The 71863-nt window shown below is 36.4% G+C and overlaps 6 protein-coding genes and 1 pseudogene across 8 annotated transcripts; 3 read left to right on the top strand and 4 right to left on the bottom strand.

Annotated features, from left to right (window-relative positions):
• Positions 1–60: 60 nt before the first annotated feature.
• On the bottom strand, positions 61–12437 carry LOC104243982 (QWRF motif-containing protein 2). The gene is made up of 6 exons (XM_009799269.2): positions 10876–12437; positions 9435–9554; positions 5516–5632; positions 5321–5410; positions 525–632; positions 61–436 (listed from the first exon to the last, which is right to left on the bottom strand). Exons 1-6 carry the CDS (start codon positions 12316–12318, stop codon positions 377–379), a joined length of 1938 nt encoding a protein of 645 aa, XP_009797571.1. The 5' UTR covers positions 12319–12437; the 3' UTR covers positions 61–376.
• A 17788-nt stretch (positions 12438–30225) lies between these two features.
• LOC104243984 (uncharacterized) lies at positions 30226–31296 on the bottom strand. The gene is made up of 2 exons (XM_009799272.1): positions 31174–31296; positions 30226–31128 (listed from the first exon to the last, which is right to left on the bottom strand). The coding sequence occupies exons 1-2, from the start codon at positions 31294–31296 to the stop codon at positions 30226–30228; spliced, it is 1026 nt and encodes a 341-aa protein (XP_009797574.1).
• A 15950-nt stretch (positions 31297–47246) lies between these two features.
• Positions 47247–47648, top strand: LOC138877108 (NADH dehydrogenase [ubiquinone] iron-sulfur protein 4, mitochondrial-like). Its single transcript, XM_070156648.1, has one exon. The coding sequence runs from the start codon at positions 47247–47249 to the stop codon at positions 47646–47648; it is 402 nt and encodes a 133-aa protein (XP_070012749.1).
• A 2940-nt stretch (positions 47649–50588) lies between these two features.
• LOC104235330 (probable polyamine transporter At3g19553) lies at positions 50589–51538 on the top strand (annotated as a pseudogene).
• Positions 51539–52700: 1162 nt separating this feature from the next.
• LOC104235329 (uncharacterized) lies at positions 52701–56640 on the top strand. 3 transcript variants are annotated; one of them, XR_011406313.1, is made up of 3 exons: positions 52707–52818; positions 55699–55825; positions 55958–56640. XR_011406313.1 is itself a non-coding variant. In XM_009789062.2 (2 exons), the coding sequence occupies exon 2, from the start codon at positions 53435–53437 to the stop codon at positions 54497–54499; it is 1065 nt and encodes a 354-aa protein (XP_009787364.1). In that variant the 5' UTR covers positions 52701–52818; positions 53420–53434; the 3' UTR covers positions 54500–54807. The 3 variants fall into 3 exon arrangements, 1 of the variants encoding a protein (XP_009787364.1); XR_011406312.1 differs by having other exon boundaries at positions 55558–55825; XM_009789062.2 differs by lacking the exons at positions 55699–55825; positions 55958–56640 and adding an exon at positions 53420–54807 and having other exon boundaries at positions 52701–52818.
• Positions 56641–57416: 776 nt separating this feature from the next.
• On the bottom strand, positions 57417–58711 carry LOC104235328 (extensin-1-like). Its single transcript, XM_009789061.2, has one exon. The coding sequence runs from the start codon at positions 58670–58672 to the stop codon at positions 57650–57652; it is 1023 nt and encodes a 340-aa protein (XP_009787363.1). The 5' UTR covers positions 58673–58711; the 3' UTR covers positions 57417–57649.
• Positions 58712–59292: 581 nt separating this feature from the next.
• Positions 59293–63424, bottom strand: LOC104210732 (uncharacterized). The gene is made up of 4 exons (XM_070161069.1): positions 62844–63424; positions 60798–61026; positions 60000–60124; positions 59293–59760 (listed from the first exon to the last, which is right to left on the bottom strand). The coding sequence occupies exons 1-4, from the start codon at positions 63177–63179 to the stop codon at positions 59677–59679; spliced, it is 774 nt and encodes a 257-aa protein (XP_070017170.1). The 5' UTR covers positions 63180–63424; the 3' UTR covers positions 59293–59676.
• Positions 63425–71863: the final 8439 nt, after the last annotated feature.

Raw genomic sequence — 71863 nt, 5'->3', positions numbered from 1 at the left:
CAGGAAACAACACGCGCGCGCACACAGAGAGAGATACAGAGAGATGAAAACACTAGGAAGTTCCAGGAACTGCTGAATGATTGTCTAATTAGAATTTTACATATATATACACGAGTTCTTTTTACTCTTCTTCCTTGACAAACAGTGGAAAAAGAAAAGAACGAAAGATTAGAGCATGTATACAGCTGATTAGTGGGAAAGAAATCATTTCCGAAATCTTCTGACAGAGAAGAATACATGAGCAGGGAGCAGATGCGTTGCAAAAATGCCTAACAAGAACCAGGACTAGTCATCGTTCTCTTGCTCTGGCCACCGTTACTATAGGGTGTTAGCATTAAAAATTTTGTCAAATAACATCAGTTCTACACCTGTCTTGTCAGGCTGTTGATCCGCGGTTATGTTGTATTACGTGTGTTCTCAAACTACAGTCTTTTACCTAGTCCACAATTCATAATGTTAATCATAATCTGAGTAATGAAAAGACCTACACAGAAGAAGAACACATGAAATGGCTGCTGCATTACCTGCATTGTTGCTATCATCGACAAGAAATCTTTGCACTGTTCAAGAGAAGCCTGCTCTTTGGCAGCTACTTTGGCAAGTTCACTTACCAAAGAATTTAATTCCTCCACCTGAAAAATCACAAACTTTTTAGGCATCCACCAAATTATCACACAAGTCTATCATATTTCTTAAAAGTAAATCTTCTTTCGCAATCAAAACAGTTAAATTTTTAAAAAGTTATAATAAAAGTACAGCACATCTGTTGTAGCCGATTACTAGTTTACTACTAATATGGACCAGCAGTTCAGTTGGAAGGAGGAATTTTGCTACTGCTGGTAACCTCAAGATACATATCACGAGAACAACTAATACCCCACTTTCAAAAATCAAAGTACGGACTTTTAACACAGGAAGCTCCAACCAGATACTTCCACAACCCACATATTCATCACTGTCTACATTCTTGAACAAGTAATGATCCTTAGCTCAGCTACTTCCACCATACAATAACAAGAGCTGTATTGCAGCTACACCAGAATTCATTCCATTACGATCTCCAACAATAATGGATAGCATCATTCCATATGTTTTTATTTATTCCATAGGCAAAGCAAATCTCGGTAATCCTTAAATGAGCACCAGAACCACTTATTCATATTTCAAAGATGCCTATGTTACATTACTGTTGAGACTGAATTCAACAGAAAATATCTAATAGTCAATTTGACAGTGCTACAGACACAAGTAACGTTCGTAACTTTGTATACATTCACCAATTCAAAAGGACCCTGAAGAGTGGGTACACAACAGAAGAATTACACTCAACATTATAGTTAGTCGAGATAGCAAAGCGATCAACTTCCAATAGACAGGCCAATTGCAGACAATAGAGAGGCATTGCCGGCGGAATTACTAATAAAGGGGACACATGGAATTTCCTGGGATGGATCTTTTAAAAGAATTATTCAGGACGGAGAATGAAGAAAAGACCATTTTCTTCAAGCAATATATAGCCTAGTGACAGTGGAGGGACATCCAGGATGGTGTGGAGGGGCCTGGGTTAGACTTGTTCCTTGGTGAGATTGCTTTGTCTAGACGATAAGGGAGGAGAGGAATGTGGAGACCTTGTAATTCTCTCCTTTGTACTATGTACAGTACCCTCTTGGTACTGAAGTTTAATAAAATTACCTTATTTCATCTCAAAAAGAGAGAGAGAGGAATCATGTTATGAAATATTAGGAAGATGGGGGCACCAAAAGGATAACCTTCTTTACGTGGCGGTCACATGGAATCTTATACAGTGCAAAACTTGAGGGATTGCACATTGGTAAGATGGTGTCGCGTGTGCAAGAAAAGTGGTGAGACTACTTGCTCTTCCCCGGACCCTACATAAATGCGGGATACTTTGTGCACTGGGCTGCCCCTTTACTACTTGCTTCATTGCAAGTATGCAGATGGGTTATGGAATTTGGTGTACTTGATGTTTAACATTTCATGGCTGCTTCCTGAACAGTTGCAAAAGCCATTTTGAAAAGGAGATTGAGCAAAACTAGAAAAAAAGGTCAGTATGAGAATAGCACTTTCATGCATCTTGCAGAGGATTGGGGAGAAACCAAAATTAACAAAAGAGTCAGATGAGTTGAGAAGCCGATGTGAAAATCAAGAGCTGCACACTTTTTTACTTATACTTCTGGTGCAAAGAACATATTTCTTTTTGCAAAAATGGTTAGATTTTCTGAAGCTTAATATAGATACTTGTATCTATTCAACTTTTGCCACCTTCATGTCTATTAATGAGATGGTTATTTTGACTTATAAAAGGATAGCGCTGTGCACTAAGCTCCAAGCTCCAGTTACGCTCGGGTCAGGAGAAGGATTGGACCACATTGGGTCTTATGCACGCAGCCTTACCTTACATTACTTTAAGAGGTTGTTTCCGCGGCTTGAAACTGCGACCTACTAGTCATACGGCGGCAACTTATACCGTTGGGCCAAGGCTCTCCTAGTCATTAGATTATAGGATTGGCTGAAAGCAACTAGCTTAGAGTAGAGGCGTAGTTTTAGTTGTTTGTTGTATATCTGGATAACAGGATTGGACAGTCACTAGGCTACAGTAATTATCCCATTTCTGCAAAAATGAAGCTGGAGTTACAGATCACTTGCCACACAAACTAGCTGTTTGTTGAATTTCTTGTATGTGGAACTGGTTTTGGGAACCAATTAGATCCTAAGGTGTCAAATGCACTGCTTGAATACAATGTGTTAAAGACAGTATTTTAAAAACCAGAGTATCCTGCCGTTTACAGCTTAAATTTCTGAATGAGGTGGTTCGCGAAAGTATACTTTTTTTTGGTGTTGCTTGTATACAATCAAGAAGACTTGATGCATGCGATCCTTATAAAAAAGATTTGATGCATGTGAAACCTAGAACTGAATAGAGTTTATTCTGGAAGACTAATATTAGCTATGATGCGCGGACTCTTCATTTTTACTGCTGCACACGTGTCAACATGATACTAGTACTGGTAAAGGTGTGGGATTCATACCGGGTGTGGTCAATTGAGATTGGGTACTTTGACCACAATTCATGGACAAATTTGAGGATTAATGAAAAATGAAATATTGAATTTTACTTGCTGCTTGCTAGTGCCTACAACCTGAGAAATTCCCAAAATGAAAGATTGAATTATTGGTTGCACTCCACAACCTATAAATTCTCCACAGAATATTTTTCATAATTTAGGATATTTTTATAGATCTATTTTCAAAATTTTGAATTACTTTTAGCCGAATCCCCGCACCCATATCTATACCTGGATCCATATCCCCCGAATCTTAAATTTAGATTATGAAGGATCCGACCTCTAGATCCGCACCTGGATCGGATACTGCACCCGAGCCCGAGCAACATAGAATATTAGACCTACGCTGGAACTCGGCAAACATGTTTCATCGCTAATTCCAGCTATTACTTTCTTATTTTTTGTTGATAAAATCTAATTCCAGCTATTATTATACTATACTATAACTAATGACTTTATGCATATTTCTGTCAGACACTAGCTGAGCTAATCTCATCCTTTTCCAATTGCAAAGGGAATAAGTGAACTTATGCAGTCCGCTTTCGACCTTTCATAGGTTGAAATGAACTATAATTTCTAACTTATGTTATTAAGTAAATCTTTTGGTCTAGCCTTCAGTCGAGAACTGGAGTTCCAAGTCTAACCATTGTGTAATCAAGTGCACAAGCCTCCAGGTAGTAATTTAATCAGCCAAATACTCGAGCAACATGGCAAGTGGAATCTAAACTTCACAAGGTGAGGTCAGATTTTTTCCTTACCCTCCACCAAATCTTATGTTCATGTATTTGTCCTTCATTTTTTATTCTGCTTTATATTCCAGCTTACTTAACCCTAATGTTCATTCCTTGTATTCATGTATTTGTCCTTGATCTTTGCGGACGATACTCATGTCCAGAAGTTTCTCTAGTTTATGTTGGTCGGTTACAGATTCTTACTCAACTTCATTATTTTCTAGTTCTACCAGTAAAACTGCAAATTGCTTTCATGACAGGGTAAAATTTCTGCTAATTGCCAGTAAGGCAATTTGTCTCTTCCAAATTGCTTGTTCAATTCATTCCAACTTTATGTACAAATATACGACTATCTCATGCAACAGACCTTCCTCGGACTACTTGGCAAAATCATTTCATTCAAAACAATGAAATTGGATCAAAGAATGGGCAAGCTTTTAATTTCTTACTTTTTTCTCCTAAACAAAATTGCAGACGATTGACATCACTTTCTTCTATCAAGAAACCATGATTCTAACAGATAAAATCCAATAAAGCTGCCTAATGATTTTCACCACTATATTGCATTCTACAGCTCTGGAAACAAAGGTTTTCACTTTTCAGCATGAAGACTTCTCTTTGTTATACTTTTCTTGTCTTTCTTAATTCCTTTTTCTGATCACTTCACTCCTTTCATGAGTGTTGAGAAGTTGGCTTGTTAGATGGAAACTGATCTTCTTTCCTTTCTTTTATTTTCCTTATATTTTTCCTATATGATGTTGTAACTCTGGAGATTTAAAGGGTTGCCCCTTTTTTCCCTATTTTCCATTGGGGTTTATATGAACTGTTATAGATTCCAAGTAATAAACTACCTATAAGTTCCTTGTTATTATTTAGAATCTCTTATGGAATCCTCTGAGTAAAATATCGTTTTTACTGCAGCACCAGCAAAACCTGAGAAATCTTCTTGTTAAAGGAATTATTTTGAAATAACTGAGATGAAAAAGAAAATGCAGCTTCCTTTGACTAGGTTTTTTTTTATTACTTGAGACGAGAAAAAAAGGGCACAAATGGAAGAAAAAAATCCGTACAGGCGATACCAATTTTTCGGATTAAGTCTTAGTCATGTTAGTATGTGTACCTTAGGTCCAATGATTTCTAGTCCTTTAGTCCTTTGTTCTTATTTTTATTTTACTTTATATAATAGTGTACGGAGATGAGCTTAAATGGAGCGACACGGAAAGTGATGATTCATATAGCCGAACGGGAACTTGCTTGGGATTGAGGAGCAGTTGTTAGATGAGAGAGAGATTACAGAATTTGAAGAGGATCGCTATTTAATATAAACTTCAACAACAGTTGTGAGCTACTTGATAGAAAATATTCTATGATGCTTAAACGTCCTAACAGCTTTATCAAAAGCAAAGAAAAATGAAGAGGAACTAGTACATTCACTATGCATTAACTGAATTCACGGCAACAGTCACCATTAACAGAAAGATAGCAAGATGAAAATGAGGTTACCTTGCCCAAAATGGAACCGACTGAGGATGCCATTGCCTGCATCACACCATGCGCTGAACTAACAGCATCCTTCAAGTTTTGGATGTCAACCTGTTGTTATTAACACACAGATTACATTAAACTACATGTGATCTCTTTATGAAAATCAGAAACGAAGCCTAAAACCAAAATATAAAGTGTCGCCGAGTTACATACATGAGCTCCTCCAATGACCGGTAGACGGAGAGTGCTAGCTTTCAAGGCTTCAATTGCTCCAAGCAGTGAGATGGAGTGTTCTTTATCAAATGGAGCCCAATCTTCTAAGGACATCATCTACAGAAGAAAAGAATTAACTTAGCTCAGCAATATCATATTATGCCTCTAGTTATTCTCTCTGATAACTACTACAAGACCACATCAACTAGATCAACTGGAAGACACTTGCTCTCAAAGTCTCAAACACTTATTCAGAATAACGAATCGCAGTTGATATAAACAGTCAGACTTTCCGATCAGGAGTGGATTTCCAGAAGAATTGGCTCTACTTTGGCTGAAAACTGACGAGGATGGCACTATATATGAAACATAAAAGATAGTATTTGAGCTGAGAAAATATAAACCAACTGAGATGGAACTGGATGCATTTTTAGTTGCAAATTATATTCACGTATTTCAGGGATTTTTTCATATATTGTGGCTGAAAACTAGAATTTAATTGCTACCCGACTGCAGAAAATCAGACAACAAGGCAAACACAGAGGAGTCTGGTACTCGCTGCCGGAGTAGGAAAAAACATCAAAGAATTCATTGACTACTTTTATAGTAATCTTACTTCTGCAAGAAACTGAAGTAAAACAACACTCTTTTAAATATGAACTTCTAAAACAGAAGGAATTGCATTGCTACATGCAGAAGCGAAGATTAGAAAGTGGGCTTTCTGTATGGGGCAAAAACTTAAGAACATATAGCAAGTTACTCTCATTCTGAATATGTAGTAACCCATATTTAAGTTAGAGGCTTATTGGTCATTTAAAAAAAAGAAGGGAATAGAGCATTATATTATAAAAGAGGAGTAAAGGGAATTGCGAAGGGGAAAGTGCCGCACTTAAGCTTCTGTAGAAAGCAGAAGACAAATAAAAGCCCTAAGTTAAAGAAAGAGTAGAATTGAAGAAGTTATGAAGCTTTAAGCTTCACCACCGTGGGGAAAATTTTCAGCAAGGAGGAAAAAGCTTTAAGCACTAAATCTTTGGTCAGAAAAGCTTCGATCAACAACGTTTCGTGAAGTTTTATAATTGCTCTCTGTGAAACTACTACACGGCTTAGAGAAAAGGTAATCTCTTTGGAATTTTCTTGAAATATTGTCTATATTATACAAGTTATTGAGCACAAAAGATAAGTACCAATTAAGAAGGAATATTATGGATGGTAAAGTTATTTCAGTTTCAATTTATGCACACGATTAAGGAAGTTGAACAGTAAAGGGAACAAACCATATAAATACCTTTTTATTTAAAAGATTTTGGACTAATTTAAATTACTCATAGCATGGGTAAATATAATTCAGCGAATTGATGATAAAATATAAAACTCGGAGGATTGGGTATTCTAAATTAGTGATGGATGTAGCCTAAATGAGGCAATTAACATGAGATCGATATTATGTAATTATAGATTGATTGGAGGAATTTGTACGAGTTGCTTGAGGTGAAGAAGTTGGTATTTCGGTACGAGTTCGGTGAGTAGTAATCTTACCGCAATTTGTGTTTTCATAACTTGCATGATTTACACATGATTTTTAACATGAATATGTTACTGATTATTTCGTGTGGGACAAGTCTTTTACTCGATATGAGACCGAATAGTTATTTGACATGATTACCGTTGTTTTAAATATTCTTGATGTCACTAGATATGTTTTACCGTAACTTGAATTTACTGGTATCGAAAGGAAATTATATGATTTGATAAGAACTGAAATGCCCTATATTGTTTAAAATAGTTTCAACGAGTATATACGAATTACAGAGACAAGTATAAATGGGAGTAGACATTGAAGGATCCCGTAGCTAATGGCGGGTTCGTTAGACCTGGTGCACCTTGTAATTACCGATTACCGTTATAGCCCTCGCTAGTGGGAAGGTAGAACTAGCATACTGTTACCGACTTCCCTCGAGTAGGGACTACCGTTATATTTGACTTCTTGCGAAGAAGTCCACAGTTATACCGATTACATGATCCGTTCATTGAAACCTCCCAAAATGTGAATACTGATAGTATACAGTGGTTACCGAGCTTATTACTGAATTGTTAATTATATTTTACTACAAGAAAAGTGTGATGAGACTGAAAATTATTTATTGTTTCTGAAAGGGCATTTTTATATATTTTCTCTTAGAGATACTAGCATGTTTCTGACTTGTCCCCAAATAAAAACGTTTGTGGTTAAGTGTTATTACTCACTGAGCTAGCGACTCATTCCTCGCTAATTTTTTTTTACAGAGACAGCAGTTGACGCAGGCGAGGATTTCGTTAATTAGAACGCACAGGTTGATATTTCTCGGTGAGCCTCGCACTTGTTCGCGTGGACAAAGATTTTATTTATTGTTATGGTCTTTTCATTGAACTCTTAAAGTCGCTCCATAGTCATTATTTTAGTGTCATGAGTATTCTTTTGTTATTATAGTCTAATGTTGAGTATCGTTCTCATTTATCAAAGTTGGAGATAAATTAGTATTTCTAGTGGTTAGTTGGTGGTTTAGTTATGGTGGAGACTTGTATTGGTTAATTGACAAGTTGTCAATTGTTTTGTATGATATTAGGATGTTTGGTTGTTGATTTGAGACAGGAAAATTTTTGGGATGGTCCAAAAACAGGGGAAACTCTGTCCGATTTTCTGTAAAATTACCGATGAGGCTTACTTGGGAGCACTTGCTCCTAAGCGCCGGTCACAATCCTAAATTGGGTCGTGACAGAATAGCAAAGCAAAGAGACTAAAACAATCAATTTTGAAATCCGCGCTTAGCGGTGAGAGAAAGCTTGAACAGTGGATAATTGGGTTAGGTAGGGTAATCCATTTACCTCTCTTTCCTCATCTACTCATGCAATAAACATCCCATGTATCAGTAAGAAACGGATCAACTCCCTTAAGTCAGAAATTGTCCTAAATTATATTTTGGGTTGTTCCTAACAAAATGCACTCCCAAAAAGAAACTTTTCCTGTGTCTCTCTCTATACTTTCTCAACGTTCTGTGAAAAGTTCATCAGACCAACTAAGATGGGTTAAAATTCCTCGGAATGTTAAGAGTTGTATTTGGTGTCAGCTAGAAAGGAGCATAGAACATTTCCATCCCGGATAGGCCTGACACGAGTGGAGTAGTCAATAAAATTCATGGGCAAAGTTAAGAGGCAAATGTCAAAAGGTCAACAGCATCACTCGTATTGAGATGCCCACAGTTAGTATTTGCTGAGAAATATAAGATTCATGTTATACATGCCTTAGAGAAAAGCGCAAAGGAAGATGGAAAGCGAAGACAATGCAAAGGTATTAGATGAAACTAGCTTGGGTTTCAATGAGTCCAGGGATCAAGCATGATGAAATAGCAGAATATCCACTGTCATTTGAATACAATTATACATTTTAAGGAAATTTGAAAATATTAAGGGCCTGAACTGGTACCATTGGCACATTCCAATTATAGTCATCATTCATGGATGATGCATTAGAGGGTTTCTTTTCATATGCCAAAAGAAGTAGATCAAGCTACACCATATTCAATAATTATCGGCAGAGGAGGGAGGATTTTTTATTAAGGATAATAAGATAAAGTTTTGGGATATTAAAGGGGTATTGACAGTGAAAGGTAAATTAGGATTAAACTAAGTAGCATCTATGCTTAATAATCAAACAAACTATGCTAATAGAGGGCAAAGTTTTTCTTAGCCTTCTCAATAAAAAGAGGGCCAAAGTTAGGCTGCATCAGGCTGGTTGATTAATTGATTTAACCTTCTAGGGAATATCTTTTCAACGGAATATAGCGAAATAAGCATGAAATCAAAAGATGATATCACCCAAAAATCCAGCAAGAATTAATAATATGGAAAATGTACCAAGAGAAACAAAGGACTGGTACCATACCTGTCCCTTTAAAATGGAAGCTAGCTTCAATTTCTGCCTCAGCAGCTGTAGCCTGTGTCTTTTCTTAGTGATTGTATCACGTAAATCTGATATTGTTATCCATGCGTTCCACAAAGTTTTCTGCAAAAAGTACAACATTTTAACTTATAAAATGGGTAGGGATCTTGTTTATCAATCAGCATAAACTTATTAAAGGAACTAAGATAAGACCTTCAATATTTATTGTTCCTAGTGAAATGAAGCTATTTACAAGACGACTTGAACAAAAGGAAGGATCTGATCGAAGCTTTCTAAAAAAAGAACTGCATAACCAGTGGATTGATCAACATTAACAGATAGAATTTCAGTAAAAGTTACCTATCTCAATTAGCAAGTGAGAAGAATAATGACCAAATAGATGACAATATATGAAGTGTTATAACTTCAGTTAAAAACTTCTCTTGCAACATCTCTTATCCACAAACTAATAATTGGAGGTTTAATTCATATAAGATCAGGAAGCAAGAGAGTTCCTTGCAAGGCAATTTGGCCTAACCATGCTCCTAGCTAGGTAAACTTCTTTGTTCGGACAGCAGCTTGAGACACAATTTTAACAGTTGATAATTAGACAAGGAACAAAAGAATACATATCAGCTGGGTACATTTTTTGTGCAAAGAAGCTAATGAAGATATTAATCATTTTCTCATTCTCCGTAAGATAGCCAACCAAGCAGTGGAATTTATTTTTGCAACTTTTTGGTGCTAGCAAGACAATGCCTAGGACTGTTATCAGACTATTCAGTGATGGAGGGGACAGAAAAGAAGAACCAGCGGATTAGAGAATGTAGTCCCACAAGCAATTATATGGATTATATGGAGAGAACAAAACCGAATGAAAATCCATGGAATAGGTAAAACGTTTAATCAAATTTTAAAACTGAACTTTAATTTATTTTTGGAGTTAGCATGAGTTGCCCACATGTATAGTTAACTGCCTGCATTCTGTATATAGAAATGTCAATCACTAAAGATCTATTACTATTAGGGATGTGCTTTTCTTATCCCTAGAAGTCATTTATACCCTACCAAAGGAAAATTCATGCAAGAGGAATGATTTGAAGTGACTTGTTCACATAGTTCTTCTGCAAGGTATGGAAGAACCTGAGCTCCCTTTTTCTTATTTCTCACATCCCACAAAAATTTAGAAGGAAAAAGAATATAATCAGGGGAAAAAAAGTTTGAAGTTGAAGGGGTATACACAACAAACCAATCAATCAACTACACCTCAATTCCAAGACAAGTTGTAGTCTGCGATACAAGTTCTCTACATATTCCGCTATATTCGGGCCCAGTTGATTTTAATACTAGTAAGTAATACTTAGGGGTACACACAACACATTATAGTGAGATATTGAAATCAAATTAAGAGATTCAAACTTTACAGTGAAAAGTATAGCTTTACCTCTGCATTGTGTTTTTGCACCAGCAAAGTTGCTTCAGTCGTAGCATTTACAAAACGCCACTGTAAGTGTCGATTGTACAGAAGCCGCAATAAGTGTGCATCAACAATTCGATTTTCGCCTACCTTCCCCCTCCGAACATCAACAGCAAAACTAAGAACTGAAGGGGTCTCAACGAAGTTACTATTAATAGTACTAACCACATTTCTGACACGTGATGGACTAGGCATTCCCCTGGAAGGAGATGATCCAATAAGCTTACTAGGAGATGCAGACCGAATGTTTCCACGAATAGGTGATGACATTGTTCGTGGGGACGATATTGGGACATCACTAGAGTACTTTCTCAACTTCTGTGGCACAACCAATTTGGACCCTGGACTTGTCGATAAAGGCGACCCAGGATCCTGCAACCTCCTCAACCTACTATTTGTTTCTTGCCAAAACCTAGCAGAAACAACAATGCCACGAGGCACACCGCGTATACGTGAACTCCCACCACACTCCTGCACTCCTGAAGTACTACCAGAAGAAACACTATCCGTGTCAGACGCGGTAAGATCAGACGGTAGAGACGACTCATTATTTACGTCCTGAGGTTGTTCAACAGCCTTCAAAGCCGGTTCAGCATTTCCCAAATCAAGACTCAACCTGCCATCGAACGAAGCCCTCCTTTCATCAATCATAGATTGCTGCAGTGTCCTAATTACATTCCCAGATCCAATAACCTTGTTTCTATCCCCATTATTATTACTACAATCTAAGCTCCTCGCCAACAGATTCCCCTGCCTAGCCCTCCCTGGCCAACGATGCTGATCAATAGGCTTAGAATTCTCCAACTGATCTGCCCCACCATAATCAGCTCTCCCTCTAAGGGGAGTAGCAGTACTACTACTACTAGTACTCCTCCTCCTCTCAGGGGTTCCTTTCCTTAAACTACTCAAATTAGGAGAAGGTGGAGCCACCTTAGTCTTACTTACAGGAAGTGAAAAGGTTTCACCTTGAAATGAAACTGATAAACTCCTAGTAGAAGTCACCAGCAGCTTTGTTGCTGCAGAAACTTCACCTACATTACTGCTTACTTTAGAATCAAGATCAGGTGTAAGAGGTCTAGAAACAGCAGACGACCGCCTCCGGTCAGTCACTGAAACAGATCTTTTGGGAGCTGAAACAGGAGTAGTAGTATTTGACAAATTTCTAGAAACTAAAGGAGAAGGGAATCTTCTAGTACTAGCAGAAGTTGAATTTGAAGATAGTGAAGAAGAATTTGAAGAGGAAGTTGAAGGAGAAGGAGACATATAACGAGATTGGACAGTTCTTGATTTGGGTCTTTTAAGGTTAGCAGAAACTCCAACTCCATTGTTGTCTGGCAACAATGGGGGTCTTCTTGAAGGTTCATCTTTGGGGTTTTGTCGGCCACTTGTTGAAACAGCAGCCACCATCATCTCTCTCTCACACACACACACAGTAACTCTCACTCTTTCTCTCCAAAATAGGAAATTCAGCTCTCACATTGTATTTTCAAAACAAAATACACTTACCCATTAGCTGTTTCAGTGTCGCCATGGCCTAAATCCTGCAAAAGAAAGATCAAGATTCAAGAAATCCCACCATAACTCAAAACCCCATTATGAGTTTCTGATAAAGTCCACATTTTATCAAGATTTTACAGCTCAAACAACACTAATTTTAAAGCAGAATAACTTTAAAATAGAGCAGTGGTTTTCCGGTGAGAGTAAAGGAGGAGGAGGAAAGAGGTGAGTGAAAAGGCTCAGATTTGGGGGTACAGAAAATTGGTACATCCTCTTTAGGCTATTGGGTGGTTTTGGGGTTTTGTGAATCTTTGGAAAGACGTTACGCTAAGCAAATCATAATTTTGTGTTTCACTTATTTCTTAATGATTTTTAATGTGCATTGTTTATTTACACTATAATAATAATAATGTGTATGTATTTTGGTAATTAGAAAATGATTATTTTGCTTTATAATTAAACCAAATCAATCATTTTTTTTAAGTTGAGAGGTTGTTTGTATTATAAGAGGCGTGACTATCTTTAATTTTGTCTATTTGCGAGTGGAGTTCGTAGGTATTGATGGAGGTGTCCCAACTCCACATAAAAGCTCTCCCATACTTGAAATGCAAGTAATTACTTTAATATTTTTTTGCTTTACTATATTTTGTCCCTTTCCTCAATTACGAATATGACATATCAAAACAAAAATAACACTACTATAATTATAACAACTACAACTCCGTTACACTTGACGAATAATTTTACGTATAGTCATTTAATTTTTAGTGTATTACACTTTTTAAACATTACCCCTACCCTAGGGTAGAGAGACTGTTTCCAAATAGAAGCCCGGCATTCTTCCCTCCAAGAACTTCTCACCTTGCTGGGAGACTCGAACTCACAACCTCTCGGTTGGAAGTGGGGGTTGCTTACCATCAGAGCAACCCCTCTTGTCTCAATTATTACTATAGCAAAAAAATAACTCACAATATATATATATATATATATATATATATATATATATATATATTACCAAAATTACTATAATGCGACACCTTAATTGTTTTTAACATGGATTTATGTGGGATGAGTTGTTAAAGTAGTAGCCTTTTAGGCATTTCAAATCGAATTTTGGCATTTATTGATGTTTTTCATTTACTGTATTATATTATGCATAATTTAATTTTTTTTCGTTAAAAATTTTAGTTTTATGATTTTAACACACTGACTGAAAATACTGAAAGTTGGATAATTATCATTAGATTAGTACAGTAGTTACTAGATGAAACCGTTCAACTCTTTCTAACACCACTTGTTGATCTTTTTATGCAATTGCTGAGGATTTGTATTATGTATGTTACTTTGCGCCATTAATATTTTTTGTTAGGCAACCGCGGAAGCTATATTTATATTTGCTATAGGACAATGTAAATTACTCCTATTTCAACTTCTTTTTTAATAAATAAAAGGAAAGTCATAGTATTAAAGTTTGTTAAGACTTGAATGTCAAATCAATCCAGAAAAGTAAATATATATATATATCCCTTATACCAAAGTGCCCCAATTATATACTCATATAATACTATAAAGTTAAATTACAGGACTATAGCTCGTCCAAAATTAGAAATTTGGACAACTCAAATTAACTAAAATCCCAGTAGATTCCATTTTGCTCCTAGAGGTCAAGCTAATATTTTGGTAGACTTTTTCTTTTTAATTAACTACCTACAATCTAGTTGGCGCAAAGTCATAGGTTAACTAAGATAAAACAAAATTTCCTAGTTTGACCACTAAAGTAGCCCCTTGAACTTACTAACAACAATTGTCAAAAGATCTACCAGTAACAGTAATACGAGGCAAGAGGCCAAGGAATCTTTGTCCCACAATTGATTGTTCTTGGATTTTTTAGGGTTCATTATTTGAGCAAAGAAATCGCAAAAACCAAATGTGGGTTTGGAGGGGTCGTTTGGTTCGAAGTCAAGTTATGCTGAGATTAGTTATTCTGGTATTATTTTTTGTTGACTGTTTGTTATGTTGTATTAATTCTAAAATTGTCAATTTTACTGCTTTATTATGGGATTACTATTTCACACTCTAGCGGGTATATATTATCCCGTTATTATTTTTAATCAATAACTTATACTAGGATTAATAATCAAACAAGGGATAAGACAGTACTAAATTTTATCCCAATATTTTTTTTATCCATCATATCAAACGACCCCTTAGAGTTTAATTTTTGTACAATGTCTAGCAGACTGCTTATATCACACACCCTTAGGGGTCGTTTGGTTGGAATACAATTTATACCGGTATAAGTTATGCCGGTATAAGTTATATTGGGATAAGTTATGCTGAGATTATTATTTATCATTGTTTGGTATGTTGTATTAAGATTGACAATTGCATAATTTCTAAGAAGAAGGTAGAAGTTATACCGGTGCTAATTACACCACCTTCTATAAGGTATAAGTTATTCCGGTGTTAAAATTAACACCGGGATAACTTATACCTGGTTTGCTAACCAAACAGAGTATTAAGGTGATATTAAATTTTTATACCACTCTTATACCTTCTTATACATCATACCAAACGACCCCTTAAAGTGCAGCCTTTCTTCGGTCCCTACATAAATACGGGATACTCCGTGCACCGAGCTGTTTTTGTTTTATGTAACACGAAAAATTGAGTGATATTTGTCATAACCAATTAAATTGATATTGTAATGTAAAAATATTATTTAATACATTGACATTGTATATAACTTAAATTCGACTTTGTAATACTTTGAGAAATAAGACAAAAACAAACACCAAGATAGAGGTACCACAAATTAAAGAATGAAATCGATGGATATCTCACTAGAATTATGAGGCTTTAAATCTCTATGTCGTATTTGCATGTGAGCATTGCTAATTTTAGTGAAGTTCCAACTCTGTAATCTCAAGTACATATAGTTATATAGTTTATGTGTATCAGTAATAAGTGTATGCCAACATTTTAAGTTGAGTGTCAATTGTCTCTGTTTAAAGTTGTTCATGTGGATAACATGTCTTATTCACTGAAACATTCCTTTTTCCTCTATATGTGATTGGATATCTACTGCAATTCTTTCATTCATGTATTCTTGCATCTTCGAATACATAAGTTTTTTACATATACAATCCACGCATTTCAAGTTTTATAACGTAGTAAACATGTTAGATTTTTTCATCTATACATAGAGTACCAACACTAACAAATATTTGTTGACGCATCAAGTGATTATTTCACGCTAGCCAATCATATGGTAGAATTGATCAGTTTCTTAATAATAATTTTCAGCACATCCTGCAGTGGATAACATGAAAGAAACTATGTATGACATGTACTTATGCGGTTAACGTAGATACTCCCTCCGGTCCACTTTAAGTAATTTTTTTATTCTTTTCACACATATTAAGGAAATCTTTTTTTAGTATTAATTAATAATGAAATTGATCATATTAACCTTAATTTATTCATTGAAAATCTAACAAGTTGTTCCTAGGCTATTTACTCCAAGGGCAACTTTGGAAAGAAGAAGTTAATTCCATCTTGATATCTGAAAATCAAATATTATGGACCACAAAAAAAGGCCAAAAAATCACTTAAAATGGATTTTGGAAGGAGTACCATTTAGTAAGATAATGATCCTATATCACATAAAAAATCTCATGTATATTGATATGTAAATAATAATATCCTAAAAAACTATACCACTTGCAAATAACACAAAAGCATATGGAGTACTATTAATTTGGTAGAGGAAGTAATTAAAATTTTACAGCCACCATAATTTCAAAACGTACAAAAATCTACATTATTCACTTTCATACTAAATTATGACAATAAATTGACATCGCTTAACATAAATTTGGGTTTAGCCACATAGTAATTCCAAACTTTGGAATAAGAGGGTGTAAAAGATTACCTGAGGAGAAATAAAGTGAATACAAATTGGAGCATAAAAGAAGTTTGCCAAGGAATATTAGGAACTTGAAAAGACATCCTTGCCTTGTAATCTTTGCAAACAAAAAGTTATGCTTCAAAATATTTTGTTATTTGTGGAGTTTATAACTATTAATTGGAAAGCTCTTAGGTTTGCTAGCTACAGCCTAGGATAGGATGCTCCGCCCCACTCATTGTTTTCCCTATTGCCTATTAGTTCTCCCTTGCTTTTGCCGCATTTTTCTTCTTTCCAGCTTGTTCCTTCGCCATCTTCTCCACTTTGTTACTTTCGCCTTATATTACATACTGTATGGAGGTGACAAAATTAGTCATATCTTAGAATGGGTTGAATTATGACTCGTTTATTGATTCGAATTTGTTACACCCCATATTTTCGCACGTGAGAGTACGTCGTAAGTCAATTGATGTAAACACAGAAATAAGATCATCTTGGAAAGTACATAAGTAAGTTAATCATGTTAACTTGGAGGTTACAAATATTTAAGATCATAAACTGCAAGTACCAAGAGGGTTAGAAGGCTTAGAAGCTAAACAAATTGAAGAAAATAAGTTTCGTCGAGAGTCGACAAGTTGAGAATGTTATAAAATGTACTTTTAGGGAGAGACTAGGGTGCTCAAAATGATAAGGAGGTTATGTTATGAGTTATTTTAGTCTTATGATAGTCGTGTGTTATGTTTTAAGTCAAGCGAGTTGTGGAACAAAAATTGGCAAAGATCATCACATATTATATTCATAAATATGTTGAAACTAAGGTCAAATGTAGCTGATCATTTCTCCTAATGTACTTGGAATTACGGGATGATCCACCTGCTAAATTGAAGATCTATGAGTCTAGTTTCTCACAGATTAAACCGTTCATTGATACAATATTGGAGTAGAGAGATATCTGCATTTTTGCGAGACTGCACAGACTGGTAGGTGACAAGTAGGTGCATCACCGACATGCCAAAAGAAGAGGCCTCAATTAAAAGCTCCTAAAGTCGGCCAATAGGGGACTTTTAAGGACTTATTAACTCATTTTTTTACTAATTTCTCATACTAACAAAAAATCAGATTGAACCCCTGCAACTCTTCCCCAAAAATCCTACACAAACACTAGGTAATTTCGGGTGATACGATGTGATTCTAGTGGCGAAAACCTCGTACATCTTGCTAGTTTCTCTTTCTCCTTCTTGTAGCTGCGTTGGAGGATTGATTTTGGTCGAATAACGACTAGGTTTTGTGGGTTCTTCTCAGTGCAAGGTAAATTTATGCTTCTCCTTCCATTATTTATGTTTGTACGAGTTGTAACTCTATCGTAAAGACTAGACCTAGCAAATTTCGAAAGAGTGGTATGCTGGTTGATGTTGCGTCATTGTTGGCTGGTTGTGAACTTAATTTTAAGGTGAATTCATGGATGTTTTATAGTATAATAGGCGTAATTATGTACTATTGGTTGTGTTTCTCAATTTGAAAAAAAAAAAAAAGACAAGTCGAAACGTGTTTTAGTAAACTGAAAAATTATTTTTGAGTTGCTAAACTTGTGGGACTGTTTTGCGGGTTATTTTGTGTTGCTTTTGGGTTATCTCTTTTGCTACTATTTTTATGGAGTTTTGGCGGAGAAAGGGTATGGAGAAACACCACATAGTGGCAGGGTGGTTGGCTAGTCGTTCGTTGTTACATTCTCGGGTCGTTTGACACTACTAGGGTTGTTGTTTTGTGTATGAACTGATTAGGGTGTGTGTGCTATTTTGTGGTATTTTATGATGGATATAAGGTTGGAAAATGATGTATACATGTTGTTATTGTTGTGTTCTTGTTGTTGTTGGTGTTATGTCGAATTGGGAGGGAGTAAAGATTATAAGGGAGATGTTGCCCGTTTTATTATAAAATAAGTTTGTCGTTCGTAGTGTGATAGTTGTACCTTCCATAACTTGATGGTAGTATTGTTATCGTTGTTGTAGATTAAGGTGCAACGAGACGAGTTTGACGTAGTTATTGGACAAATTGTGATAAGGTATATTAAGGCTAAACCTTTCTTTCATTTTGGCATGATCTCGTAATTACATGTGTTTGATAACGAGACATAAAGAGAAGTTCATGAATTTATTCACATTATACTAGTCTCATAAGCTACATTATTCTCCCTTATAGTGTTGTCTTCTTTTAGTCAAGAGAGTAGAGGGTCTATATATATACAGTATTACAGTATTTTCACCACTACCGAGCTATAATCGGTAGGCAGGCCCCTATTGGGCAACCTCTGATCAGATGATAAGTTATATACCGAGCCTACTATGACCGAGTACCTATAAGCGAGCCTAGAATGAACAAAATACAGAGTCTAGTATGGTTGAGCGCTTATGAGCGAGCCTACTGCGGTAGAGTAATTATACGTACCGAGCCTTATAGAGCCGGACATTTATTTTAGTTACTGTATTAAGAGAGTTGAGTCAGTATCAGCAAGTAAGCATATCTTCAGATCATCTTTAACTCCCAGTTACTTTCAGTTATTATATTATCAGTTTAGTCTCAGTTTTCAGTTATTCTATTGTCTTACATACTCGGTGCATTATTTCATACTGACGTCCCTTTTGTCATGGACACTGTATTTCATGCATGTAGGTCCTGATAGACGGCTGAATAGACCTTCCCATCAAACAGAGTCAAACATCAGCTTGGTTGGTAAGCTCCAATCCCTCGGAGTTACCAGGTCCAAACATTGGAGTCCATTTTTTATACACGTTTGATGGGTAGGTCGAGGCCCTATCCCAACCATGATACAGTTCAGTCATCTCTAGAGGCTTATAGATGAGTCCTGTATATTTTGTATATTAGTAGATGTTCATGGCGGCTTTATCGGTCTGCACGATTATATATGTCAGCTTTTGGGTATGTTTACCCCTTAGATGAGAGAGACATTATTTTCAGTTGATTTAGAATATGGCCTCATCGGCCTAAGTTTAGGATTACCCCTTCAGAGTTCATAGTTACAGAGTGGTACGCTCGGGCCGAAAATGGCACCAGGTGCCGGCCATAATTTTTCAGTTTTGGGGCGTGACAAACTTGGTATCATAGCAGTTATATCTTAGGGAGTCTACAAGTTGTATCTAGTAGAGCCTTATTTATAGATGTGTTATGCACCACATTAGACAAACAAGAAGCTACAATGCATATCAGAGTCTGTTACCCTTCTTTCAAATCAAATTCGTGCAATAGAGTTGAGTCATAAGAGTTCGAACCAGGACTTATGTTTGCTAATGATATAAAGATGCTTGCAATTAAAAAAATTACAGCAAGCTAGAGGGATAATACAATAGCGGGTAACGACATTAGTAGAGAGAGAATTCTTGACGTCGTGGCCCTGTTTGAGGCCCTATTAGATCGTGCATACTAGATGGTACACTCTAGAATAGTACAGTTAGATATGAATACTAGAACATTCAGAAATATCAAAAAACATGTAGTGGAATCATAAAAGGGATAAATATTTACCTTAGTATGGCTCCCGCCCCTAGTAAAGAGAAAGTTAGGTGACCCAAAGAGACAGTGAGATAGAGCAAGGGGAGCTAAAAGTGAAATAATGTTTTGTTGAAGTTTTTAGAATAAGGTAACAGACAGAGATATTAGCAGGAGAATAGGAAGAGAGTAAATAAAGCATTATGAGTAAGATGTGATAAATGGGTGTTAACAGTAAATTAAAATATGATAGGATGATAGAGACTATAGTCAAGTAAAGAAAAAGATAAGAGGTGACAGCTTTGAGACTGTAAAAGATTATATGCCATAAAGTCATATCCTTATTTCGAGAAATGAGTTGGTAAATCCAACATGATTACTAGAAGGCTAAATTGGACCCCCGGAGTAGTAGAAATTAGTATGGGCTAGTAAACAAAAAAAATCGAACATGATTTAGGGACCGAAGGATTTGATAATAATCGGTATTGTGAGAATTTCAGAGATCGCGTTTTGGCAAAGCTAGATTAGACAATTGAAGAATAACCTTTAAAGATCATTCAGGAAGACGCTTCTCTAAAGCAAGCACTATGAGCAGAGTTAAACTTAAGGAACTAAGTGTGCCAGTTACACTAGGTGTCACTCTCGTGCGTAAGAAATTCAGTTATCCTTGGTACAGAAGGGTTACGACAAGGCGAGTTAAAGTCTGTGAAAATGTGAAGAGACACCAAAGATAAAGAGTTAAAACATTTATAGGTAAATCTTCATATCATTAAATGCTAGCACTCCCCTAAAGGGGGAAAGACAATGTGATATGGTATTAAGTCGCAGTTATGTAGTTCAAGTAATTATGGAATAGTAAAGAAATAAATGTGGTAAAAAGGCGAAAGGAATGAGCATTTATTCAGATCCTATAGATATGTTACGACTCTAGAACATTATGCAAGCACAATACCGGGGAGAGGCAGTAAGGGTTCCCGGCCAGGATATTATTGATAAATAAGTGTGAATGGATACTTGATATATTAGGAGTCAGTGTGAAAGGTAAGTTAAGAAAAAAGACATAACCCAAGAGAGGTTACACAGAATATAGATATGAGCATTAACTGACGAGTAGTTAGTAGTTTGTTCAAGAAGAGCATAGTTATGGCTAGACAAGAGGCCTCAGGTAAATCAGCAGATCATGCAAGATAAATATAGTGAAACCCACCACAAAAAATTCAGTCTCACAGATATGACATCATAATCCTTGAGAAATATTCATATATGAGTTGGGGCAGTTAAAGGTACTGCATAAGTATTACAAAAATAAAAGAGAGTGCCACTGGGGAGATAGTCAAAGTTTCAGTTCAGAAGTAACCATACGAGCATAAGGATACGGAGGTATATAACTAAGGATAATTATAGGCTAGTAAGAACATCAAAGTGACACCTATCCTGACCAAAGAACGAGAAAAAGAATTAAAAGTAACATTCAAGATTATATGAGTTTCACGAAGCTCCAATATATGTGGGCACTAAGTTAAGCCAAGTATTCATGCAATAAGTGGCAGAACGACCAAGAAAAGTAATTGATTACTTTTAAAGAAAGTTGATAAGGAACGAAAGAAATTATTCGATCAATGACCCCGAATTAGTTACGTTATGAACGCACTTAAGATTTCAGAGCGTTATCCATAAAGGATATATGATGACATTCATACAGCTACAAGAGATACCGGTATAAGTTAAAATAAAGAATTGAGTTCACCTCATAGACAAAGGCTTGAATTGTTAGAATATTATATTATGGATGTTCCATAGCGTCCATGAAAAGCGGAAGTAACAACTAATAAGCCACAGATCGCAAGATAGCTTAAGACTACTTAAAGGCTGAGAGAGAAGAGGAAACTAAAGAGTTACATCAGCTAAATGAATCATAAGTCTTATTAGTAGACCTAGATAATTATAGAAATTGTGATTCAAAATATTGTAGAATCACTCTTAATATTAGAGGTACAAGTGAGATAGTACAACAACCATATTCTATAACGGCTTTACGATAAAGCTAGTTAGAAAAGTACTGGCATCATAAGAAGTCAGTATGAAGCTCCCACCGGATTGTATATGCACTAGAAGTGCAAGTATTATAGTAGAGCTTCAAGTTATGGATGTGAATTCCACCTATATGGAAGGGTGGTTATGAAAGAGACAAAAAATACGATGTGATATTTAAAGATAAGTAAGGTAAAGGTGAAGAAGGTACGAGATACTCAAGTGCAGAAGGCTGTGAATAATCCAGACTTCACATAGAGGGCTAGAAGTGCTATGATTCAGTATCCACAAATGATAGTTATGTTGTCAGTGGCATATCTTCTAGCTTAAGGTTTTTAGGTACCGAGAGGTCTAGTTAAGAAAGTAAAGAAGAGTTAGAGACGACGTGATGTCTCGCTTGAGGTTCCAAAATAACATAAGGAAATCTGTGGTGCTAACAATTTAAAAAAAGTTTTTGAGTAGTATAAATAGATATGTGAAGGTCGAAAGCTAAAGTATTGTAGAGCGACAAGGTTTTAGGTAGACAGAAATAAGGATACGAAAGGTGAGTGAGAAGGTGACGAGAATAAGTAAGTCCTCGGTATTAAACCCATCAAAACAAGAGAAATGATGGTTTCCGTAAGTTATACAAAGCTCTGTATAGCCTGAATGAACTCGAAGGAAATTAAGACTAGGAGCATTTAGAAGAGATGGAATGTTGTTCTAGTAGTAGAATAAGGGTGTAACTGTAATTACTGATAAGAGGATAACATTTAGGCCTTCGATTGAGTATTGATTCAAAGAGAAGAGATTTCATGAATTGCATGGGGTTAGAATATCCCATAAGATGAATCACGTTGGGATGCCATGAAATATAGTTATTGAAGTATTGTATCATCTCTAGGTGGATCAAGCAAATTACTTCATATGTTTTCTCGATGAGACGTGAGTCCTAGCAACAATGTATTGCTCAAGAGGTTTCAAGTTATTAGCGATAGATTATAGATCAACATTAAGGTGAATCAACAATAGATGGATCAAAGTTCCAAAGTATGAGAGGAGATTAGGATGTCATTCTTTAGATGAACAGTAATAATGAAGCATTAAAGGACTCAAATTTATACATATAGGATAAACAACGAGAAAGTAACCTGGAGTTGGTAGCAGACCTCGGTAATAATAAAAATTGAAGTAAGTATTATGGTATAGTATGAACTATCTAGATATAGTAAATACATAAGCATAGATAACCGAGGCTATAAAACAGGATATTGCAATAGTCATAAGTTTGACAAAGTACCAAGCGAAGGACTTCAGCACACCTATAGATGCCTAGAAGGACAGCTTGTTATAGTTATGTGTATGCTCACAAAGTGAGGCCTAGAGATTGGATAATAGCTGGAGGAAAAAGGAGAGAAGATTCGCATAGGCGCACCTACAAGGATAGAGTCATATAGGCTGCACGATAGAAGGTAGCAGCATTAACGAAATTGGAAGAATTTCAATCACAGGTCGTGGTGCGAGAAAGAGGCCTAACGGGGGGAAAGCCCTGGGCTTTGGATTTATTCATAGAATAGGTGTCTAGATGTCAAGGACAGTATGAATGTATTTGTAAGAGCTATAGGTTATGAGACTGATAAGCGCATCAGTCAACATTCGAGAATGAATGTTTTAAAGGGTGGAATGATATTAAACCCCATATTTTTGCATATGAGAGTACGCCATAAGTCAATTGATGTAAGCTCAAAAATGAGATCATTTTTTGAAAGTACACAAAGTAAGTTAATCATGTTAACTTGGAGGTTATAAATATTTAAGATCATGAACTACAAGTACCAAGAAGGTTGGAAGGCTTAGAAGCTGAATTGAAGAAAATAAGTTTCATCAAAAGTCGACAAGTTGGGAACGTTATAACATGTACTTTTGGGGAGAGACTGTGGTGCTCAAAATAATAAGGTGGTTATGTTATGAGTTATTTTAGTCTTATGATAGTCATGTGTTATGTTTTGAAGTCAAGCGAGTTGTAGAACAAAATTTGGCAAAGATCATCACAAGTCATATTCATAAATATGCTGAAAATGAGGTCAAATGTAGCTGATCATTTCTCCCAATGTACTTCGAATTACGAGATGATCTATCTACAAAATTGAAGATCTATGAGTCTAGTTTCCTACAGATTAAATTGTTCATTTATACAATATTGGAGTAGATAGATATTCGCATTTTCGCGAGACTGCGCAGACTGGTAGGTGACAAGTAGGTACATCATCTACATGCCAAAAGAAGAGGCCTCAATTAAAAGCTCCTAAAGTCAGCCAAGAGGAGACTTTTAAGGACTTATTAACTCATTTCTTTTAATAATTTCTCATACTAACAAAAAATCAGATTGAACCCCTGCAACTCCTCCCCAAAAATCCTACACAAACCCTAGGTAATTTTGGGTAATACGATATGATTCTAGTGGCGAAAACCTCGTACATCTTGCCAGTTTCTCTTTCTCCTTCTTGTAGTTGCGTTGGAGGATTGATTTTGGACGAATAACGACTAGGTTTTGTGGGTTCTTCTCAGTTCAAGGTAAATTTATGCTTCTCCTTCCATTATTTATGTTTGTACGAGTTGTAACTCTATCGTAAAGACTAGACCTAGCGAATTTCGAAAGAGTGGGTTGTTTCGTGTTGCTTTTGGGTTGTCTTTTTTGCTACTGTTTTATGGAGTTTTGGAGGATAAAGGGTATGGAGAAACACCACATAGTGGCAGGGTGGTTGGTTGGTCGTTCATTGTTACATTCTCGGGTCGTTTGACACTACTAGAGTTGTTGTTTTGTGTATGAACTGATTAGGGTATGTGTGCTATTTTGTGGTATTTTATGATGGATATCAGGTTGTAAAATGATGTATACATGTTGTTATTGTTGTGTTCTTGTTGTTGGTGTTATGTCGAATTGAGAGAGAGTAAAGATTATAGGGGAGATGCTGCCCTTTTATTATAAAATAAGCTTGTCGTTCGTAGTGCGATAGTTGTACCTTCCATAACTTGATGGTAGTATTGTTATCGTTGTTATAGATTAAGGTGCAACGAGATGAGTTTAACGTAGTTATTGGACAGATTATGATAAGGTATATTAAGGCTAAACCTTTCTTTCATTTGGCATGATCTCGTAACTACATGTGTTTGATAACGAGACATAAAGAAAAGTTCGTGAATTTATTCACATTATACTAGTTTCATAAGCTGCATTATTCTCCCTAACTGCTATTTTCTATTCAGTTAAGTATTGTATTCTTTTAGTCAAGAGAGTAGAGGGTATATATATATATATATAGCATTATAGTATTTTCACCACCACCGAGCTATAATCGGTGGGCGGGCCCCTATTGGGCAACCTCTGAACAGATGGTAAGTTATATACCAAGCCTACTATGAACGAGCGCCTGTAAGTGAGCCTAGAATGGCCAAGATATAGAGTCTAGTATGGCTGAGCGCCTATGAGCGAGCCTACTCCGGCAGAGCAATTATACGTACCGAGCCTTATAGAGGTGGAACTATTTTACTTACTGTATTGAGAGAGTTAAGTTAGTATCAGCATGTAAGCATATCTTCATATTATCTTTGACTTCCAGTTACTTTCAATTATTATATTATCAGTTCAGTCTCAGTTTTCAGTTATTCTATTGTTTTACATACTCGGTACATTATTTTGTACTGACGTCTCTTTTGTCACGGATACTGCATTTCATTCCTGTAGGTCCTGATAGACGGCTAGATAGACCTTCCCATCAGATAGAGTCAAACATCAACTTGGTTGGTAAGCTCCAATCCCTCGGAGTTACCAGGTCCAAACATTGGAGTCTATTTTTTATACACGTTTGATGGGTAGGTCAAGGCCCTATCCCGACCATGATACAGTTTAGTCATCTCTAGAGGCATATAGACAAGTCCTGTATATTTTATATATTAGTAGATGTTCATGGTGGCTTTATCGGTCTGCACGATTATATATGTCAGCTTTTGGATATGTTTACCCCTCAGATGAGAGATATGTTATTTTCAGATGATTTAGAATATGATCTCATTGGCCTATGTTTAGGGTTACCACTCCAGAGTTCACAGTTACAGAGTGGTACACTCGGGCAGAGTATGCGTCGGGTGCCAGTCACACCTCTTTAGGTTTGGGGTGTGACAAAATTAGTGTATCTTGACTCAACGTATATTTAGTTGTAAGCTTTTGACGAATACTCCAGATTAGATTGTAACCCATTTAATTTTGTCTCACTCAAGCTTGACTCACCTGATCATTTGCCACCTCTATACCATCACTATACACATTTGTCTTAAGTTTATTTTATTTTTCCTCTACCAGAAATTACAACTAAATTAGTTTTTATTTCAAAAAATATGATTTCAATTTTAGAAGTATATAGTTATACTAATAAATTTATACACATCGTCAAAATATAGTATTGAAGGCGATATTAGGAGCTGTTAGAATTCAGAGAAGATTTGGAGAATTTTCTGTATATTTCTGTATATGTAATCACTGTACAATGCTGTCTATTTATACAAGTTTGTCTAGTAAGAAAAATGTAAAAGAAAATACAAATATCTATACAGCTGTATGTATTTGATTTTTTCTAAATTTAACGAACTAACTAAATTTGATTCTCTCATACGTGCCATATTTTTTACCCATGTGAGAAGCTTCTAGAGGGAATAATTTGGCACAGCTGTGATGATCATTAATTGAATGGCCAGGATTTAATGCACCATGTGCACTACTTGAACGATCAGGATTTAATACCGTATTTGTGCTTTTATGTGCTGAAATGAAGCCACATGTCTGCTCCTTTAGTTTTAGATCTAGGTCTCGTTTCTTAGTTTTGTCCGAAACTTTTGTCTTTCCCCTTTCTTCTTCAAGCTCAGACCTTTCTCTCTTCAATTCCTTCTTCAATTCTTCCTGAGAGATGAGTGAAAGTGATGATTGATTTCCAACATCCCCCCTCAAGTTGGAGAGGAACGAGGAGACACCCAACTTGCCAAGAATCAAGCGGTGAGAAGGCCTAGATAAGGGATTTGTGAACAAATCGGCAAGCTGCGATTTTGAAGGCACAAAAGAAATACAGATAAGGCCAGAAAGAAATTGTTGCCTAACGAAGTGACAATCTAACTCAACGTGTTTCATTCGTTCATGAAACACAGGGTTCCGAGCTATATGTATAGAAGCTTGACTATCGGAGAAGACGGGAACCAAAATAAGGGGTGGAATGGACAGATCTTTCAGAAGACGGGTGAGCCAAGTCAATTCTGCGACAAGGCGTCTCATGGATCTATACTCAGCTGTAGATGAAAGGGAAATTGATGCCTGTTTCTTGGATTTCCATGAAATAAGAGACCCACCCATGTTGATGAAGAACCTACTGACAGAACGACGAGTGTCGCGGCAAGACGCCCAATCGGCATTACAAAAAGCCATGAGTGAAAAGGAGGGTATCGCATTCAAAAATATGCCTTGTGCTGGGTTTGATCGAATATATCAAAGGACATGTAAAGCTGCCGTGAAGTGATCAAGACAAGGCCTTTGCATATACTGACTAAGAGTCAAAACAGCGAAGGAAAGGTCTGGCTTGTATGAGTGAGGTAATTAAGTTTCCCAACAAGACGACGATAAGCAATAACATCAGCTAAGGGAAATCCAGAATCAGCAGTCAATTTGGTAGAAGCATCGAGATGAGAGGAAATAACTGGCATATCAGAACAATCAAACTTATTGAGTAAGTCCATAGTAAACTTTCTTTGTGTGATAATTGGTCCCTCATTCTCTCGTAATATTTCCAAACCCAGAAAGTAATGAAGTGGCCAAGATCTTTAATCTTAAATTCAAAATGTAGAAATGCCTTGAGTTTTGTCAATTCGGTAGGATGGTTGCCTATAATGAGAATGTCATCGACATAAACTGCAATAATTGAAATGAAATCCCCTGATTTCTTAAAAAATAAAGAATAATTATTAAGAGAAAAAGAAAAGCCTTTGAAACTCAATGCCCCGAAAAGTCTAGCATACCATTGTCGAGAGGCTTGTTTAAGACCATAGAGAGACTTCTTTAGGCGACAAACATGATTAGGACTAGGAAGAGACAAACCTGCAGGAAATTTCATATAAACTTCCTCTTGTAAATCCCCATGAATAAAGGCATTACTTACATCAAATTGAGAAATATCCCAACCTTTCTTTACTGCAATAGAGAGCAAACATCTGATTGTAGTCATCTTAACAATGGGGGAGAAACTTTTGGTATAGTCAATCCCCTCTCGTTGGGTATCACTTCTGATAACCAAACGAGCTTTTAGTTGTTCAATGCTACCATCAGCTCGATGTTTGACCTTGTACACCTATTTACAAGGTAATGCTTTCTTCCCATAGGGTAAAAGAACTACATCCCAAGTTTGATTAGTTTCTAAAGCCTCTATTTCTGGATTCATGGCATGTTTCCACCCTGAATGTAGACAAGCTTGGGAATAGCTGGTAGGTTCAGTGATAGGCAAAACATGTTTAAGAATAGCTTGATTCTGAGAAGTAAGGGCAGAGAAGGAAAGGGCAGGAGGGAAAGAGGGTGTAGTGAGGCAAGAGACAGTGAAGTCAGCAACATAAATATTGTTGCAAACAAAATCTTTTAGGTAACCAGGTTGGGCTCCTTTGTTGCTTCTATCTGATCTTCTAAGTGGAACTATAGATGGTGATGAGGAAATAGGAGAAATGTCAGTATGAAATAAAGGAGGTGAAAGGGATTGGCTTTGTGTAGGAGCTGGGGTTTGGGGAAAAGTAGGTGAAGAACTGATAGGTGAAGGTATAAAAGAGGTTGTAGGTGAAGGCAAAGAAATAGTAGGATTCTCAGAAGGTGAAGGACCATATATAGGAGGGAAGAGAGATGTGGAAATAGTGTTGGAAGCAAATGGAAAGATGTGTTCATGAAAATGAACATCTCTTGACACAAAAACTGTCTTAGAATCCAAATCCAGCACTTTATATCCTTTTTGTCCACTAGGATATCCTAAAAAGACACAAGCCTTGACTCTAGGCTCAAATTTAACTCTGTTGTGTGATAAGGTAGCTGCATAACATAGACAACCAAAACATCTTAAAAAAATGATAAGAGGGTTGGTTACCATATAGTAATTCACAGGGAGTTTTGCCATGAAGAACCTTAGAAGGAAATCTGTTTATCAAGAATATAGCTGTCAATATGCACTCTCCCCAATAGATAATAGGAACCTTAGATTGAAACAATAAATCCCTTGCTATCTTCAACAAATGTTAGTGTTTCTTCTCAACAATGCCATTCTGTTGAGGGGTGGCAACACATGAAGTTTGATGCGAAATTCCTTGTATTCTAAGGAAAAGAGAAGTTGTTGTTCCCTTGCCTAACTCCAAGGCATTGTCTGATCTAATGACCTTTACTTTAACATTGAATTGCCTCTCCACCATGCTTAAAAAATGTTTCAAAATGCAAAAAACATTCCCCTTGGTGCTCAATAAAAATGTCCAAGTGCTCATACTAAAATCATCTACAATTGTGAGAAAGTACTTGTAACCATTGTAAGTAGGAACCTTGTAGGGTCTCCAAGTGTCAACATAAATGAGATCAAAGATGTTCTTAGATTCAACATGACTGACAGGAAAAGGTAATTTAGATTGCCTAGCTAAAGGACAAATATCACAAGCACAAATTGAATTGGAAAAAGGTGAAATAGAACTGATGTATTTCATTGCAGTAAAAGGCAGATGCCCCAACCTAACATACCATAATTTTACATCAGAATCTGTTCTTATTGTCAAAGAAGCTGAAACTGAAACTAAACTAGGATAACATTTTTTGAAAGTAAAGCAACATTTAAAGAAAACTAATTCATAGGTTGAGTACTAGCAGACTCCAATAGATAAAGACCTCCCTTAGCTTCACCAAAAACTTAAGGGCTCTTCATGAGAGGGCCCTGCATAATACACCCAAAAGAAGTGAATGCTAAGATACATCTGAAAACCTTACAAAGGTTATGAACAGAGAGCAGATTGTATCTGAAAGAGGGAACATGTAACACATTATATAATGTAAGACCTGGAAACAGAGTTACCTTCCCTGTGTGAGTGACTCTTACCTTAGAAGAATTAGGTAACTTGACAATCAAAGGGATAACTAAAGGTAATAAAGATAAAAATGAGGCAAGATTAAAACACATGTGTTCAAATGCTTCTGAATCTATGATCCACGAGCTGGAAGTGGAATTTTCAACTGAGTAAGTGGAATTAGAGTTAGTGAAAAATATACCAGAAGCATAGTTGGTATTGATCTCAGAAGAATTTGACTGTCCCACTTGAATCTGATTGAGAAGGTTAACCAATTGTGTGAACTAATTTGAGGATAGTTTTTGAGCAAATTGTGGTCCTTCAATGGAATTATTCTGTATTGTTTCTGATTCATCAGTTGTATTAGCAGCATTGCTTCTTATAAGCCCCTGAAACTTCTTGGATTTGGCGAATTTGAAATCAGAGGGGAAACCTACAAGCCTATAACAATTCTGAATGGTATGGTTGGTCATCTTACAATAGGAACACATCTGATTGTTCTTCTTTCCTTTGTAGTTTGGATTTCCTTTGTTGTTATCAACTTTTAGCTGGGAGTTGGATTGAGTAAATGTTGCTTGTATTCCTGCCATGAAAAGAGATCCATCTCCAGGGAATTGAGAAGGTGAATGCACCTCTCTCTGATTCTCATGCTGCATTAGCAGGGAATAAGCATGATTGACTGTTGGCAAAGGGTTGATCATGAGTATGTTACTCCTTGCTTGTGTGTAAGTCTCATTCAATCCCATAAAGAATTGAATGAGTCTTTCATCATCCTTGAATTGAATCATTTTCTGTTTTCCTCCACAGTTGCAGTTGCAAGAGCAGTGAACATTAGTGTTTAGTGTGTCAAGCTCATCCCATAAATACTTCAACTTAGTAAAATATCCTGCAATGTCATCTGAACCCTGCACTGAATCAGCTAATTCCTTTTGCAGGTGATACAACTTAGCACTATCTGGTTGTCCAAATCTGTGTTCTAGATCAGTCCAAAGATCCTTTGATGTTTTGGAGTACAGAACACTGTCAACAATGTTCTTTGTGAGTGAGTTCAATAGCCAAGATGTAACCATATCGTTACATCTATTCCAGGTTTTCAAATCTGGAGAATTAGGAGCTGGGGTAGGACAAGATCCATCAATGAAGCCCAACTTGTTTTTGGCAGAAAGAGTGATGAGGATGGATCTGCTCTACCCTGCATATCCACATCCATCAAATGGAGTATTTACAAGTACCATTCCTGGTGCATCACATGCATGAAGGAAATAAGGATGAGTTGGATCAATTACTGTTCCATTTCCTCTTGTTGGAGTTGTTATTGTAGGAACAGGAACCTCAGGAACAGATGGAGGTGACATGATAAAGTGGAATGAGAATGAAGAACAATGATTAAAGAAAAATCAAAGAAATTAGAGCTCTGATACCATGTTAGAATTCAGAGAAGATTTGGAGAATTTTCTTTACATTTTTGTGTATGTAATCACTGTACAATACTGTCTATTTATACAAGTTTGTCTAGTAAGAATAATGTAAAAGAAAATACAAATATCTATATAACTGTATGTATTTGATTTGTTCTAAATTTAACAAACTAGCTAACTTTTATTCTCTCATACGTGCCATATTTTTTACCCGTGTGAGAAGCTTCTAGAGGGAATAATTTGACACATCTTTGATGATCATTAATTGAATGGCCAGGATTTAATGCACCATGTGCACTACTTGAACGATCAGGATTTAATACCATATTTGTGCTTTTATATGTACTGAGATGAAGCCACGTGTCTGCTCCTTTAGTTTTAGATCTAGGTCTGGCCGAAATTTTGTCTTTCCCTCCTCTTCTTCAAGCTCAGAGCTTTCTCTCTTCAATTCCTTCTTCGATTCTTCCTGAGAGATAAGTGAAAGTGACAATTGATTTCCAACAGGAGCACCCTGAATATTTTAAGTTTTTGAATTCGTCTCTATGTATATGGCATTGTGACTTTAAAAAGAAACAAGTCAAGTATCATGTTGCGATATATGTCACAAGAATTCGAGCCAGCTAGGTAATTACCAAGTTTATGTAAACTTAAAAAAAGAGAACCTAAAAAAACAAAAACCTCCGTAGGTTCATGCATATAATGTGTGTGTGTCTGATTTCTTAGATCAATTAAAATAGAACGTGCCATTTGTTGTCAAGCACTCACGGTCGTATATATTTTGTCAGAATTTCCATGCCCAAAGGAGGAGTATTCATTTTTGTTTGTAGATGAACAAGCTGAGTAGTTATGGTCAGTACCCGTGAATTTCCTATATAAGATGCTTCTGTCTTTTAATAAGAAAGAGAATTGAAGGAGAAGGACAACATAATAAATGATCTTCTGGTAAAATTTCTTAAGTCCGTGTCATCTGTAATTTTCTATTTTTACTTCGTGAGGTGCTGACATTTTGTAATTGAAAAATTAAACTTCCTTATAAATGAGGTTTATCTTTTGTGTTTTAATGCATATAAAAGAGTTTAACTCCTATATATTGACATTTGACAATGTAGAAGTTCTTTAAGCTATTAGCAGTGGCGTAGCCACCCTGTGCCAAGGGTGGTCAAGCACACACTATTTGTCGAAAAATTTACTGTATGTGTAAGTAAAATACTACTTTATATGGCTATATATTATATTTTACATAGTTGAGTGAGGCAATCTAGCGGTTCAGGGTGTTCAAAGTGGCGTTTTGTTCCTAGGTTCAAAGTTCTGCCCATTTTGTTTGTCAAAACTAAACGGAAATCACCATGTGTGGTCTATTTGATTCTTTTCTAATATAAAAAAATTTCTAATAAAATAACTCTTAAAACTTAAATTTGTGTAGAAATAAACAACTAATCCTAAAAGTCATTTTTTTAACTAAAAGTTATTTCTTAAATAAATTTTATAATTTAAAAGTCAAGTTCTACAAAAATTTCTGCAACAAAATCTCTTTACAAACTACAAATCTTCTCGACTCTCTCTTTCCTTTGATATGCTTATTTTTCTGAGTAAATTTTTTAATGTTGTCTTTTTGTTATTTTAATTTTGACTTATAAGTATAGCTCTGCAAAAAAAAATAAAAAATTATTGTTTAGCTAAATGTTGCATAGTTTAATCTAAAAATCTTTGTATACTATTCATCGACAAAAAAAATTATTGTCTTGTTTAAAGTTTGAACACCTTTGACGGAATTTCTGACCACGCCACTGACTATTAGTCGTTTCAAATATAGTTAATATTCATAATAAGTGAAATAATTAGTCTTTTGAAAGTTAAGACAAGTAACTTTCTATAACAAAATAAGTCATATTGATAAGTTCAAATTTTTTGTTACAATGTTAGTAGATATAAATTAAATCCAAAAATTATAGACATAAAAGTATGGGAATGCACGTGTGTGGTCTCTGAATGTATTCAGGTTTCTTTGTTTTCATACATGCATGTTAAAGAGTTGTGTCTATTTACTTCTTTTCCGAAAGTCACTGTGTCACTTAACACGCCAATAGACTTTTTCCCCATTTTCTTTGTATAATATAATCTATTTATGCAAATGATGTTAGATATTTTAATGGATATTGTAGCTTTGGATACTTCTAGCTCTGAATTTGATAATGATTATAAGCTGCCAGAAATTCGAGTTATAGAAAATACTATTACAGAATCAGGGTAACCATCAACGACAGAGATGGTGAGTCACAAGGGAACAACAATTAGACATTGCTGTGAACAAACTCATCTTTTATGGTATAAAAAGACAAGAAACTAAGATTCTCCCTTCTAGCTGACTCACATGCTATCATAAAATACATACATTTTGGATACCATTTAATCATAAGCAAGCGTCTCACATGTATATAATATAATTTGCAAATATAAGATAAGGAAATTACATGAAGTCACTCGTATATTATTGTCCAGGGAGCTCATGACTAATGACTTAAACAATGCGTGATGTTAGAGAAGCATAAATAACTTTTCAGACACGAGATAACAATAACGTGAGATTGACCGATCAAGCAGCATATATACAATAATGGTGACATGCGTTGGTTGTGTGTGAACAAAGTCTCACATGAAAAGTAGAAAGGAAAAAGATTCTATTTATACGAAGTTAGATAATCTTAATGGTGTAAGACGTTTTGAGGAAAACTGTGCGGGCTTGGCCAAGAGCGGACAATATCACACCATATTAAAAGTATTTTTGGACCGTTTTAGCCTAACAAATAGTATCAGCGTCAATGGTTTGGCGAGACGAGTATGGAGATGACGAAATAAGATGGCGTAGGGTCCGGCTTAGTGCCTTTAGTTGCCCACCTACGGGCCGGTTCACTACTTTTACCCATAGCTTCAAAGACTCACGGATCATGTGGGTGGCACACAATTAATATCTAAATTAGCCCATAAACGGTGATGGGTCATGTAGAACTTAGTTCAAGGGGGAGATTGTTGGAAGTGTATGAACAAAGTCCCACATAGAAAGTAGAAAAGAAAAATAAGCTACTTATAAGGATTTGAATACAGTTAATGATGTGAGGTCTTTTGTGAAAATCTTGTGAATTTTACCCAAAGCAGACAATATTAGAAGTATTTTTGGGCCATTTTTTAGCCTAGAACATGTACATACACCCTGGCCCCATTCGACTATTCTTGAATTATCTCAAAAGGGTTCACGTAATGTAATGTAGTTCAAGTTCGGTAAATCGAAAATTTAGATTGTCGAAATTCAAAAATAGCCAGATTTAAGGGTGATCATTTAAAAATAGTCACAATTTTAAAAGTATCAAAATTTAGCAACTTTTTTATGTAAAGATAAATTTGAACGAAAACACTGTTCAAAATTCGGAAAATACTCCAACATAATATACAAGAATTCCAGTATAATATACTGGACTTCCAGCATATTATACTGGAGTTCCAGTATAATATACCGGTCCAGCATAATATGCTGGAAGTTTATACACAGGTGCACCGATCTCCAGTATATTATGCTGGTAAACTTTTCGTATTGTAGCAAATAGTGACTATTTTTCAAAACGCTGGTTATTTTTGAATGACCAATCCGAAAATTGACTAGCCCGTACTATTTTTGCCTTTTAAATTAAATTGTCAAATCCTCCTCCTTAAAGAAAGAAAAAAAAAATAACTAAACAAGTGAAGTTTGTTAAAAGTACAAGTATTAGATAGTCCAATTTCAAAGTGATGAGAAGAAATCATTGTGCTCGCCTTTGCTTCTTCTTTCCACTTCAATGTGTAGAACGTGACGATTTAAGCTTTCTAAATTTGGATTTAATAACAACAAATCTGTAGCTCAAAGTTTAAGTCAAGATCTAACTATTTAATAGCAGCAAAGAAAGTGGGTCAGAGAGTAGGTGTGTATAAAGGAAACCGATAAACCGCATCAATCCGATAATTCGAGTTAAACCGAGAAAAAAAATTCGACTATGATTTGGTGTTGGAAAAAACTCCGATCATAATTGATTTGGTTTGGTTTTAACTAAAGAAAGCCAAACCGAAACCAACTCAACCCAACATTACATATATAGAAATTTTAGATATATTTAATATATAAATATACTTATTGTGATGTAATTTATAAATATTTCTTAAAAGATTTCATAATTTTATCTTTTGAGGTATTATTTCAAGGTTGGACTTAGAACTTTTGAATGTTCTTATTTAATTTATTAAGTTTTGTAGCCATAAACATTAGTAAATTAAATAGTGCTAACAAAAGCCCAAACCAAAATTAAGTCAATACTAATACTAACAAAAGACATTCAATTCAATACTACGAACGGGAATGTATTGAATATCTATTTTTTTTTTGCAATAATTTAGATAAAAATGCATAACCTATTTTTATTTTTTCTTTAGCGTTTAATCATGTAATTAATATTTCTTTATTTGTCTACTTATTTTAGCATGACTTAGCACTTTAATATGACTTTTTAATTAGTAATATTTATATTACATAATTTTATTGTCTTTATTGTTGAATATTTTAGGATAATTACATGACATATCTCATATTTTGTATTATTTTCTTGGAAAATACTTTATATAGTTGTATCTTACTAGGACTAAAAAAATATTTTGAGCACATTTTATATGTTTTGTTCTACAAAGATTTTACCGGAAAAAAAAATCCGAGAAAATCCGAGAAAAATCGAGAGTGAAAAACCCGAATTTTATTAGTTTGATTTGATCTTTAGATTTAATAACCCGACACAATTGGTTTGGTTTAGTAATTATATAATCCGAACTAACCCGGCTTATGTACACCCCAGCATAGAGTGGATGAGAAAGGGGAATGACTTAATAATAATGTAAATAATGACATTTAAACGGTGCTATTAAGTATAACTTGGAGATAAAGAAAGTTGGTAGTGATAAGCTTGACGAGAATAGTGTTTGGTAAATCTAGCCTACAACTTGTACTTTGAATCTTGTTTCCCATTATGAAGCTTCCTCAATATCTCAAAGTCATTAAATATTGTTTAGTATAGTAATACTCCTATTATTTTTGGACAGTTTGGTTAGACAACTACTTGATAGCTTGACGATAACTGTTCCTACTCTTTTCTAAGTCGTAGGTATTAAGTTCAAACATCACTTCATTGTTCACTAAACACATTTGGTGACAGACTTTTTTTTCTCTCTCCTTTTAATTCTGTCACACAGTTGTACTGAGTTTTTCGAAATACTACTTTTTCAAAATTTTCAAAATATTTTTTTTCCCACTCACAAAATTATAATATTTTTTCTAGTAAAATACATGTCCAAACATAATTTCAAATTCAAATATCATTTTTTAACTTTACTCCAAATACTATTTTTTCCAAAAATTATAATTTTTTTTTCCAAACGCCTACTTAATACCGCCAATTTTGGGACATTTCACTTAGACGAGACAAGACCCAAAAAGTCTTTTCTGTGTCAATCAGCCGGTAATCGTGCACTCTATGGGCCCGTTCGACTCCCGGCCCATGTTGTTATTTATAGGCCCAAATCGATTTGACAATTGGGCCTTTGGGCCTTTGCTTTGCTTAGTTTAGCTTAGTTCCGTGAGGGGAGAAATTCAAAAATAGCCAGATTTATAAGTGTCATTAAAAAATAGCCACAGTTTCAAAAGTAATCGAAATTTAGCTACTTTTTATGTAAAGATAAATCTGAAGGAAAACACTGTTCAAAATCCGGAAAAATACTCCAGTATATTATACTGGAACTTCTCGCGTGTTGGAGTTCAAGCATAATATACTAGAAGTTCATACACAGGTGCACCGATCTCCAGTATATTATGCAGTAACTTTCTGTGTTGCAGCAAAATAATGGCTATTTTTTAATGACTTTACAAATGCTGGCTATTTTTGAATGGTCAATCCGAAAACTGGTTAGCTCGTGCTATTTTTTTTTTTACTTCAGTGAGATATTGAAACGTGGCAGGTAGGAATTTAAGTAAGTCGGTTAGTCAATTTTTTAGGGCGTCTCCCGCTCGACATTTTCTATATAAGCACTGTAGTCTCATTTCAATGAAAATATCTTTCCCGCTCACACGAATTTCTCTCTGGAATGTTCTTTCGGAGATTCAGATCTGAAACTTTATCCTGTAATCGTAGCTTCTAGTAGATAAAATCTTTGTGAATTCTGAAATTTAATTATAAGTAAAACATGAATTCACACAAATCAAATTCGTTCAAATCTAGTTTAGAAATTAGAATCACGATTTCGTATGAATCGCTGCATTATTTTTCTTGTGATATGGAGGATACTTCACGATCTACAACCGTTCTTTTTCATCCTTACAATCTCGACGAATTCGAGATCCCAGGGACGGGACTAGTGAACTCAGACTCGCTGCTTAATGGATCAGACTATGGTGTTTGGAGAAGGCTTGTACTCTTAGCTTTGACCGTGAAGAACAAGGTGGGCTTCGTCGATAGCAACTTCCCTATGCCGAGTGCCTAATCTCCATTGCTCGGAGCTTGGAACAGGTACGACGCTATGGTCATGTCATGGATATTAAATTCTAATATGCAGGGCAATGAAACAGTGACGGAAATGGAAAAGAAAAAGAAAAAGGAAAAGAAAAGAGAATACAAGATAAAACTGGGCAAAAAGTAAAGAGGCTTTTCATTCATAACCTTAAAGAGTATAATTACAACCTATATAGAGTATAAACTCATGAGAATGACCTAAGAATTGCAGCTAGATAATATGCTAAATCTGCCATCTCAGTACAGCTTTGGGCAGGACCTAATTGGGGACAAAGGGAATTAAAGGGTCAATGTGTAATATAGGAAACTTCTAATTTAAAAGGTAAGGGACTGAAATAAACATTTCTAAAACTTAGAAATCCTAACTAATTGATCGTTATATCTCAGCTGAGCATGCAATGTACAACTTCCGCAGGCTTCTCTGTTTCACTCTGTATCAGATCCCCTTTGTCAAAATCTTCCTTATCCTCAAGGAAGGAAGGAAATCGAACCCTGAGGGAGTGGTAATCTTCCCAGGTGGCCTGCTAAGGAGAAAGTTGATCCCATTGTATCAGAACTTGCGTGACTGTCTTGTTCCTTTTTTGGACCATACGTCGATCAAGGATTTTAAGAGGATTTGTATAGTAGGGGCTAGCTATGTCAAGGACAGGAGGATGGGATATATTGGTAGGTAAGTTGTGACACAATTTGATTTGGGAGACATAAAAGGTGGGATGGAGAAGTAGTTGTGGTGGAAGAGACAATTTGTATGCTACAGAACCAATTTTCTGTAAGACTTGGTATGGTCCATAGTATTTAGCTGAGAGCTTTGAGAAGTGGGAACCTGACAATGTCACTTGTCTATAGGGTTGAATTTTGAGATAGACCCAGTCTCCCACTTTGAATTGTCTATCTGAGTGATGCTTGTTAGCCTGAATAGTCATTCTCTGTTGTGCTCGTTAGAGGTGATGTTTGAGGAGCTGTAATTTGAATTCTCTAGTGAGGAGGCTTCTATCCACTTCTTCAATAGATGAGTCACCTGCTACATAGGGTAAATGGAGGGGGGGTAGGCTGGCCATACAAAGCCTCATATGGTGTAGTTTGAATGGAGGAGTAAAAGGAAGTGTTATACCACCATTCAGTAGAAGGAAGGTAGGAGCACCAGTCAGATTGTGAATCAGAACAGAAACATCTGAGATATGTTTCAAGGTATTGATTGATGACCTCTGTTTGGCCATCAGTTTGGGGATGGTATGTTGTAGATGTGATAAGTGTCACCCCATGCATAGAGAACAGTTCCTGCCAAACTTTACTAGTAAATATGGGGTCCCTGTCACTCATTATGTCTTTAGGCATGCCATGAAGTTTGTGAATATGTTCCATGAAGAGTTTGGCCACATCTGATGCTGAATAAGGGTGAGAGAGACTCAGGAAATGAGCAGATTTAGTGAGTCTATCAACTACTACTAGGATCAAAGTTTTGCCTTTTGATTTATGTAGTCCCTCAATGAAGTCCATGCTGATGCTACTCCAGGCTGTGACTGGCAATTTCAAAAGCTGTAGGAGTCCTGGGTAGGGGGACCTATCATACTTATGCCTTTGACAAATGTCACAACCATTGACATAAGTATGAATATCTTCTCTCAAACCCTTCCAGTAAAATACTGATGCTACCCTCCTGTAAGTTTGTTCAATCCCAGAGTGTCCTCCCATGGGAGAGTCATGCCACAACTGCAAAATGTTTTTCTTCAAGGTAGGGTCTGGACCAATCACCAACTTGTCATGCCTCCTAAGTTGCTCATGGATGAAGGTGTAGCCTTGTACCTCTGTACATCCCTTCAAGGACTGAATTAAAGTAGCCAAGTTTGGGTCTAAGTTCCAACTCTGGGTGATCAAGCTAAGCAAGTTAGTTTGAACAGAAGATAAGGTAAGGGCAGCTAGCTCAGCTGCAGACAATCTAGATAAGGCATTAACCACCTTGTTTTCCTTACCCTTCTTGTATTCAATGATGAAATCATATTGCATCAGCTGTGCTATCCATTTCAATTGTGATCCTGTATGCAATTTCTGTTCAAGGAGGAACTTTAAAGCCTTTTGGTCAGTCTTCACTGTAAAAGGCCTGCCAGTCAGGTATTGAGCCCATTTGATTACAGCCATAACCAATGCCAAGAGCTCTTTGTCATACACTGGCAGCGAAGGTGAGAGACCCTTACTCAAGTAAGCTATTGGTTGACCCTTTTGCATCAAAACTGCACCAATACCATTGCTGCAAATATCAGGTTCCACTACAAAAGGTGTAGAAAAATCAGGTAATACTAGCACTGGTGCATAAGTGAGAGCTCCTTTTAGATTTTCAAAGGCTGAAGTAGCCTAGGGAGACCACTTAAAGTTGTCCTTCTTGAGTAAATCAGTGAGTGGTTTGCTAATAACTCCATAACCCCTGATGAACCTTCTATAGTACCCAGTTAGGCCTAAAAAAACCTTAGCTGTTTGATGTTAGTAGGTTTAGGCCATCCTTGTATTGCCTCAACTTTCTTGGGGTCAGTTGTCACTCCTTCAACAAAAATATAATGTCCCAAGTACTCAATCCTGGTTGCTGCAAACACACACTTACTCTCTTTGCAAAAAGCTGATGTTGCACCAATAACTCAAAGGTAAGTCTAAGGTGGTGTTCATACTCATCTAATGTTTTGCTAAATACTAGAATATCATCAAAGAATACTAAGATAAACTTTCTTAAATATTCCTAAAAAATATGGTTCATGAGTCCTTGAAAACTAGAGGGAGTATTAGTCAATCCAAAGGACATGACTAAGTATTCATAGTGCCCTGAGTGTGTCTTAAAAGTTGTCTTGTGCACATAAGAAGGTGCCATTCTGATTTGGTGATAGCCTGCCCTGAGATCTATCTTTGAATAAATTTCTGACCCTCCAAGTTCATCCAATAACTCCTCAATGATAGGTATGGGAAATTTATCCTTTATAGTAACCTTGTTTAAAGCCCTATAATCTACACACAACCTCCATGAAACCATCATTTTTCCCAACTAAGACCACATGTGAGGCATAAAAGCTAGAGCTATACTGGATGACCCTTGGGCCATCATCTCTTTTACCATGTCTTCTATAACATAATTTTGTATTGGGGAGTATCTATAGGGCCTATAATTGACAGGAGCACTGCCTTCAACCAAGGAAATGTGATGGTCAAACACCCCTCTTAAAGGAGGCAAGTGTTTAGGCTCTTGGAAGAGTAGGCTATATTCAGTGAGTAAGGTATGGATAGGGGCAGCAATTTCTTCTTGTTGCTGAGAGTTTGCGGTTGGGGATATGGGAACAGAACAGACCTTGATCATGAAGATCTGGGCAGTATCAACAGAGATATTATGCAAAGCCTTTGTATCAACAGTTTTAAATGAAGGATAAATGCCCTGCGAAGTGACAACCTTCCCATGATAGAGAAAGTGCATGAAAAGCTTCTCAAAGTTGACCTTAATGTCTCCTAACTTGCGCAACCATTGAATTCCCAACACAACATCACAACTGCCTATAGGGAGAACCATCTTGGAAAAGGACCCATTGCATGAGCCATTTGAAGCCTTTACTTCCCTTAACAAACTGAATGATCCTGCCATCAGCTATAGATACATCCTGAGGGTGTATTTGGTTGATTGTACAACCTATTCTCTTGGCAGCTTTCTCATTGATGAAATTGTGGGTGGAACCACAATCAATGAGAACATTGATATGATTTTGTTCAGAGAAACCTTGTATTCTGAGGGTTCTATATCCTTTAGTGCCATTCAAGGCTTGTAGAGAAATCTCACAATTCTCAACAGGGTCTACTACTTTCTAAGGTTCCTCAGTACCCTCCAATTCTACCTCTGTCTCCTCACTATCTTTCAGCTCTTCAGGACTTATTTCCATGTAGTATAGATGCCTTTTTGCCTTGCACTTATGCCCTGGTGTGAACTTGTCATCACAGAAAAAGCATAGACCCTGGGCCCTTTTCTCATCCATCTCAGCTGGAGTCAGTCTTCTCTTCCTGAAACCATCTAAGTTGGCAGTGACAGGTGGTCTGTAAGTAGGGCAACAACCTTTGTCCACCCAATGGAGACTTGTCTTTGAGGTGTCCTTACAACAGAGTGTTGATGCACTGCAGATGCTGCCTTGATTGCCTTATGCAATAAAGCTAGCCTCATGCAGCCTAGCCAGGTAGTAATCTTGCTGTAAGCTGGTAGGATTCCCAATTCTCACAGCATTGCTGATTTCAGGTTTGAGGTTGTTCAGGAATATACTAACAGCATGTTCAACTAACATATTCATCCTAGTCATGACGCTGTTAAAAGCCATTTGGTAATCCTTCACACTCCCAGTATGCTTGATGTTCATAACCTTAGTCATAGGATCAGAGTATTCAGCTCCAAAACTATCACACAAAGCCCACAAATATTCATCCCAAGTAGGGAGTGGCATCTTTTGTCCCCTACTCCTCATATAACCTAAGTGCCATTGTAGAGCATCCTCTTCAAAATGCATAGAAACTAGCTTCATTTTCTGCTGTATAGTAAGGTCTTCATCAGAAAAAACTTCTCTACTTTGTACAGCCATGTCCTGAAATCCTCACTATTGAACTTGGGAAATTCAACTTTGTGGTACTTGGTAAAAGGGATGTTGGGTAATGTCACATTGTGGGTGTTTGAGTTGTGGAATTGGTTGGTGGTGGTAACAGTCTGATAACGGTAGAGAGTGGATACATATGGGGTCTAGTGATATAAGAGTGGTGGCATATGTATGTTTGGATTATAATATGCAGAGGGAAATTGGTTGGGTTGATTATAAGTCTGGTTGTATAGAGGTGGTGGTAATAGTAGTGAGCCTTGAGGTTGTGGAGTTGGATAATACCTCCCCTGATGATTAGGGAAGTGAGGTGCTAATGGAACAGTTGGTCTAGGGAAGGGGTTTTAGAAGGTTTGTAACCCCATAGCTGGGGAAGGAGAAAACTGTATCTGAGAGGTTATGGGATGCTAAATGTGCAGATGAGGGTTAGGGTTTATGGAGACTGGAGGAGCTGAGGTTGTTAGGTTGGGGGGTCGAGTGAGCTTGAGTGCTAAGAGGGGCTGAGCTAGTAGCAAGGGGATTCACAGCCATTGCAGATGTACTAGCTCCATGGAAACTAGGGGAAGCCAAATCACCAAAACCAAAGGGTTATCATTCGGAGAGTAGATCTCACCTCCACTTTGAGTTATAGATTTGTCACGTTCTGGCCTCTTTCCTTCATGAATAACTCCGTTGAGCACTTCTCTAAGCTCACTCAAAGCTTCCTCCTGATTCCTGTTACTCTGCTCTTGGTTTGCTTCCAACAGATCTTGTCTAGCTGTGAAGCTTGACATATCAAGTGAAATTTTCTTGAGCACCTCTGTCACACCTCCTTTTTCACCCGCACCGCCGCAAAGGGACGCGGAAGAGAATTTTCTCCAATTAAAAGACAATCGAAATGGGATTTATTTATTTATTTTGGAGTCGCCACTTAGGAGATTTATGGTGTCCCAAGTCACCGGTTGAATCCCGAATCGAGCAAAAAGATTGACTCTGTATTACAATCCGCGAACCAGAAATCCGAGTAAGGAATTCTGTTAACCCGGGAGAAGGTGTTAGACATTCCCGAGTTCCGTGGTTCTAGCACGGTCGCTCAACTGTCATATTCGGCTTATTTATCTGATTTTAATACATGTTGAACCTGTGTGCAAATTTTAATTCCTAAACCACTCTTATTATTATTATTTTTATAGAGAATTGCAACGTTGTGAAAATGTATCTCGAACCACGTCACAATCAATGCACCCGTGGTCGTCGACACACTTCGACTTCGTTGAGATTTGGATTTGGGTCACATCAATGTACACCCGTGTTTAAGAAAGTAAATTATTAAAAGACTCACCTAAAGCGAATAACACATTAGATTTTTTTCTTTTTTTGAGAAGGCCGTGAAATCTTGCTAAAATGGCTCATCCGAAGTCTAATTAATTATTAACCACTTATTGAGAGCCCCACAGTTTGCGTTTTATTTAGCGAGGCTCGTCTTTTTCTTTTTAAAAGGGCAATCCTAAAGTGTCTACATTTTTGCTATTTGAGTTTGTCTCTAAAAAATTCCTAATTGGTTAATATTATAAAAATCGAGCTTCAAGTTCAGATCCCAAACAAAAGGGAGCGCCTCTCAATTTGGAACCGCTACCTAACTTAAAACTCACAACGGGCCGTTTGACTACTAACGAGCTAATTGCCAAGAAGGCCCAGACCGCATATTGTACGCTTTTGGACAAAAGTCCCAAATTTTCTGATTGTGTTTACCAAATAGCATTAGAGTTCAACATCATACATTTATTCAAATTAAACACTTCATTCATGGCCACTTATCAAACAACCACTTCGTTAAATGGTGAGTCGATGATGATATTAATTATTAATCTACACTCTTAAACCTACATTGAAATAAGGAATTCAACAGGACGGGAGAATTGACATTAATAGCTAATCCGTTGGTATTAACTAACACAATATGAAAATTTGCCTAAAATACGTGTTTATCTTAAAATCAAACTGGACCGGGCCATAACAAGCTTAAACAGTCCAAAGATCCAACGGACTACGTACAGAGGCCTACTGATATTCTTTGTTATACTATCATTATCAGCTAAACCAAACTAAATTGCTAAACACATGGAAATACATCTAATTATTCTAACAGTATACTATTTAACAGTCCATATTAGTTCGAGTACGTTCCAATTCACAACAAGTAAGTATGATTGGAATGAGCCTACACAAATACAAACTACCTATCATTCGTCCTATTGCTACATCTTGAACACAGATACTACGAAGCAGGCAAACATGCACTTCTCAATTCGTTTCAACTTCAGCTTCAAATTCAGCTTACATCAACACATGGTTTTAGAAGTGTGTACCTGGAAATGTTTACAATGGGAGAAAAGGAGGATCAGCAGCAGCGAAACAACAACAACAATATAACAGAATAGCTCAGTGACAGCTTTTAAAACCAACAATGGCGTCCCAAGAATATTCAATGAAACAACACCTATACAAAACAATGCAGCTCGGGAAATAACAGCTCAAGAAAACCACTTAAAACTTCACTGAAACCCCAGAAATATTCAGCAATTAGGACAGAACCAGAATGTATTCAGAAATGCAAAAGATGCAAGAAAACAGTCCTGATTTTCAACCCTCAAAACAGAACACTATCAAACAAACTCTCAGTTTTCTTCAACACTCAAAACTCAGCCCCACAGTTAAAGCTGATTTTTTTTTTCAGTTTCAAAAATGGGATCAATTTTTTTCCGAAAAATCCTCCTCCTCAAACTTTCAGCCCCAACACCCTTTTATACAAGTCTGCTCCCCTCCCAACATACTGCCCGACCCTTTTTCTTATTCAAATTAGAATTTTCCACTAAAAATCTGATTTTTTCACTTTAAATCCCACTAAGGAAGCTTTTCCTTATTATCAGCCCCCATTCCCTTTTGTTCCCCATTAGTGTATTAATTAATACCCCACTAACAAAGCACTAACACTAAAATATAAACCTAACTGTTTCATTCCTAAATCAACCCTGAAAACCCCTTAATATTACTGACTTCCTAAATGCAACTATTCCAATATATTAAAACTTTTGGTTCTAAAATCTGCTTAACTATCAATTAACTAAACTAATTTGATTAACAGCTATAACCAATTCAGCTAGTACTTTAAGGCAGAAAATACATTAAATATAAAGGTTTCAGTGATTCAGAACAATGCTCATATTCAAACAGAATCTAAATTAATCGGATAACTAACAATTGAAAACTATAAACAACAGAATGCCAAATGATTCAGACTATACAAACAGCCTAATCAACGATGCTTAATTAGTCGATTACATATTACAATTGACACTGAACAAATCAGCAACAAAGCAATAGGCAATCAGTGTTATTGACAGAATCATGGACTAACGGGAAACTAATTAATCGACGCAACTTATTAATCGATTACACAAATTATAACACATAATAATTATAGCAAACATAAACAAATGACAGAATTGGACCAAATAAAAAGGTCCACTGAAGATGAACAGAATCAATTGACAAAAAGAATTTTAAAACAATAAAACTAAACTAACAAATACATAGATAAAAAAACATGAACACAAAACAAAGGAAAGAAGAAAAATACCTCAGAATACCAGAACTATACGGACCCAGGCTCGAAACTCGAACACTTTGAGGTCGAACAGACCTTAGTCGAAGTGTTCTCAACTGAGAACACTTCGATTAAGGTCGATTAGACCCCAAATCCTCACTTAATTTGGACGGATTCCATGATTTGGAATTTCTAGGGTTCCTGGTTTTCGATTTAAGGTTCGAACATTTCTAGACAGATTTGAACGGAACCAAAGTCATTTATGATATAAGGGAGGTCTGGGGGTTGCCTGGTATGAATTTGGGGTTGGTTGGTGTAGGTTTCCGTTTGGCTCGAATCTTCAAATGAAGATTCGAGAAGATGGGGGAAGATTCGAACCAAACGAGTAACATATTTGGAACGGGGGTGGTCAGATGGTCATATGGTCTTAAGGTGGTGGCCGGCGGCGTTGTTGCCGTCGGGTTTTAGGCGGTGGGATGTCATGGCGGCTAGGGTTTCGGTGAGGGGTGTTTGATTCAGTCTCTGAGTTGAGACGATGAACAGGAAGACGAGGGGGGTGTTTGGTTAGGGGGGCTGGGGTAGGAGGTTGAGTTTATATAGGGGCGGGAGTTGTTTGATCCTGACCGTTCGATCAAGCACGATCAACGTCCTGGATTGTTTCATTTAATGGCACGACGCCGTTTGGTCTCTATACGAAATTGGGCCGATCTTGGGTGAAAATGGGTCGGGTATAGAGGAGGCCTTGAGGCCGTTGGATTAAGATAGATGAACGGCTCAGATGTGATCACCTAAAACGGCGTCGTTTCAATTATGCAGGGGCCGAACTAGACCGTTTGATTGAAACAAATCAACGGCCCAGATTTGAGACTCAGAAACGACGTCGTTCGAGTCTTTTGAGGGACTGGCTGAAATGGACCGGGTCTTTTGAATGTTTGGGCCTGATTTTTGGTCTAAAATTTTGGCCCAAATCCGATTTGCCTTATATTTTCACCTCTTTTCATTTTCTTCCTTTAATTAACAATTAACAAAATTCTAAAAATAAAATGTAAAACCAAAATTAAACTACAAAATATTAGTTTTCCCGCTTATTCATAGCGCAATTTCACATGATTACGATTTGGTTCTGCAATGGCGAATTTTCTCCGGCGTCCGTTCACTAGGTTTCAGCCTCTCCGATCTTCACCGGTTTGTTCGACGATGTTTTGGTCATCATCATCGTCTTCCTCCGCCGATGCGTTGATGGAAATCAAACCCGGGGAAGTAGGGATGGTCTCTGGAATTCCCCAGGAACACCTTCGTCGCAGAGTCATTATTTATTCACCTGCTAGAACTGCAAGCCAACAAGGCTCTGGAAAGGTTGGAAAGTGGAGAATAAATTTCTTGTCCACACAGAAGTGGGAAAATCCATTGATGGGATGGACATCCACAGGAGACCCTCTATCAAATGTTGGTGAGGCAGGGTTATCTTTTGATAGCGTAGAAGCAGCAAAGGCATTTGCTGAGAAACATGGTTGGGGGTACACTGTCTAGAAGTTTCATACACCGTTGTTGAAGCCAAAATCATATGCAGACAACTTCAAATGGAAGGGCCCCCCACCAGAGTCCAAGGGAGGCTAATGGATATTTTGTACGTTCAATTTCCGCGTTGCTGCGCTGCCTTCAAGAGTTGCCACTTCTGACAGGTGGAAATCCTATTATCATTGGAATTGTAACACGTATTCAGCCAATAATTTTCGTTTGCTATCGAATTATCATGATCCAATAGACAAAAGTGCATTACGTTAGCTAGGTTTTTAAAACTTGTACTCAGTTCACCACTAGGACGTAGTCTGTCCCTTTCGCTTCTTGTGTGTTGAACTAAGCTAGTAAAATATGTACAGACAGAGAACCGAAAGAAGAAAACTAGTGACTTATAAACTTGAAAAACAAAACTACAAAATATTAATTAACTCTTGTCAACAATTAGCACACAAGTTAAAACATTTAATTAAAATAAAATCACACGATGACACACTTTAAATGCATTTTTTTGTGATTTCCTTCTTTTAAAACCAAATTATGGTTCGATTAGTTCCTAAATGCACAATTAAATTCCTAAATATGCATGCAACATATTTTTGTTTTTGTATTTTAATTAATTAAAACAGGATAAACATTCACAGATAAAGACACAAATAATTATCCAAAAATGCCACGCAAATTCTAAAAATTGTACACCAAGGAAATTTGTTTTAATTTTCGATTTCTTTTGGAGTAGTTTTTCGTGAAGCAAAAATCACGTGCTCACAACCTCCATAACGTTACTATTATTATCAGCCATGGTTGTTCAAAGAGCCAAGAAAATGCTCTGATACGCAGGGCAAAGAAACAGCGACAGAAATGGAAAAGAAAAGAGAATACAAGATAAAATAGGGCAAAAAGTAAAGAGGCTTTTCATTCATAACCTTAAAGAGGATAATTACAACCTATATAGAGTATAAACTCATGAGAATGACCTAAGAATTACAGCCGGATAATATGCTAAATTTGCCATCTCAGTACAGCTTTGGGCAAGACCTAATTGGTATAGGACAAAGGGAATTAAGGGGTCAATGCGTAATATAGGAAACTTCTAATTTAAAAGGTAAGGGACTGAAATAAACATTTCTAAAACTCAGAAATCCTAACTAAATGACCGTGTACAACTTCCGCAAGCTTCTCTGTTTCACTCCGTATCAAATTCTCTGTCTAATGAAATAGCAACTAGTGTGATATATTCAGAAACTGCTAAGGATACGTGGCATAAGTTGGAATTGAGGTTTGACGAACCATATGGACTCAAAATGTTCCGATTATATAAGGAGTTAGTAGGACTGAAACAGGGAAGCAGCGGCATAGCTACATATTTCACAAAATTGAGTAGTATCTGGAGTGAATTATATAGTTTGAATATACACATGAAATGTATCCGTGAGTGCAAATGTGGTGCTAAGTTGCACTTTTACATGGCCGAAAAAGATAAAAAATTGTTTCAATCAATTATGGGGCTAAATGAGTTTTACGATAGGGTTAGAGGAAGAATTTTGATGATGAGCCCCTTGCCATCGCTCTATCAAGCGTACTCTCTGCTTCTTCAAGAAGAGAGCTTGCAAAGGGAAGTGGAATCTGGGCAGAAAATGAAGAATGGTGCTAGAGAAATGAATGTTGAGTGCAATTACGGTAAGAAACGAGGTCACACTATTGATAAATGCTACAAGATCCATGGATTTCCTGCACATTTTAATAAGAAAAAGTGAAGCTACAAATGGACTATACGTGTTGCAGTTGCCTCATGATGCCTGCCTTTCCACTTCAGCGTTTACATCTTCTGTTCATTCCAGTATACCAAGAATTTGTATATAGATAAGTCTGCCGTTACCTCCACCAATGTACAATCAGATTTGTGCATAAATAAAATTGTTTCTGAGTACTGTCTCTTCTTAAAATCCTTTATATTCTCAGGATACTTTTTGGCATTTTCGACTAGGACACATTTTTCCAATATGAGGCATATACCTAATCTGCACTGGGATTTATATGAGTCTGAAGTTGTGGGCAGGTATTGATTTTGTCAATTTGCGGATTTGGACATCGAATCTCACTCTCGACTAGAGACTCCATTGATGAACTCCAGAAGCTTCGCATGAGCTAAGAGAGAATGGGGACTTGATTCTCAGATATGAGAGAATGAAATCGTGTATTTCTGATATCCCAAAGGGATGTATATATACACGTGGATACTACTCCACTAACTAACTTTAACTACTTTGACAGCTAAGCTACTGTTAACTAACTAACTAACTGATTAACAAACTAAGCTACAGCTAAACTACTGGAGGAATACAAAGAAAGAAAATAAATACAGTGTTATCTCAATAGATTTTGTAGTTGGGCTGGAAATGTGGAGCTTACTTTTAACTTTAAGTAACGAACGGCTGTTCCTGTTATGTTGTTTCGGATTCTGTTGTGACTGTCACCAATGATGTTTTTCTCTCTCTAAAATCTGTTATATATTCAAGTTGTTAACCAAATAAACAATTTTTTGTCCGATTTCTCTGCGGATGGGAAAGAAAAAGAAGAAAGAAAAAAAAATACTTGATGTTCTATTGTTCTATACATATTGTTGGCACTCAGAACTTAATTCATTTCAACTCATATGCTCCATGATCAAATTGTTTCATCATCAGAGCAACCATTTCATATTATTGAATTTGAATCCTGGGGGACCAATATATAGTACTTAAAACAGTTTTCTGAATCATTTGAAAGGGTGCTGCAGCTTGCAAACCTTAGTTAGTTTGAGACATGCAGTTTATCCATTCATAATTCCTCTGAAGTAGATCCATATCCATGGCAAATGGAGCTTCTTCATAGACTTCAACTTCCCATTTCAGATTATCAGTGGATAGATGAGGAGGGAACAGTGAATGATACCAGAACAATGCAAGTAATATGACAAATCCAAAGTTTAACTTTGTTGCCTTTTATGCTTTGATTCTCTATGAAGTTTCAGGTGTTGAAGATTCGGTGAGATCATTGTTGGCCCTTTGGTGCTATCTTTGCTTGGCTTCTTGATTCTTCCTTTATTTTTGAGCATATCTGAAGCTCTAGTTACAGCTGCTTTCCTGAAAACGGTGGATATGTATTTGGATTTCATCAGCTTGGGCCCTTTCTGGGGGTTTTAAGAAGGCTTTTGGAAATGACTTCATGGTGTCACAGATTATGCTATTTACCCGATATTGTTCCTGGATCACCTGAAACATTCAATTCCCATCTTTAATTACTTACATCGGAAGAATTCCATCCATATTGAGATATACAATCTCTGCAATAGTTGAATGATAGAGGCCTGCATATTCTTAGGTTTTCAGCTATTTTATTGCAAGTTTTTCACTTTTTTGATTTCCTGTAATGGCAATTCTCTCAATTCCTGGGATTAAGCTAAGTCAGTGGTCTATTGTGGATTTCAAGAAGGTGGAATTGAGGGGATACATCAATACCATGTGTTGGGAAGGCCAGTGCTGTAGCAGGGGAGGTAGACTACCCTGGTGGAATGTTTCCACAGGCACTGCTTAGGCCAGTTGTTTTTGTGGTTTCTTCATATCTTATTTCAGTTGTTTCAGCAACAGGAGCTTTGGATTCAATTCCTAGTGAGTGGACTGATGGTTTTGCAGAAGTTGAATGCTGATTGTTGGCTTCTCACCAAATGGTGGATCCAGGCTGCTGCTGCAATGACTAATATGGAGTTATTTAAAGCTGAAACGAGCAGTGATGCCTTCCAGCTTCTTGGAATGAGTGAAATGGGAATGCTTCCTTCTATATTTGATTCAAGGTTTGACAGATTTACCATTGATCGATCCTTCACATATTGTACGACAATTTTAATGCTTAAGCACTTGTAGTTCACAAGACCTTTTCATGGATGTTAGAGCTTCAAGTTTCCACTAAACCTAGAAGAATAGTAGAGTTCCACTTCATCTTAGCTACAGACCAAAATGTATTTCAAAGAGATGTTTGCTCTTGCGAGTTGTATGCAGTATGTAGAGTATCACATGCTAAACCATAGTTACTGGCATCTTTTCTTGTTTGCTAAGAGCAATAACTTGGACCAGAAGAAACAAACTTGTCACCTAATGATATGGAGGACCTTAAGCGCATGAGCAAGGTGTTTCTGATGAAGCATTTCTTAGCCTACTTGCGGAGTCGAAAAAAATTCAAGATTCTGAAACATCGACAATAGAAAGTTCAGAACTAGTGTAGAAGACATTCATATATTTTACAATCGGATCAGAAGGGATTCAGAGAAAGTTCAAGCTAACTAAGATATATGCCATAAAAGAAAGAAGACTCATCATTAATTTGCATATGGTGAAGACGTATCTATTTAACTCAGCACGTTACCTAAGTAGGTATCTGTGAAATGTATAAACAGAAATCAACTGTTGAATAAGAATATTAACATCAGATAATTTATTTTGTATTACTACTTACAGAAAACAATTTTAGCAAATCATACATGTTGAAGAAGGTCAACAGCATTGATCAATTATACTACTATATAAAAATAAAGGGTTTTTTCTCTGACACAAGTAAGAAGCACATTATTTGGACTATTTCCCTTTTCTTTAACCGTATTTCGATATGGCTTTGAAATGTGATTTAGCAGATATTTTAAAAGAAACGTGTCAACAAATGGCGAACCATTTACCATGTGATAGGCTAGAGTTGTAGAGAAATGCTAGAATTAGAGATATATTTGAAGCAAGTAAACAACATATAGATACTACTTTGGGATCAAATGGAAGCAAAGTAGTTTATTTAAAATTAGTTATTAAGGGGTATTAATATAAAAACTTCTCCAAATATACATAAAAACCCCATTAAACTTGCCGCCATTTAGTTGAGGAAGAAAACGGGACCGTGTTGATTCCAAACACGGCCTAATGAGACGTGATCATTCACTTTCATTTTACAGACATGACGTAAGAAAACCGCACGTGCGAAATTGAGGCTTATACATAAGAAAATAGTTCGTGTTTGCCTTATGTTCATTAACAAATAAACCAAAAATTAGTAGTACAAAAGACAGACAAGATCGCAAAAGCATACCTCAAACAGATATTAAAATAAAATAAAAGACAGCTTTGAGTGAACACCTTGAACGTCGTTTTGACCCACGCAGGTCAATTCCTATTCTCTGTTTCTGTTTCATTCCTGCCATTAATTCAATTCAATTTCGTTAATTGAGTTTTAATCTTCTCGTTTAATCATCAAAGGGTTTCTTTTAGTTCTTTTTAAATGTTAAAATTGTCTTTAGTTTTAGTTAGATTCTTTTATTCTTTGCTTAATCCTTCTCTGCTTTCGCTCTTTATGATCCTCGATCGCTTAATCTGAATTTGGGTTCAGCTTCCTTTTCTCTTATAAATTTACTTCGTTTGATAGTAATCTCAAATGGTTAATCTTAATTTTTGTTCATAGAGGTTAATTGTACTTTGAAATTACTAAATTTGGGTAAAAACTTCATCTTGAATGCATATTGGTTTCATATATTAATTTGGAGCTAGCAAAGATTGCCGACATTGTCTTGGTCTAGTTAATTCATAGATTCTGTTAATTGGTAATTAAATATGGACTTTCAAGCTTAATTACCTTCCTTTGATCTGTCCTGAAAAGTTGAATTTTTTACAAATGTAAACTAGGAAAATGCATTATTGGGTATCTGGTAGTAAATGATTTCTGTTCTTTGCTGAAATTCACCAAGGTCTTGGCATTTTGTGTGTTAGGAGTTTCAAGTGAAAATGGTGACCAACCACCATTATACTCGAGTTGATACCTTAGAGCTCAGAAATCTAATATGTAGGAAGATTGGACAGCAGAGAGCTGAAAAGTACTTCAGTGAGCTTAGAAGATTTTTTAGTTCAAAACTGAGCAAGGTTGACTTCGACAAGTCTTGCATTCGAACTATTGGAAGAGAGAATATCCACCTACATAATCGTCTTCTTCTATCCATATTGAAGAATGCCTCTTTGGCTAAGGTTCCTCCACCGAAACCTAAAAAGGTTGAAGAATCTCTCAGCATCAAAGTCGGGAATGGTTATCAGAGGAGTTGTCTGCAGTCTCTCTATGGTGATGCATTTCCCTCATCACCTCGCAAAACCAGGTCTCCGGTTAGTAGAGACAAAAGGTTCCGGGACCGTCCTAGTCCTCTTGGACCACTTGGGAAGAGTCCTACTATTACTTGTGAAGAAGCAACGCCTCGGATACAAGAACAGGAAAGTGCCACAGAATTGCATTCTCTTGGTAGCAGACCTCCAGTTGAAGTTGCGTCTGTAGAAGATGGGGAAGAAGTTGAACAATATGCTGGAAGTCCAAGCATACAAAGCAGAAGCCCTGTCACTGCCCCTTTTGGAATTTCTGTGAATGCAGGTGGTGCTCGAAAAGCTCTCCATAGTGGATCTATATATAACTTTAGTCTGGAGACTTGTCAAAACCGTGGAGAATTGCCTGACAGTAGATCTCTAAGAAGCCGTTTGGAGCGGAAGTTAGAGGCAGAGGGGCTTGGCATATCATTGGACTGTGCTAACCTGCTAAATAATAGTTTAGATGCATTCTTGAAAAGACTGATTGAACCTTGCATAGGACTGGCTGGCTCACAACATAGAAATGAATGCGTCAGACATCGTAATGCCCAAATACTGCCTGGATGGTATGGTCAATATCCTGGGAATCGTACAGAAAGACAAATAAAATCCTCATGTGCAAGGATGTTGGATTTTCGAGTGGCAATGGAGAGAAATCCTCGTATACTTGGGGGAGATTGGTCCACACTACTTGAGAAGGTCTGTGCTTGCGCTTCTGAATAAACAGCTCATCGCTATCAACTTGTTACCTGATGGATAAGTGGAGATTTCAGGCTTTTTGCGTCTAATTTGATGATGAGGTCCTTGTCGTTAGAATTGTCAAAGGAATAAGCATGTGAATATTGTAGGAAGTTGTCGGATATGCGTGGGGTGAGATTTGTATTCTAGGAGGATTTGTCCTTTGAGGGACATGTTTACATAAATTACTCATAGATATTGTTTAATGAGCTCTTGGTCTTAAGTTATTTTTCATTTTACAGATCGGGTTTTCTATGAAACTTTTTCATGAAATAAAGCATATAGTTCCAACAGCTTTGTGCTATTGTAAGACTGAGAAGTTAGCTAGTGACCCAAATTCTAACCATTAATGAGTGCTTTCAGCTCCAAAGCTTTTTCCTGTTTTCTGTCTCTTCGTGAATCAACTTTTGCGACATAAAGGCAACGATTGTTTTTCCTATGTCAAGTCAAGAGGACATTGTATTTCTTGTTCCTGGGTTGAAGTGTTAAGTGCATTCCTCCTGTACAGACGAAAAAATATGAGAGACATGCACTCTTGCCCTTAAAGTTCTTGAGGTTGATCTGACGTTTGTCCAATGTGATGCCTGATCAGTGGCTTCAAGTGACACTTCCATTATTGGCTGCTTTCTATCATCATGTTTCAATGAATGATTTTCTTTTGGCAGTCTTCTGTCGCTAGCATATCAAATTGTTACTCTTTCTTGGTTGTTTGCTTGTTAGTGCATTTCTGTATGTTGGTGGGGCTTTTTTTCTTTTTCATCCTTCATTCTAGTCCATCTAAATGACAAAGCCATTTAAATGTTTGAGGTCAAGGTATGCACTTCTTGCCCTTAAATTCTTGAGTTTGAACTGAGTTTGGCCAATGCGATGCCTGATTGATGGCTTCAAGCCTTCACGTGATATGATTCCAGTATTGGCTTCAAAAGGTAACATCGCAGTTCAATGATTGGCTGCTTCTGGCAGTCTTCTGTAAGTCTATATTCATTCTTCAAGCTATGGTATAGTTTCTTATTTATTTATTTTCAATCTCACCTTGTTGTCAGCACTTTGAAAGTTTCCTGTTGGCTACCGTCGGATTGTAGAAGAAGTGGCTTTAAACGTTTACTGTTAACACTTCTCTACATCAACTTGCTCTAAACATTTATTGCGGTATGTATGCACATATTCTGACAGCCTTGTTGCAGCTTCAGAATTCTGCACACCCACGCACAAGTGAAACTCTGTGTTGCCTTGCAACAAAGGCAATCTAAGAAATTCTCTGTGTACACGAATAAATTTGAACTCAAAAGTAATAGAAACACGCTCCATAAGGTAAGCACATTAAATATCAGACTCATCTCTTCCGTCTTCATAATTCCTCCACAACATGAAGATGAGCTTTCTTCTATCTATGTTTATGCATCCATCTAATAGCTGATTATTGTTGCGTGTTTAATATTGTAGATGTAAAAACCGCATAGGAGGATAGCTATACGAGGAGCAGTGAGAGTGGAGGCTCAGCTGTAAATGTAGTGACATGGTCAACAAGGATTCATATTGCCAACCACAACTTGCTTGGGACTAACACGAAGTTGTTGTTATTGTTGTATAGCTCCCCTCAAGGTTGTCCGTTCATGGTCAGTTGCCTGGCTTAGTTGATCTGCACAGAAGAGGTTTTACATTGTGCAGCAGATGTTAACTTTTGCTCCTGTAACTCGTGGGGGATATCAATGATCACTTTTTGCACTGCTCAATAAATACTCAGGTATTGCTACGGATCCTGTCTCTTTGAGGTTAAATCAACTATACCAGGAGAACTAAGGCAAGCTCTCATTAGCTGGCTGGGGAGGAAAAAACGGATAAAAGCTCAAGATATTCTGATGCACCATGCCTGCTCGCATCCTATGGGTAATGTGGAAGGAAAGAAACACTCGTTGTTTTGAGAACACAGTAACAGTTATACACACACCTGTATATAAATGCTTGTACTTCAATTGCATTTTTGAGTTCCTTCACACTCTATGGGACTATTGGGATTTCTCTCTCATTTTTTGATAAACTTAAACATTGTACATATTGGTGCAATTGTACTCCTTTAGTACATTGACCAACACCTCCATCTTGATACATAAAAAAAAGTTACTATACACGGACAGTATAACGATTATTTGCATATGAGTGTAGTTTAACGTGTGATGGCATGTTACTTATCTTATCATGTTACAAATTGATGTTTATCAGAGATTTACTTGTAATTTCCTTATAAGTGATTGATAGCGTAACTCTTTTTACAGTGCATAGATCTTAAGACTCCTAAATATAATGTAGAACCATTCGTCCTAACTATTTGATGTGTAAATCTCTGTTCTGGTCAACGAGGGATGGTGTCTCTCAACCTCAGAGATCTGATAAAGAAACTTCAAAGACATATTGGAATTCTTGTGAATTTTGTGTTGTCACGATCGTGGAAAATTTTCATTGGAATTCTTTCTCACATCCTGCAGCTTTTAACTGATTTTTCAGCACATTCTTTCTTGAAATATTGCAGCATCTCTTCTTCTAATTGCCATCAAAGACTTTGATTTCTTTAATAACAAGAATCTTTCCTTGAATTAAAGTCACCACAAATAAGTTTTCTTTGATTGAATTTTAACTTAGACCAGCTGATACTTAATAACTTGGTTTATTAATTTACCAAAATCTGTTGAGTGAAAACCAAATCAATTAAGATAATGAACCTTTCGGGACTAACAAGGTTTAATATAAAAGGTTCATTAATACTTCCGAAGAGTTGGGAATAAATGTGTAGGAGGTATATTTATAGACAAAGGAAAGAATTCAGTCGATTAGCACAAATAACATTAGACAAAGGAGAAGATAGTAGTAATCATTAATATAATTCTCAAGAAATACACCAAAAGAATCTTTTGACTAAACGAGCCAAACAGATGGAGATCTCGAGGATCTTACTTAAATCTCAAATAATACAGTTACAAATTATTACAAGAAAAGAACAGAAAGCAAGCAAAGCCGATCACTTCGGAAGCATACAAAAAAAATTTGGCAGAGGCAATGGAATTGCTCCAAATAGGAGGATGAAAATGAGTTAATCGTCAAGGAAGTTGTGGAAAATTATGTAAGTGAACAATTTGAATATTAGTAGTAGGTTGGTGGGGGTGGAGGTGAAACATAGGTGGCAGATTGCTCGTACTTTTTAGGTGGTGGAGGTGAGACAAAGTTGGGAATTTGTTTAACGTAGTTTGTTGGAAGTGGAGGTGAGTAGTATGATGGCGATTGTTCATAGGTCTTTGGTGGAGGTGGTGGTGATTCATAATAAGGTAGAGGTGGGGACTTATAATTAATTGGTGGTTGCTCGTAGTATTTTGATGGTGCTGGTGGCGGCGGAGAGTAGTATGAAGATGGTTGCTCATTGTATTTTGGTGGAGGTGGTGGAGATTTGTAAGAAGATGGTGATTGCTCGTAGTATTTAGGAGGAGGTGGAGGTGATTTGTCGTATGAAGGTAACTTTACGTAATACGCTGGTGGTGGTGGAGACTTGTAATAAACTGGTGAATTGTAATATTTTGTTGGTGGCGGTGAGTTGTAGTATTTAGAAGGAGCATGTGATTTATAATATTTTGTTTGGGATGGTGATTTGTAGTACTTTACTGGCGATGGTGATTTGTAGTACTTTACCGGTGATGGTGACTTGTAGTATTGCTTTGAAGGAGCAGGCGACTTGTAGTACTTTACTGGTGATGGTGACTTGTAGTAGTACTTTGAAGGAGCAGGTGACTTGTAGTACTTAACTGGCAATGGTGATTTGTAGTATTTTACCGGCGATGGTGACTTGTAGTATTGCTTCGATGGAGCAGGCGACTTGTAATATTTTGCCGGTAAAGGAGATTTGTAATATTTTACTGGTGATGGTGACTTGTAATATTCGTGCTTTGAAGGTACAGGCAATTTGTAGCTTTCAGCAGATTTTTCTGGTTTCTTGTAGTAAGGAATGGTGGGTACAACATACTTAGATGGAGATGGTGATTTGTAGTGCTTCTTAGAAGGTGAGGGAGAAGCATACCCATAAGAGTAATCAGCAAAAACAGTGCTGGCTGCTAAGCAAATTACCAAAGCAACAGCAAGAAGAGGCCATTGCCGCAGATTCATTAAGCTTCTCATTTTGATCTGCAAACCAACTGTAATTGGAGAAGAGAAGGAGATAACTTAGAAAACTTGTATTGCAGAGTTGAGAAGGGAGCTCTGGTTTTTATACAGAAATGTGACATCTTTCTTGACATTGATAAAATGGCTTCATGGTAACCCACTAAGAGGAGAGCAAAGTCCAAATAAAGACTTGGTCACTACTAAGTGGGAGGCATTTTCTGATGACAAATTAATTCAAATAAAACAGAAAAAAAAAATTATATATCTGAAAAAACAAAGAAGCATACCAAAAAGTAGTTAACATTGACATAACTCATAGTAATAGAAAGCCAATGGTGGTGATGGGGAAGAGGCAGTCATGGGTTTGAAACTTGAATGATTGGTGACAACCTTGATTACTCCAGTTGGATAGTTAGCAAGACTAGAGAATCATGTGCATGATATAGATGCATCGTGATAAGAGGGGTTGCTCAAATGGTCAGCGTCCCCATTTATAACTCCAGAGTTGTGGGTTCGAGTCACCAAAGGAGCAATAACTCCAACAAAGGGGAATCGAAGGGAAAGGGAATAAAAAAAGGATTTTAAAAATATATATATATATATATATATAGATGCATCATTGATATTCAGAACAATTTGGTACAATAATAAATTGTAATCGAGGAACTTTTAATCGAAAATTGTTACTACAATCCAGTAGAGAATGATACTACAATCGCAAAATCTTCATTAGATCTTCTATAACTATGCCTGCCAGTTGCAGTAGATATTGCTCTTTCTGATAGCTAATATAGAATATGTGATTTCTAACTAGAACTTGAATTTTACACAAAGAATCATGATGGACGAAGTAACTATTAAATAACACATTCTACAGCCTCTGCTGAAGTTCTGCTCCACCACACTAACGTGTCAACGGAATGAAAATCACTCCAACGGTATGCCTCCAGCCAATTTGTAAGCAAGAAGAATATCTGAATTGTTAGCAGAGAAGAGATGATACAGCTGCTTATACAGGATCACGTCGTAGAGACTTTCTCTTGGCTTGCCATGTACGTTAGGTACACATTCCATACGTACGAAAATGTGTTGCTTACAAGCGGCTGTCAATGTAGTAATAACATCTCGTTAGTTGCCTTCTCAAAGACACACACACACACACACACACACACATATATATATATATATATATATATATACTATATATATTATTTATAGAGAAGGATAGAGACATAGCCCTCTGCTGAAAATGAAGGTAAAAAAAGAACATTTTCTTCAAATTGGGAGTTGAGGGATTTGAACCTAATGAAAGAAAAAAGACATGATGAGACCTTGAGCATACCTGTAAATGAACGGGGACAAATTTGAATGTAATGAAATCACATATTGGCCAGTACATAAGACCATTGACAACAGTGGGAACCAAGTCGCGCTTGAGTCTGGCAACAATCTCTGAACTACTTTCACCTGGTGTAGCATCCAATAATAATTAGAATTAGTGACAAAAACATTCGAAGTCTATGCCCAATGTAATTCAGGAAAAAAAAAGGAAAAGTCAAAGAGTTCAAATAGATGGTGACAATTATTGCTAGATCGTTCATATCCATTCAGCAAATAAAGAAAACTGACAACACATTCAAATTCCAAATCACCATGAATGATGGATCGCCATTTGCCTATAAAAATTGACGGACAAATAAGAATAAAAAAGGGAAATAGGGAAAGAAGCATAAGAAGGCTTGCCAATGAACTGTCTGAGATCTTATGCTGTATCAATTTTAACAAACAGATCTTCCTAGTTAATTTTAAATTTCTTTTTCTGGTTTTCGTAGTAGCTTCTTTTGGTCCATGACCTCTGAGATAATTGTGATACAGAGTTTGGTACACTATCTCTCAAACCCAGATGTTAGCAGTTGGTTTCTCTCATGTCACTAAACCTACGCCCTCCTCTCCGACACTCTCACACAAGTTTGGTACAAGTTTTATCTTTCATTTTGAGGGTTCAAGAGTGTGATAAATTGCCAAATGTCTAGAGCACTCCATTGATACTTTATTTAGTTGATGACAGTAAGGTACACCCTTTGATTAAATATTTTAACTAAAGCAACGCAGAACATCTAAAAGCAGGACTCATTTGTACCTTGTGCTGCAGCATTCATGGAGAAGAAAATAGAGTTAATTGCAGGGCCATAGACTGTCTGTCCCAAAGCTATTTTCTTAAATGTTGTGATGACGTCACGCTTCGGAAAGCACCTTGACAGAAAATTGAACCAGAAATGAAGTGAAGGTCCAACAATTAGTGCTCCATAACCAGCCATCCTCAATGTTCGCGCGAGATCATACTGCGTCAACAATGACCCAGCAATTGTCTGCAGAATAGAGAGTGCAAAGAACACGGGGAAAACGATTAGGAACGTGTAAGGATTTATTCCACGGGTGAACCAGAATAGAGAGAGAAACTAAAAGGGGAGCAGATGATGCACAAGACAGGTGAGCTGCAAATTAAATATTTATATGTCGAGCAAAATGACAGAGAACTAACAGATTTTGATATTTTGCCGTGTTGTTAAACAAGATTTACCGGTTCTTTTTTGGACAAGTGAGATTTATAGGTACTAGTACTACACCATACATGATACAACAACTACGCCTAGAAGGGAAACTAGCTGGTTTTGTGCTTAATGTACTTATTCCAGCTACTCCTAGAAGATAGCTAATCAGCAAGGAGATGAAGCAGATTAGAAGCCCATGCTCCTTCACACTAAGGAAAATAGAATCTCCAATTTTAGGCGGGTTTTCTTGTCCACCACTGACCAAGATGCATAAGAGCGGTTTCCAGTGATGCTGGACAGAAAGACATAATGGCAAAAAGCTCAATTATGTACTCTGATAGTTCTTCTGTGTCAAACACTACACAAACCGTTTTCTGTGTGAAATGACAAGGTTTTGGTTTGGTTACTTGGGGAATCCCAGGCGTAAGAATCTATAAACTTCTAGGTCAAGTAGTAGGAAAGAAAGGGACCTCTAACTCAATTCAATAACATGTTTTAAGGCATCTTTTTCTAATATTAACGTTCACATTGGCCGAGCGAGTCGAAGGAGTCTTCATCACGAGTCAAGTTGGGGTTTCATTTTAGTAACAAGATGAGCACACTGCAAGACCAGACAAGTCACATCCTCATCTCGCAGTGTGACATCTGACATTTAAGTTAAGTCATTTCCTAAGTCGACTCCTCTATGATAGCCCATGCTGCAGTTGGACCTCATGAATTTATTCAAGAAGTCCTATTCTTATAGATGCCTTTATCACTTGGATCCACAGTGGAGACGGGTCACAAACAGGAAGAATAGTGTATGTCCTATAGTTCGAACTTCTAGATGAAGATGAATCAGAAGCCACAACTGACTTTGAATAGTGCATACGTTAGGTAGAGTGGATTTGCGTGAGACTATAACAGTTCGGAATGTAAAGAAACCGAAAAATACTAGGAAGCAATTGCAAGTTAGTTCTGAACTTTATAGGTGAAAGATTCAATAAAGGTATGCTCAGTATGGATAGACATAGACCGTAGCTGCTACAGCGCACTATTCTATAAATGAAAGAAATGAATTAAATTTGAGAAGCAGAAGAGACATCTAAGAGCTGCTGGGATAAGTCCTTACTCATAGGTTTAAGATCACTTATCCTACACCTAATACTAAGAGTAACTCTATCGGGAACTTAGCATAACCTAGCTATTTTTTCTGGTTGAACGACGGTTTGCCCTATCTCAGCTCTGTGCTTAATTAAAGTGAAAAAAGTACCCGAGGGAGGAAAGGAAAGAGGTCAAGATCATTTTTCTCGTTTGATTAAGAAGTTAAAAAGAAAGAATACACAAATTCTATGCAACAACTATTTCATAACCTCTGCAATAGTAACCCCTTTATCACTAAACCACAACAATTGGACGAATTTGGGTGCTTTTGGCATGACAAAGAATGTATTCATACAACATACATGATTCTTAATCCTAATAGTGAATTTTTCAACTATAATGAATTTTCCAACTAAGTTACTTCCAAAGAATCTTAAAACCTATATATATATAGTAAACAAGAACAGAAGTATTATGCCAAAACCAGGACAAATAGTCAAAGTAAGAAATTTCCAGTGAAATAAAAAGAATCTTTGCTGAGAATAAAGTACCTGTGAAGATAAATCAGCGGCAGTGAGAATAAGGCCACAAGTAATACTCTTGGTGAGAATGGGCCGAGAGTTAAGCTTTTCTAAGTACCAACCCACGAACCCAACTTTTGAAGCAGAGGCTGAAACCCCTGAAAAGAAAGCCAGAAAACTAGGATTTGACAAATCAACAAGTTCCTTATTTTTCCTGTAAAAAGATTGAGGTAATCTTGAATAGACTTTAGAATGTTGAAGTTGGTGATGAACAATATGATTCTTGAAATTCAAAGGTTCAACGGAAGGGTTTTTACAGAGATGGTGGAGGGTTTTAGAACCATTTCTGAGGAAAAAAGCACACATCTTTGTACTTGTGTAGAAGAATGGAGAAACCCCAGGTGTATTTTGTGGTTTATATTTAAGAGAAAAAACTGAGTAATTGAAAAAGGGTCTATTTTTCGTAGTAGGAAAGAGAAGGGGAGCGGTCAGTGGTCAGATGTGTAGCAGAGGAAGGAACTAGTTAGCAATTTTGCTCCAAAGATGGCCGCCAACAAATAGGAGCAAAGTGTAGAAGACAAAATAAGGTAAGGTCATCGTTGTTTACCTAGCACTTCCCTTATTTACATTCACATTCACATATACATCCCCACTCGCTCTTAACATTAGTGCTCAAATGACATTTTAATTTAGTAATTTTTACATTCTTATACGTTATATGAAACTATATTACTTTCTCTATTCAAATTTTACTATAATTATATTTTATATTCTCAATTACTATTTATGTATATTTTAAGGGAATTAATGATAATAATTAGTGTCCTAAAATTACTATAACATATATTCCACTCCCTCACGTTCCTCTCTTCACATCCCCTCCCCTCCCCACGTATCTTGCACCCACTCACGATTACACCATTGACAACCATTAAAAAGCTTTGAAGCTTTGAATTCGAATTTGAATTTTCAAAAAAATTATTTGTTTGAATTGGATGTTGTTGCAAAGAATTGGGAATTCTCTCTACGTCTCTCTCTATCTCTCAATCCCTAATTTCAGTAATGTAAAGCAAAGGAAAAGAGAGCAGCAATTCCACCATTGATAGCCATTAAAAAGCTTTAAAACTTTGAATTCGAATTTGGGTTTTCAAAAATCATTATTTGTTTGGATTGTGTATTGTTGCAAACAATTGGGAATGCGGTTTGGAGTTTATATCTCAATTTTGAGGGGTTTTGGTGAAGATTAGACTTGATTTTGGCTGAATTTCAGATTGAAAGAAGAAGAAGAAGAAGAAGAAGAAGAAGAAGAAGAAGAAGAAGAAGAAGAAGACATGATATACATTATATTTACGAAATTGTAGGAAAATTATAGAAAAATTATAGAAAATTTGTATTCTATTGTTTATATATATTTCTTTTATTTATTTAACTATTATATGAAAGTTGAACAACATTGTATAAAAATTATATTTAAGTTGTATGATATTATAGTTGTATATAACTGAGTAGAAATAATATATGAAAATTGTAGATAAGTTATTTAATATATGATTAGTTGTATGAAATTTATTTTTACTATGCGTAAATCAAATACAAAATATACAAAAGACATATTGTATAAAATTTGTATTTAAGTTGTATGTTATTGCAACTGTATTTAACTGGGGTAGAAATAATGTGTGAAAGTTGTAGATAAATTATATAATATATAATTAGTTGTATGAAAGTTATTTTTACCATGTATAAATCAGATACAAAATATATAAAAGACATATTGTATAAATTTTGTATAAAATTTGTGTTTAAGTGGATAGTTGAATGTAACCCTGTAAGCCACAGCCAATCTGCAAAACTCAAAATCGAGTACATGTAATATAAGTCTTTGCTTCTGTTGTTTCAAGTATTAAAACTACTAGTGTGCAAGTTGTCAGAGGATTTTGCTTATTGTGCAAGTTTATCATGGGTTTTTTTTTGGGTGGTCGAATTAGTTCGTTTCTATGCAGCTTTATTCACTTTTAGGGTTCTTTTGTCATTTAATTATCTTCTCTTCTTTAACTTGAAATCTTAATCCATATACTGAAATTTTTTCAAATGCAAAATCATAGCTAAGAGATTATTTTGTTAGTGAAGATAGTTCTACTACCTTAAAATCATACAATCATGTTCAGAGTTGGATTATTAACATTTTGGAACAGGGGTCTGACTGGGGAGCCTTTAATTGCTGACATCCTTTCATTCATTGGCTTCTTCGTTTCTAGTGGTAGAGATATACAGTAAAAAGACTGAACATCCGAGCTTGTAACGTTATACCAAAAAATGTTGATTATTATCAAAAAAAGAGGAAAATATATGCAGTATGCAAATTTTAAATGAGTATCCAGTGATCTAAACAATTATGACCAAAATCAATTTATGAGGCAAAATGACTTGAGAGTAAATTTTGACATAGCCAATTCAGTAACTCCAAATTCAGTAAGAAAAGCTTTTTCTTTGATAAACAAAAGAAAATTAATATGATTATTAATAGAAAACACACTACTCCAAAATTGTCTATAGAGTAGTTTCTTTCTACGATAAAGCAAAGAAAGGAAAGAGCAAATTTGAAAGTCTAATTCTTCTGGTGGCTGGAGTTCCTCAGAAATTAATTCCAAAAAAAAAAAAATATACTGATCAAAACTCAAGAAACCTTTCGTGGATAACAGTGGACATGTGGAATAATTCTAGAAGTGATTTAAGGTGGGACTAAATCCCTTAATAGAAGACACTAATAATGTATTGAGAGCCTTTTAAGGTGGAATGTATATATTTTGTAAACAAAACTTGTGTAGGTAGGGTAATTTACTAAACATGAACATTTAGGGTAATAAAATTTCAAATAGTGTATAAGAATAAAAAAATCCCTTTAATTTAACTTTTATAACATATAAATATTACTATTGCAAATTCAAAATCAAAAATTTCAAAAGTGTTACATACACACAATATGATATATATATAATTACAAGTTTGAGATATTTTTATTTTTTTCTTACATTTTGTGTCTATACAAATGTATCGTCATATAAATTAAAATAAATGATCTTTTGATTTTCTCAATATATACGAGCAAAGGCGGTTCTACCTTAGGGTAGAGGGTCACCAGCCCCTGATAATTTCAGAAAGATATATGTATATATGAGTATATATCTTAAATAATATGCATATATTTTGATTGCACCCTAAGACTCTAAGTTTAGGCAACTGCATTGGTTGATTTGGGACATTACTTGACTTTTAGTGCGCTGTCTGGGTTCGATTTTTACTTCAGCATTTACTCAAATTTTTATTCGATAGTGGTACTCGCCACTTTCAAATCCTAGGTCCACCTCTATATACGAGTAATTGGATCGAATTTGAGATAAAGGAGTATTTTTTAGCTTGGACTACACTTTTTAAATTTTTTATCTATTACAATGGCGCTTGAACAATGAGTAACATTTTGATTTTCTCAATGAGTGAGTGATTATGACTTAGGAGGAATTTATTTGTTTATTAGAAATTACAAATATTATCTTAAAAGAATCGAAAAATGAAGAGTAATTACAAATTGAGATAAGGAAGTAACTTCTAACTTAGACTTTAATTTCAATATACTTTTAAAATATTTTATAAGGTTATAATTCTCTAGACATCAAAAATAATAGTGATTTCATTTTGTTGTGTTCACCTGATAGTATTACACAAACTTACGTTTTTGCTCTTACTTTTAGATTGTTAATAATAGCCTAAGATATAATATATATGATGTGTGGCTATAATTTCATAGTTTCGTACATTATTTGTCTTGCATTTTATAAGCTTTAATGATAAATTACACTTTATTTGAGCGTAATAAAGTTTATTTTGTGTGTAGGTGAATTGGAGATGAAAGTAGAGAAAAAATGACACTTATAAGTCGAAAGCGTGCGCGGGAGCAGTGAATGAGAGAACCTGGCAGCAACGCCAGGTTTGAAGCTGGCGATATCCCTGGCGACACTAGGCTTGAACTTGGCGAGGCAAGGCAGAGGCCAAGCTTAACCAAGCGTTATGCTTGGCGACGCCAGGCCTGGGGCTAGGTCCACCAAGCGTTATGCCTAGTGATGCCAGGCCTGGGGCGAGATCCAATTCGAGTTTTGAAGACTTAGTTCATCTCCCGGTTTGACTAGGATTTGACCTACACATTTAGGTCTTTTCCTATATATATAAATAGACCTAAAAATGCCACTTTTGAGGGGGATTGGACAGAAAGGGACGGACATTAGACGAGGGGATTCGACCTAAGAAGGCAAGAACACACTAGGAGCAAAGCGGAGAATTCTTCTACGGATTTTTCACTTCCTTCTTCCTATTTCCATTATTGGTTATGAATTCTAGTATTGTAGTTATGCATACTATTATGAATAGTTAATTTGTTATTTAGGATTTTTTATGGAACCTATTTGTCACGACCCGGATTTCCTACCCTCGGGAGTCGTGATTGCGTCTACTAATGGGAGCTAGGCAAGCCAGTTATCAACAATTACCTTTTTAAAATTTTATTTCTCTTTAACAAACATGAAGCGATAACGTATAAACAACGGAAATTTAAATTTAAGCAGAAGAAAATAATAAAATATCTGAAATCTGTGTCCATTACAACTGCTTAAACCTTAATCACCCATCATTGGTGACACAGTGTCACAGACGGTCTAAGATTTACTACATACAAAGTCTGAAGAAAATATCAATACACTGTTTCTGAATTAAGGAAAATGAAACAGGGGATAAGGGATAGAGGGAGACGCCAGGGCCTGTGGACGCCTGCAGGTCTACCTTGGATCTCCGCGTGGACTGAAGGTAGCCTCCGAACTACAGTAAAAGAGCTGGCCCGGGATCTGCACATAGTGCAGAGTGTAGTATCAGCACAACTGACCTCATGTGCTGGTAAGTGCCTAGCCTAACCTCGGCGAAGTAGTGATGAGGCTAGGACCAGACTACCAAATAAACCTATGCAGTTCAAATATATACAACGGAAAAGAAATACAGAAATATACAGTCAAGTATGGGGGGGAGCATGCTGCGAGGAGATATCAATTCTGAATAGAAAGACAACAGGTAAATGAAAGAAGCAATATATCTCGGATATCAACAAAAAGACCAGAATTCAATAAATGCACGGCATCACCCTTCGTGCTTTTACTTTATCCTCACCAAAGCAATCATATAATAAGAAATGCGCACGGCATCACCTTCGTGCTTTTACTCTCTTTCCTCACCATATAACCAATATAATCGGCACGGAATGGTACATCGTGCGGCACGGCATCACCCTTCGTGCTTTACACTCTTTCCTCACAAATCATACACGGCATCACCCTTCGTACTTTACACTCTTTCCTCACAAAAATAATACACGGCATCACCCTTCGTGCTTTAACTCTCTTCCTCACCCAAACAACAATCACAAACAATAGGGAAAGGGATAAATGAAATTACAATAAGAGTCCCGACAAGGGAACAACAATTCAACAATTAAGTCCCGACGAGGGAACAACATCAACATCCCGGCAAGGGAGATACAGATAAAGAAACAATGTCCCAGCAAGGGAGGTAACATAAAGATCTCTTCTCTTTCTCACTTTTACTTCACAATTCACTTCACAACTCGAGCCAATGCTCTAAAGGTTCAATTATCACTTATACCTTTACAATTCGTTATACAACTTGAGTCAACGCTCCTCGATGTTCATATGTCACAATTCCTTCCACAAACTTTACACAACACATAGAAACCATCACCAAGGCATGAAACAAAATACAACGAAGTCATGATAATCACAATATAAAGACTCACGGGCATGCTAGACACCAATGTATAGATACTCGACACCATGCCTATACGTCGTACTCAACAATTACCACATAGAAAATAGGACTCGACTCCTAATCCCTCAAGCTAAGGTTAGACCAAACACTTACCTCGATGCCACGAACACAATTCACGTTTCAATTATAGTTTTACCCCTTGGTTCCACCACCAATTCGCTCGTATCTAGTCACAAGTTACTTAATTACATTAATAAATGTTAAATGAATCAATTCGAATGTATGAAAATGAATATCCCAAAGTTTTACCCAAAAAGTCAAAAATCGCCCCCGGGCCCATATGGTCAAAACCCGAGGTTCGAACCAAAACTCGATTACCCATTCCCCCACAAACCCAAATATATAATTTATTTTGAAATCGGACCTCAAATCGAGGTCCAAATCCTCAATTTTTTGAAAAAAACTAGGTTCTACCCAAAACACCCAATTTCCCCCATGAAAATCATTGATTTTGAGTTGAAATCATGTTAAAAGATGTTAATGATTGAAGGAAATGAGTTAAAATCAACTTACAACCGATTTGGAAGAAGAGTTGTTCTTGAAAAATCGTCCTAGGGAGTTTGTGTTTTGAAAAGATGTGAAAATGGGTTAAAAATTCGTCTAAGTATAAAAGTTGCAGGTTGCAGATGTGGGAAATACGAATAGGGGTTCGTAATTGCGAACCCCGACCTCTGATACGTTGGGAATTGCGAAAAGACTCTCACATTTGCGAGTTGGGAATTGCGAAAGGGGCGTCGCATTTGCGACTACAGGCTGGGAGAAGGGGCATCGCATTTGCGTTGGATTTCCTCGCATTTGCGAGATGGAGCTGGCCTGGGATTCCTTCACAATTGCGACAAGCCACTCGCATTTGCGAGCCAGGCTTCGTAAATGCGAAGCCTGCAGGCCTGCTATGCACATCTGAAAATCTGCAATTTTTCTAACTCCAAAATACACCTCGTGGCCTATCCAAAACTCACCCAAGCCCTCGGGGCTCCAAACCAAACATACACACAATCTCAAAAACATCCTACGAACTTATTCGTGTAATCAAATCACCAAAATAACATCATGAACATCGAATTAAACCTCAAAATCAATAAAATTTCTCAAAACTTCTTTAAACATCAAATTTTGCATTTAAGGTCCGAATCACGTCAAATGAACTCCGTTTCTTACCAAACTTTACTGACAACACATATAAATCATATTGAACCTGAACCGGATGCCGAAACCAAAATACAGGCCCGATACTATCAAGTTTTAATCAAAATTCATTTCCAAACCTTATAAATAATTTCAAAAAATAATTTTCTTTAAAAATTCATTTCTCGGGCTTGGGGCCTCGGAATTCAATTTCGGGTACACGCCCAAGTTCCATATTTCCCTACGGACCTTCCGGGACCGTCAAATTATAGGTCCGAGTCCGTTTACCCAAAACATTGACCGAAGTCAATTTAATTCATTTTATAGTAAAAATTTATCATTTTCACATTTAGGCTTTTCGGCTACGCGCCCGGACTGTGCATGCAAATTGAGGTGAGCCAGAAAGAGGTTTTTAAGGCCTTGGAACGCAGAATTCATTTTAAAAATAAGTGATGACCCTATTACGTTAATATAGATTTTCCTATTACGTTAATATAGATTTGTTGTAGTATTTTCTCTATTTGTTCAACTACGTTATTATTGTGGTTGATTGAAGAGCTCTCAATCGACTGTGCCTATTTAGTATGTATTACTCGGGAGAGAGTGAATATTTAGGTAGTTGTTGAACAACATCACTCCTAATGTATATGAGAGATCAATACGGAGGGTTTAAAGGTGAGATTAGGGATAACGAAACTTTGGTGCGATCCGAGTGAGCCGTACTTAACGCCAGCTAGCGTAATTCGGGAGAATATGTCTAGTAAATTGTGGTAGTTACTCGAGAGAGGATTACAACACTCAGAGTGCTCATGATCAGTAGATAAAACTTAGGCAAAATTATAGAAAACGTAGCGGAAAGGATTCCGACAATAGGGAAAATCATAACTCTAGACCTCCTTAATCTTGTCTCTGTTAATTGATAGTTTTATTGCTTTCTAGTATTTGTTAGTTAATTAGTTAGAAATAAATATTATAATCTTTATAATTCGGAAATTGTTTGGACTTGTGTTTCTTAGCAATATTGAACAACTATAGCTAAGCCTTAGTTCTTTGTGGGATTCGACTCCGAACTTGTAAATTAGATTATATTTGCAACGACCGCTTAGTCCTTTTTATAAGGCATAATTGGGCGTTATCCGATTAAAAGAAACTATTGAGCTTTTATATGGTAGTAGACTAATTTAAACACAAGTGAATCAATGAAAATATAAATTTAAAACAACACATCTACATGCATTAATAAAAGTAGTATTACACACGCTATAATTTGTTAATTATGTGTGTATGTATACACATATATCATTGTATTACTTTTGACACCTTTTGTCCAAATTAGTTGACTCCCTATTTTCTCCAATTAAAAGTGCGAAACTTTAAATATGAAAAAAAAAATCTATTTTCCATCTCTTTTGCAAAATAAAAACATGTGTTTGTATTAATTTTTACACCTTTTATCAAAATTATTTGACTCCCTTTTTTCTCCAATTAAAAGTGAGAAAAAGTCCATTGATGACATGATTCCGTACTTCCATGGGTGGATGATGAACTATATAATCACGTTCGTTATTTCTATAGTAATAGCAAGCAATTTGGTATGCTGATGCAATTACTTAAAGAAAGAGAAGAAGAAAAAAAAAAAAAAAGGCAATACCCGAGAGTATACAATTTGTTTAGAACAGCGAGTACAGAAAGTCGGCTCACACGCCGAATCGCATTGAAGGGTTTCCAGCATTTAAGGTAACAGCCACGTCAACAACAACTTTTTGTTGACATGATTCCGTACTTCCATCCTCCTTTTAACACGTGTTTAGGACTTCCAGCTCACTTCATTCGTTGCTTTCTGAGTCCTCTAAGTCTTGCATATTTCTACGACGACCCCCGTTCTTTACCTTAGCTGCACTTCACGTGCCAAATTGTAGTTCCCCGCGTTCAAGAATTATTTTACTTTTGTCTTGTTGATAGTAGTCACTTGCGCTCTGCATAATTTGGTAAATATTAAATTACCGTACCGAAACCAAAAATTTTGATATTTGGTATTCGGT

Source organism: Nicotiana sylvestris, chromosome 1 (assembly GCF_000393655.2).
Source record: "Nicotiana sylvestris chromosome 1, ASM39365v2, whole genome shotgun sequence".
In the NCBI taxonomy this organism is placed as follows: domain Eukaryota; kingdom Viridiplantae; phylum Streptophyta; class Magnoliopsida; order Solanales; family Solanaceae; genus Nicotiana; species Nicotiana sylvestris.
This window is presented reverse-complemented; position numbering and strand designations above follow the sequence as displayed.

What these genes read in the sequence shown, in the direction of transcription:
- LOC104243982 (XM_009799269.2), bottom strand. Translation starts at nt 12,318, where the DNA reads ATGATGGTGGCTGCTGTTTCAACAAGTGGCCGACAAAACCCCAAAGAT. An exon ending in TGCAAAAACACAATGCAGAG is followed by an intron (nt 9,555 to 10,875) that starts GTAAAGCTATAC and finishes TACTTTTTGCAG; the next exon opens with AAAACTTTGTGGAACGCATG. An exon ending in CTTCCATTTTAAAGGGACAG is followed by an intron (nt 5,633 to 9,434) that starts GTATGGTACCAG and finishes TTTCTTCTGTAG; the next exon opens with ATGATGTCCTTAGAAGATTG.
- LOC104243984 (XM_009799272.1), bottom strand. Translation starts at nt 31,296, where the DNA reads ATGTCACCTCCATCTGTTCCTGAGGTTCCTGTTCCTACAATAACAACT. An exon ending in CATGTGATGCACCAGGAATG is followed by an intron (nt 31,129 to 31,173) that starts GTACTTGTAAAT and finishes TATGCAGGGTAG; the next exon opens with AGCAGATCCATCCTCATCAC.
- LOC138877108 (XM_070156648.1), top strand. Translation starts at nt 47,247, where the DNA reads ATGGCGAATTTTCTCCGGCGTCCGTTCACTAGGTTTCAGCCTCTCCGA.
- LOC104235329 (XM_009789062.2), top strand. Translation starts at nt 53,435, where the DNA reads ATGGTGACCAACCACCATTATACTCGAGTTGATACCTTAGAGCTCAGA.
- LOC104235328 (XM_009789061.2), bottom strand. Translation starts at nt 58,672, where the DNA reads ATGAGAAGCTTAATGAATCTGCGGCAATGGCCTCTTCTTGCTGTTGCT.
- LOC104210732 (XM_070161069.1), bottom strand. Translation starts at nt 63,179, where the DNA reads ATGTGTGCTTTTTTCCTCAGAAATGGTTCTAAAACCCTCCACCATCTC. An exon ending in CCGCTGATTTATCTTCACAG is followed by an intron (nt 61,027 to 62,843) that starts GTACTTTATTCT and finishes TCTATTCTGCAG; the next exon opens with ACAATTGCTGGGTCATTGTT. An exon ending in CATGAATGCTGCAGCACAAG is followed by an intron (nt 60,125 to 60,797) that starts GTACAAATGAGT and finishes ATGCTACACCAG; the next exon opens with GTGAAAGTAGTTCAGAGATT.